This window comes from Oryzias latipes, chromosome 17 (genome assembly GCF_053564925.1).
Source record: "Oryzias latipes strain Hd-rR chromosome 17, Olatipes_Hd-rR_3.1".
NCBI lineage: Eukaryota > Metazoa > Chordata > Actinopteri > Beloniformes > Adrianichthyidae > Oryzias > Oryzias latipes.
Window position 1 is genome coordinate 4219124 of NC_136253.1, and position 72089 is coordinate 4291212.

General features: G+C 41.8%; 1 protein-coding gene across 1 annotated transcript; it reads right to left on the reverse strand.

Moving 5' to 3' along the window:
• Positions 1–1126: 1126 nt before the first annotated feature.
• LOC105356120 (acyl-coenzyme A thioesterase 3-like) lies at positions 1127–30272 on the reverse strand. The gene is made up of 3 exons (XM_020710652.3): positions 28795–30272; positions 6401–6588; positions 1127–4295 (listed from the first exon to the last, which is right to left on the reverse strand). Exons 1-3 carry the CDS (start codon positions 29249–29251, stop codon positions 3777–3779), a joined length of 1164 nt encoding a protein of 387 aa, XP_020566311.1. The 5' UTR covers positions 29252–30272; the 3' UTR covers positions 1127–3776.
• Positions 30273–72089: the final 41817 nt, after the last annotated feature.

Consider the following 72089-nt stretch of genomic DNA (forward strand, 5'->3'; position numbering starts at 1 on the left):
GTGGACAGTTCCCTGGTGCCTCCCTCGGAGCCTCCTCCTCGGCCCAGAATGGTGGGGGGTGGTCCAGTGTACACTGTGCGGAAGATACTGGCTGTCAGGAAGCAGGGGCGGGGTCGCCAGTTCCTGGTGGACTGGAAGGGTTACAGTCCGGAGGAGCGGCAGTGGATTCCGGAACGCTTCAACGTGGATAGGTCTCCCCTGACGGACTTCTTCGGGTCCGGGGCTCCTGGACTGTCAGGGCAGGGGTCGGTCCTCAGGGGGTGGAGTTCTGTCATGTCTCGTCACGTTCCTGTCCGTCACTTGTGTTTTCTCATGTGGTACTTCCTGTTTTATTCTGAAGGTTTAACCCACCTCTCGTCCTTCCTCTTCCTGCCCTTGTCTGTTTCCCCACAGCTGAGACTGCCTCATCATCCCTGATCGTTCCTACCTGTGCTTCCCCTCCTTATGTTTTTATAGCCTGAGTTTCCCTTTGTCCTGTGCCTGTTTGTCATGTGTCATCACTTGTCAAAAGCCAACTTCTTGAATCCGAGAATTTAAATAATCTTTAACTCTGCGTCTGAGTCCAGTCCTGTGTTCTGCCTTGTCAGTATCGAGTGATTTGTTGGATGATTTGGACTTCAGGGCCACCGCACATATTTTTCCCTGCTTGTTGTTCCACATCGTCCAGTCTTTTCTCCAGAATGTCGACCCGGTTGTCTTTTTGCTCGTTTTGAGCTCGGAATCTTCAGAATTCATTCATTTGCTAATGAATGATGAAATACCTTCTGCAATTCACAAGTTGTATTTGCAAAAAGGTGACCTTCTTTCCCTTCAGCTGCTTGTGTCATTAGTCGCGGTTCCATGTTCAAAACGTTTTAATTGAATCAAAGATCAGATGGGCCCAGAAAAACTTTTTCCGATTATAACAAACGTTTACATGGGCCACACTTTGGGTCGGAATAAATCATTTGGGCATGCGCAGTACTCTTTAAAATACCAGAAGAGGAATGAGTTCCACTGTAAACAAGCCGAGCTGCCACATACATACATGCAGATATGTGGCAGCACCGTAATATATGAGATGATCTTCTAAATGTGTCAGGAACTGATGGTGGAGAACCCAAAACTGCAGGAGACCAGGCTTGGTGACAGGAAATAAAACATTTAATAAACAAACTGAAACATGACAAAACTATGAGGAGAACCAAACTGGTGACACAGAGCAGATGACCTGACAAAGATGAACAGAAACCAAGACACTTAAATAGGCTGAGGGTAATTAACTGAACAAAAGACAGCTGTGGATCATGAACCTGAAGGTGAAGTGACTGACAATAGAAAACCAAAAACATGACTAAGAACAAAACCAAACAACTGAATCCTTGCAAAATGTGCTTTTATTAATGTTATGGTTATTATGAAGTGCCTGTTCGCTCATATTATTTTTAATGCCTGTGGTCAGTGCTTTTCTGTGGTGGAACAGAGCTGGGAGAAGGGTTAGGAAAAGGCTAAAAGGGGCTAACAACATTAGTCTTGGATGAACATAAAATTCATGGTGGAAATCCTGCAATGTGCATCTGGGTTGCACGTAAATATGGTGGAATAACCTCAGCCTTTATTTTGTCGGGACACGACTGGAAACAAAAATCCACGTTTATTGTTTGTACGACATTTCTGCTTTGAAAGACTCACACACTGCCCCCAAAGGTGGCGGTCCGAGCTCTGCTCGGAGACACAGTTCTGCCAGGAGACACGGTTCTCCTGAGTTCGGCAGCTCGTTCACCTAGAGCTGCTGGAAGGATCTCAGTCCGAAGCCTCCAACACATAGCGCACACGTAACAAAGCATCCTCCCTTCCCCTCAAACACAAAGCTATAAGTCCGGCTGCTCTGCTGAGAGACACAGATCGCTCGGTCCACCGGCAGCTGCGCCCAGACCGCGCAGGGTCCGGTGTCGTGGTGAATACTAGTGAATACTAGGTAAGCGCCTGGACCTGATGGAACAGTGCATTTTTGTCCACTCAGTGCAGCAGTTGTGGTGGAAGATGAGGTTGATGTAAATCGCCTGACCGTCCTGGGGGAGGATCCCTCCTTCATGTGGCCACCCCTGAGGTTTCTTCGTTTTTTCCGGAATCCGTTTTTTTAGGAGTTTTTCCTTACCGCGAAGGGGGGTCTAAGGGCAGGGATGCCAGTATAGCTTAGTCAGTTTGTTAGTTCATTTTAGTATTTTCCTATTGAACTTTATGTATTCACGATCCTTTTGAGTTCATGTTTCATTTCGAAGCCCATCGAGATGACTGTTGTTGTGATTTTGGGCTATACAAATAAAATTGAATTGAATCAATTGTGACCCCAAGAAATTTATTTTCATAAATTCTTTCAAGTTTCACCCCATTTATGTGCATGTCAATGTTAAAATTTTAACCTTATGGTGACCAAATAACATCATTTTTGTTTTACTTAAATTTAGTGAAACATCAAACCACATCTTCAGTTTTTCCATCTCCTTCTTAACAATTTCTATGAGTTGCTGCAAGTCATCCCACTCACAAAAGATATTTGTATCGTCACCAAATAAAACTAGCTGTAATTTGTTAAAAACCTTAAATAAAATCATTTATAAATAAAATGAATAATATTGGTCCCAGAACCGACTCCTGAGGGACACTACAATGTCCAAACATTGGGAACAAGCACTTTCAACCTTTATAAACTGCTTTTTGTTGCTCAAATAGCTTCTGATCCAGTCTAATACTAACCACCTAATGCCATACCGTTCCAATTTATTAATAATATACCGTGGTTAATTGTGTCGAAAGCTTTTTTTAAATCAATAAATACCCAGATTACACGTTTTTCATTATCAATTGCATTTGTTATATTTTCTATTACATTCATCAGGGCAAGTGATGTTGATCGATTTGACCTGAACCCATACTGTCCTTCGTCTAGTATCATGTGCTTTTCGATGAAAGAGTTCCATCTAGTTATGAACATTTTTTCCAGTATCTTTGATAACTGTGGTAACATAGAAACTGTCCTATGTTTGTGAAGTGATGTTTGTTCCCGGTTTTGTACAATGGTATAACTTTTGCTATTTTCATTGGATTTGGAAATGAACCTGTTTGGAATAATGAATTAAAAACATATTCTAATAGTTTCAGAATTCCATTGATTATTGTTTTCACCAAAGCCATATCAATGCCATTAACATCAGTAGAGAATTTACCCTTCATTCCTCTTACCGTTTTTAATATTCCATTTTCAGTTACTGGCTTAAGAACCATTGAACTTGGATTTCTGTCAAGTAATATTTGCCCTTTCTTTCCAAATGTTCCTGGATCCCCGATTTGATTTTTAATTCAGGTCCCAGGTTTACAAAAAATTTTCCTTTTCCACTTAACTGTTGAAAATACTGTTATCCAAAGTCCTGCAGACATAAAGGCATCTATTACTGTTTCCATAGCCCAACATTTGAGAGGACTGAGACCAATTACTCACTGATGGCTGTTTAAAATGATGGGCATTATGGTGAGAGTTAGTTTGTAAAGAAAACACAATTTATTTGAACTATTGGAATTAAAATCAGAAGGAAAATGACAGAAAACTCTTAAAAAGACTCAAAGCTTATGTGATTTTTTTTTTTAAATGTGGGAAATCTCATTTTTTGCTCAGGCATCTTGTAAAATAGAAAACAAACTTCCTAAATGAAAAGTTTAGCTGTCAAACACATCAATAATCAAGACAATTAGAATGATATTTATATTAAAAGTCATAATTATTTAGACTTTGATTAAATCTATAATTTTCCATTCTTCTGCACAGGATCACAGCTCACATGACTTTTGAGGAACTCCTGGATCTTCTTCCACATGTGAACTTCAGCTGCTGCATGGGCCATTGATTCTCCCCCCCACAGAGCTGGCTTTTTTAAAAACCTGTTTAAGCTGGAGGAGCAGAACGGTCCATAAGGGGGCTCCAGAAAGTGTCCAGCTTTAGGATAACACACACTCTCAAAGTTTTTCTTCCCATGATGCTTCAGCCTCTCCTCCATCTCGATCATGTAAATGTTGCTGTCCCAATTAAGGTCGTCCTCTGGGGCCACAAAGAGGAAATGTGTGTTTGCTTGTTCAATGGGGATTAAAGTGGCTCTGTTCTCCTCTTTTAGAGGATCATGCATGGCGTACTTTGCAATGAAAGCTCCTGACTGTGTAGGAATGAGTTTCTTGGCCTCCACACCTGGGACAAAAGCAGCGAGAGAAAGGGCAACATCTGCTGCCTTTGATTTTGAAACAATACCAATCCGTTTACTGCCCACCTGCAATCACAGTAGAAGATAAGATACATAAGTGATGATAAAACTTTATACAATTGTAAAAACATAGAAAGATTCTTTTAAGCAGGACTATCCAACTGAATCCAGTCTGTGGGTCAGTTGGTTCCAGAAAATTATATACTATGTTATTTAGACCCTTAGGCACACTAGATTACAAGGGTCAATTTTAACAAACAGAGAATAAAACGGCTTTTTACATATATAAGGTGCACCTCATTCTGGGGCACATTGAGCAAAACAAAACATTCTCGTAATGTTTAGATGTCCAAAAGGCAGGCAAAAAAGCATTTTTAAGAAGGATTGATGGAAAGATTTGTGAGAGAGCTGTTATTCGTTTGAACCTCTTATATCTCCCTAACCAGCCTTTGCAGAAGGAGCACACACGTTACTTTCATAAATGAAACTTTAAAGAAATTGAGTTTAAAAAAGAACAATTTCCATCTCAATATCAACTAACTGGATAAATAGGAAAACTTTTAAAGGAAGAAGATGTCAAGTCCAGATGCCTTGACTTAACTTCAAGACATCACCTGAATAATCTTCATTGACAAACAAATATATCATACTTTACTTACAACTACCACTGTAATAAAGTTGCTGGATTCCCATTTAGCAATATACTACATTTTTGAGATGATTGTATTTATTTTGTTGGTATTGCCTGCCACACCTAAAAACTTACTTGACATGTAATGTGCAATAAAGGTTTCTGAACTGATGTAATTTCTTTTGAAGATAAACCAACACTTCTATGTTACTTGATATCATTATGAATTGATTTTACTAAATAATCTGCACTTGGACTCCTAAAGTGTAAAAAACATTTAATAAAACGCTGGGTATCGCAGCAAAAAATGGTAACTGTACAAACAAAAGAACTCTGCTAATAAAAAGAAATATTGTTGCTAATAAAAGAAATGCTACAACTAAAATGAAATGCAGCAAAAAATGCTTCAAATAAATAAGCAAACTTCACATCCATCCATATAACCAGTGTTACCCACACCTTAGATTGTTGTTGGCATGAGTATAAAGGATAAAAACAATTACAACCACAGCGTTCAGCTGCCAGAAAAATTTAACAGTCAGTTTTTTCCACTCTGATGTATTTTTGTTCCAGGCTCTCAGTACCTGTGAGTTGTGTTTGTCTGGGCTAACCAAATAACACATTAAAAATTACACAAACATCAAACACCAACATCTACACTTACTTTGTTTTTCATTTTACAATTCATTCTCCTGTTCTTTTTCTCCTTCTCACAGTCAGACATGGGTAAATACCATCCCCGATGATCATCTGCTTTGGCTTTTTTATTTGCATGATTATTTATTTTGGAGCAGCATTTCTTTGTATTTGTAGTGTTTCTTTTGGAAACTGGAAAATGGAAATGTCGTGCGTGTGGTAAATTTCTCATGAAGTATCCAAAAATACTTTAAGTTACATGCGCTTAAAGCATTCGGGTCATGCTGTTGTATGGTGCCCTTCTGTCATTATGTCATTAGCAGGGTGCAATACCAGTCCCGTTCTGACTGCGGGCAAATGCTGCACACTCAGGATGTGCCTGTGATTTGCTACTACCTGTCGGACGCCTGTAGGATACCCACACAAACTACGCCCTGATTGTCTGTTTTCATAAGTTTTGACAGGCTGCTTAAACCCATCTGTACACAAGCAAGGAGTAATAGGAACATTACAGCACTGAGAAGAAACAAGAGGCTACCAACTATTTCCAAAGGAGCCAATAAAGAGCCACATCAACTGAGCCAAAGAAAGAAGGAGAAGTGACAGAGAAACAACCAAGTCCTCTCGTACGAGTCAGTTGCATGCAGGAAACTCGAAAGGATCTTCAACTTACAACATCCCCTTTGATTTTAAACCACACATTGAGGAACACAACTAGCCTTTCATGTTTTTTTTAATATTTAGAATGTATAGTATTGAGGGTCTAAAAACTAGTTACCAAATATATTTCAAGTTAATGACATTTATAATTGTATATAACTCAAATATTTCCAAGATCACACTGTTCCTCATTAGTTTGAATTATTTTTTAAGATGTTACTCATTATTAGAGGAAATTTGTTACCTTTGGTTGCTGCAGTAAAAAAGTAATCGCTTCCTCAAAAGGGTCCAGGTGCAACATTTTCACGTTAACTGACTCTTCATTGATGACTGGAACTGTGAGAACCACAAATCCTTTATCTGCCAGCAGAGCTGCTCTTTTCTCTGACATGACGGTGGACAGATCCAACACAGCAGGGAATGGACCTTTTCCTGCAAAAGATAAAAATGTTCTTTGAAAATAGTTTTGCCTTTATTTTGGTAAAATGTACACTGTCTTTATGCGTCTGTCTTCAAGTTTCATGTTTTTTTTTCCATGTGGCACACTCTTGTTAAATTCCTGTTTTCCACATCCCTGTGCAACTGGTATTCCTATTTTACCTATTTTAATTATTATATCTATATAAATTGCCTAATAAACCCAGTAGGGTATTCCCGCAAAAACGCTGAATCTGCGAATGTGGAGAATCCCCCAGCAGGCATAGAATGTCCGTCACTGATCCTTACTAATAAAAACCCTTCTGAAACATTTATTAAAGAACATTGGAATATTGCTCAACAAAAATAGGATTTTATTTTATTCATAGCAATTGACTGTGTCACTCTGTGCCTTAAAACCAGGAGCCTGTGCTTCCTCCTCCATCAGTTAATTGCAATAGGGCATCTTCTTCCAGAAGAGGCTGGTTTCATCCATATTACCGTAAATTCCGGACTACAAAGCGCACCCGATTACAAGCCGCACCCACCCATTTTTACGTGTTTAATTAATTTTATACATACACAAGCCGCGTCAGAGTACAAGCCGCGCATGTGTTAGGCGATATTGTCATCCTGACAGATCACGGCCAGCATCCCAGAGTGAGTGCAGTTCATTAGTATGTTGTGGGTGTAGCCAGCTTTGCCTCTGACCCATGCATTTGAGTGTATCGACATCTGTCAAACAGCATGGACCTGTATTCTGTTCACAAGTTCCTCAGTTATGGTGTTTTTATTTCATTCTTTTTTTTTTTTTTTTTACTTATTGACAATCTAGGTATCATACATAAAATTACAAACAGTAACCATATAATCAACATTACATCCCTCAGTTATGATGAGGAAATTTACATCCGCGATTCCACATTTCCCATGAGTCTTAGGGGCTAAAGGCGGGGCCAACGCCCGGCTCGCCATACTGTTGTTCGTGTTTAAGAATGAGCAAGTATCAGCAGTGCATGGAGGGGTGAACGGGAAAAGCTCTCCTTCCGCTTGTGTCGCGGCAGCGTTATGGGAGTAACAGGACTGGTTAAAAAACACACCGGTAAAATAAAGCAGCGGCGACTGAAAAGCGCGCGCCTCAGTGCGGCGCGTGCGTCAGAATTCAGAAGCCTCTGCACTCCGTGGACACCTCTGCGCTCCGCGCTCCCGCGCGCTCCTTGTCTCCCCTTCCTATCTACTCCGACACCTCTGGCCAGGGCGGCTTCAAGGAGGAGCACTTCGTCCCCGTTGCGCCGGTGGAAGAAGCAAATCGTGTCTGTGCAAAGCAATCGGACTTAATACTGTACGTTTTGTGTATGAGGGGCGGATGCGTTGTTACGTGTGGGAGCCATCAGACTGTCATCGGCCCCGCAGCTCTATAAGAGCAGCAGGAGAAGATGTCTCCAACTCACACGGAGGCTGTGAGCTTTTAAAAGCAAAATTCCGCTTTTACGGTTTCCTTAGAAACCGTAAATGGAGTGTACATTCACTCCATGCGCTGTTCTCTCCGTCACGCAGCAAACCGGCTTTTCCAAACCCGTTGGTGATGGTGGACTTTTTTACGCTGCTTTTAACGATTGCTTTTAACTTAAAAGCTTCATCATATTGTAGCGGCGATCACGTGCACGTTGGGTCTAATGGCCCCAAAGGATTCTGGGATGCGGCCGGGCATGCGTGTTTCATTTTGTTGAACCACGACTGAAGTGTCTAAGACCTAAAGCCAAGTCCATGCTGTTTGGCTGCCAAGAGGTGTGTTGAAAAGAAATGCCTTGTGCTTGGAGTTGGATAGAGAGTTCAAACTATTCACTGAGTTCAAAAGTACGTACACGGTGGCTGTCAATGAAATCCATAAATTAGCCGCGTCACTGAAAAAGCCGCAGGGCTGTAAGCGCAGGAAAAAAGTAGCGGCTTGTAGTCCGGAAATTACGGTAATCACCTGCTCATGATAATTATTCTCTGCAATGATCTTCCTCATCATATCAGGATATTTTCTGGCTGCTTCTGAGTCAGCTGATGCCATTTCTGTGTGCAGGGGCACAGACTTCAGTTAAAGGATTCAGGAACCTGTGGAACCAGCTGTGAAATATTCTTCAGCATCCGGTGTTCGGTGTTCTTCATCTCCGCTCCTCTCCTCAGAAATTCCCACAGCTCCTCCCTCAAATGCCCAGCATGTAAGATGTAATCCATTTTTAAATCATCACAACCACTAAACACCAAACCAGGGGGGTATTCCAGAAAGCATGTTTAAACTACCCTGACTTTAACTCTGAACTCTGTCTGAAATCCGCCTGAACTTGCTTACTCTGAGTTAGAGGTAAGGAAATTCGGGTCGGGGACTAAAATGACAATTACGTTCGGGTCGGGCTTCTCTCTCGCTGACTTTTTTAATAAATATATGTTTATAAAATACTAAAACGATGTGTGGATACTAAACTAAGGAATACTTGTTATAAATAAATAATTTGGTTAAAACAGAGAAGGCACTGTAGGTAATTGGTATATAACTACTACTAAACAGGAAGTGCAGACGCAGGGCTGCAGTATTTCTTCGTCTAATTAAGCGAGTGTGGATCAAGATCTCTCTTTCACTATCTTTGTCAGGCCTCTTATTCTGTGTTCCAGCGTTATTTCGTTGTGCAAATGCATTTATCATGATCATAAAAATTTTAACCTTAAGAAATCTTGCGTTTTTTTCTGCCAAGAATACTATGGGATAAATTGAAATTTTGGGTTTGCTTCGGGCTTGGGCCTGCAAATCAAGTTAATTGGTCGGGCTCGGGCTGGGTTGGGCTTTAATGCCCACAGGCCTGGGTCGGGTCGGGCTGGATTTTTTAGGCCCGATCTTACCTCTACTCTGAGCATGTCTGTTCCAAAAGACCGGATAGGAGTTAGCGTAATTACGCTCGACTTGGTAACCCTGGGTTAATGCACGTGCACGACAAGAACATAAAGACATTCTCAATGGATCGCCGATTTCCAGAGTCACCATGGAAACACATGGAGAAAAAAAGAGAGCACTGTACTTGAGTGAGAAGGAGTCTGACAGCGGATGAAGATTATATGCCCATCAAGTAAGGGTTAATGGCCGACGAAGTATGCATTGTCACTTTTTAACGCACGCCGTGGAAGCCTGAACCGTCCAAAGCAAATATTAACCAGTTTTTAAGTCCTTAATTCTTGTTTTTTCTGATTTGGATCGCTTTTCTCACAAAAATCAGACTATTTTTTACGTGCTGCAGTCAGGATTGGGCAATATAAAGCGATATATATATGCTGATCTTATTCCGATGGGTTGAATAAAGCATCAGTTCAGAGAGAAAGTTCACCTCTTACCGCTTGTTTTTGTCCAAATGATGAAGCAAAAGGTTGTTTTAAAGAAGCCAGCTCGGTGATACGAAACATTTAAGCTAGGTGACTGGAACTTCTTTTTTCACCATGCGGTTATTATTCTCCCGGACCATGGTATAAAAAAGTCATACAGCTGCATCAGCAAAACAAAAGAAAAAGAGTTTCTGCTTGGAGAAAAATAACGGACAGAGTAATCGCATGAGTTTCTGTTCTAATTTCCAAATACATTGTGATGTTTATATATACAACTTATAAAACTTAATGAATTGATTCAATTGGTAACAAATAATTGAGTTAAATTTATTAAACCTAATTTCTTACGTCTATCCAACTCAATAGTTGTTTATAGAACTCAAATTTACATATTTATCTTACTAAATGTCATTTTACTCCAATTCAATTAACTGTTTTTCTATATTAATTTATTGCATTTCTTGAACTCTCATATGTGTACTGCTCCAAGGCCTTTGAAGCTTGCATCGACATGCAGTTCATAGGGCTTTGTAGTGTTGGCGAAGGCTAGTACTGGTGCATGGGTCAAGCAGTGAATGATCTGGTTGAAGGCTTGAGAACAGGCATCATCCCACCTCTCACCAAAGGGTTTAGACTCTTTCAAGTAAGTCTTAGAGGGATCTGGGCATTTTTTCTGCTCTTTTGAGTTGAGGCATAGCCTTTGGTCAGCTCTGTGAGTGGTCTCACAATAGCGGCATAACTGGTTATGAACCTCCGGTAATACCCACAGAAACCCAAGAAAGATCTCAGAGTCTTTAAATCTTTGGGCTGAGGCCAGGTGGTAACCGCCTCGCTTTTCTGAGGATCAGGAGAGACACCTTGAGCAGACACAATATGCCCGAGGTACTTCACCTGTGGTTGAAAAAACTGGCATTTGTCCCGGGAAATTTTTAGGCCAGCCTCTTCAAGTCGATCTAAGACTTTGAGGAGTCTTTCCTCGTGTTCCTCCAGCGACTTTCCAAAAACAATCAAGTCATCAAGGTAAACCAGGACCTCCAGAAGGTTCATGTCTCCGACTGTCTTTTCCATTAGCCTTTGGAAAGTCGCTGGTGGACCTGTTATTCCTTGAGGCATTCTCTCAAATTGGAAAAAACCAAGTGGGCAAATGAATGCCGTTTTCTATTTGTCCTCCTCTGCCATGGCTATCTGATAGTAGCCACTACGTAAGTCCAATACAGAGAACCACTTGCTTCCAGACAAAGAGTCGAGAGCTTCTTCTATGCAGGGGGTTGTGTACTGGTCTGGCACTGTCCGACTGTTTAGCAACCTGTAGTCTATGCACATCCGTATTGCTACATTCTTCTTGCGAACTATGACAATGGGAGATGCATAGGGGCTACGGGACTCTTTGATGATGCCAGCACCCAGTAGTTCTTGCATATGTTTCTCACATCCTCTATGTCTGCAGGAGCCAGTCGTCGTGATCTTTGACGGAAAGGACTTGGGTCCGATAGACGGATGGTGTGCTCTACATCCTTGGCTAGGCCTACGTCCCACTTTTGTACTGAGAAGACTTGGGAATGGGTAACCAGTTTTCGTCTAAGCCGATCTTTCCATTCCTTTGGAATAGGGGATTCACCAAAGTCGATCTGACAGCTATCAAACCTTGGGGATTCTAGATTTTGGATGGGCATGGAGATTACACTTTCAGTGAGATACACATGAGCCATGACAGCTCCCACTGGAACAATGGTCTCTTTGATAGACTGGTTTTGCACTAAGATTCTGAAATTGTTGACCTGTACGTATCGAATTACATAAATGCCAAAAATTGAAAGGGCGTAAAGACAACTGAGCGGGCGTATTTAGAAACTGAGTGAGTGAACCTTAAAACTGTGATGGCGCAATTCTAACCAAGCGACCCCGTATTTTACAACTGAACGGCTGAAATCCTAACTGAGCAGGGATCCTGCTCGGTCAGTTCTCCTTTGCGCCCTCACCTGGATTTACGCTCAGTGATAAGGGGGCGTTTTTGTCACTTGGGGGCGGCATTCAGGGGTGTGTTTGTCACTTAGGGGCAGGAACCTTTCTGGTTGATCTGATTGGCTGAAATTTGCATGTCAAGCAGCGGGGCGGGACTTTAATTTCAAATAATAATCCTCAATAGCTCTGAAGATGCCAGATTTTTTTTTTGCAAAATCTTTATTTTAGTAGGAAAATATAATATAATAAAATAAAATAAGGTCATGATTAATCAGTACAGGAAGTTTTGTGTCAGTAACTACAGCATCTTCAAAGCCATTGAGCATTTTTGACCATATCTGGTCAATATTTAAATATGAAAAATTCCTAACAATAAACAACGTGAATTATGACATAATCTTTGTTGCAGTAGGACAATGAGGTCATGATTACTCAGTACAGGAGGTTTGGTGACAGAAGCTTTAGTATCTTCAGAGCTATTGAGTATTTATGTTATGATTCATATCTCTATTAAATTATAAAAACTATAAGCAATAAAATGGAGGTTGACTTTCTAACAAAATTTAGTATAATAAATAATAATGTACCATGACTATGCTGACGAGTCTTCATTACCAGTTCATATAAATATAGACATTTATTCGCTTTTTAAAAGTTCACTGATTTTTACAGAATGGTGTTTCACAGAGGTTGCACTTTATTGACGGTCCCTTAGCAGCCGGCTCGCTGCTCTGTTTGCATTCACAGCTTGAAACGAACAATTCTGATTAAAAGGCAATAAAAACGAATTTTTTTCTTTAAAAATGCTTTTGTAGTTCACTCTCTGTGTTAATACAAAATGAGTGAGATACTTGCTGACACATTTGAACGTTTATCAGAAGAGTTATTGAAGCAGGAAGTCCGTCTGTGAAGATCTAATTTAACCGAACTGCAGCTGCTCTATTCCCGTGTTCCTCCGCGTAGCTGATAGCTGCAGTTTAAACTATGCCTCATAATCGTGTCTCTTTGCATTTCCAGGGTTTCCAAACGAAGTTGTTCTGCATTATTCACATATCTGCTCCTTTGTACTATGGGGGGGGGGGGGGTGTCTTCTTTCACGGCCTTATGGTTGTGAAAGTAGTGAATATAGAAAATATGATAAAAGGCAGAGAGCCGCACGCAGCTCAAGAGCCGCCTGTTAAACCCCCCCCCCCCCCCCCCCGCACTGAAAATGAAGGTCCCGCCCCTCTGCCTCGCCGATAGGCCATGCAAATTTCAGCCAATCAGATCAACCAGAAAGGTTCCTGCCCCAAAAGTGACAAAAACGCCCCCTTAATACTGAGCGTAAATCCACATGAGCGCGCAAAAAGGAATTGACCGCGAAGATCACTTCTCAGTTAGAATTGCGCCTGCGCGGTTTTAAGCTTCACTCACTCAGTTCCTAAATACGCCTGCTTAGTTGTCTTTGCGCCCTTTCACTTATTGGCAGATTTGTAATTCCATATGTACGGCATTGGCTGGTACCACCATGGGCTGTAAAAGTACATCTCCTGGCAGAGGTGCCAATGGAGATGTGTCCACCATCAGAATCTCTTTGTCTACTGCTTTTTTGAGGTCAACTTTACAGGAAACTTGCAGGTCTTTTCCAGGAGGCAGAATCAAATGGCTCGGACCCTTCCATATCACACTGCCCACCTTATCACTTGAGGCTAAAGACACCGAGCCTGCCAGCGTGTGTGTCTTGTCACAATGGGCTTGGATACCTAGGGTCTTAGTAATATCCAACCCCTTGCTCTTTACATTGCGTTACCAGGTCACGTACATGCCTGGTATTTGTGCCCACAATGACTGGGATCTGATCTTCTTTTGGACTGGGGCAGATTAATGCAAGAACTGTCGCAGTGTGGCTGGTGCCCATTACTGCAGCTGAATACTCAACATCAACCACCACACAACCATGATAGGGGTAACTAAAACTGGGCTCACTTAAACCCCAGAGGCCAAGACCAGCCACAGGATGCACCGGGACCGAGGAAAGGTGCTTCTTGTACCATGGTTCAAAGATAATGGTGACCTTAGAGCTGCTGTCAAACAGTGCATCACAGGATTGTCCATTAATTTTTAAAGGCACAACACTTGGCGGTCCAATCAAACCTTCAGGGATTCCAGCTGGAGTTGGGGAAGTCAGTAGACCTTGTTTGACCTGACAGTTTGTGTCTGAGGTAGAATTGGTGTCTGTACTTTGACTCCCTTTCATCATCTTTACTGATTGAATGAGCTTTCTGATCACTTTGGTTTGGTTCTCACTATTGCGACACTTTGCCATGAAATGACCTTTCTCGCCGCATCGATAGCAAAACTGCTCGTCTGATTGTTGTCTATTTCGGCTAGGAGGGTTAGTTTTTTGCTTAACCTCCATGGCAGTGACAGACGTTGGTTTGGGCGAGGTCTCTGGAACCATCTCTCTCTGAGCCACTTTTTGTTGTAGTCTTTTGACTTGTTTTTTCAAAGCAGCGAGCTCAGTGTCACCACTGTGTTCATTTGATAATATTGTGGACACAGAAGTAGCACTATAACTCTTCTCTTTCACATCTTGAGAACTTGTCATGCAGGATGCTAACTTGGTCTTGAGTTCTTTAACTTCAGCTTTAAGACTTTGTATTTCTGTCGGGCTGACATCTATTGATTGCTTTGGTTGTATGGAGTGGACTGAAGTGTTTAGTCTTCTCCTTGAAGCCTCATACTCTTCTTCTGTACGGATTTCTCTTAAGAGCTGCAGGAAAGTAGGGGGTGCATTCTTTCTTTCTCGGAGATTAGCATGAGATCTGAAGCAACCGCCCCTCTCAGAAGCTGTTCTAAGCGAGCTCTCTCTTTGTAGTCAGCTGAGAACCCTCCCCTCTGTACAACTTTAGAGAGCGCTCTTTCCAGCCGTCTCAGAAAATCAGACAGTTTTTCTGTTGGTTGCTGTTGCATTAGCCGAAATGCAAAGTAGAGGTCATCCCCTGATTCAGCTGTGCCAAATGAGCTCTCTAGCGCCTCCAGGTAGACAGTGGGCTTTGCTTCAGGGTCTGCCTCTCTAATCGACTTTGCAATTCCCAGTGCGGGCCCCTTTGGCTTTCCATCAACCTGCGTCTTTTTCCTTCTCCGTGCCTTCACTTTCCTCCACCATGAGCCATGCCTGCTCAAGCCACTGGTCAAACAGCTCCTCATAAGGTGGGACCGGCATGTTCCCAGAGAAAAAACGTAACCGTCGTTATCCACCTTCAGACTGCGGCTTGTGAGCCTTTTGCAGGAAATCACCAACTGCTTGCAACATAGACTCCGTGGCGCTGACTTGTGGAACCAATTCTGGTAATAACCTTTTAATGTCATTCATAGTCTTTCCCTCAGCATCCATCAAAGCTTTCAACTTGAAACTGAAATCACTTGGGACTGGAGCTTCACTTAGGGTTATTATTGGCCAACTTGTCTCACTTCCTGCATGAAAAACTTCAGGTGGTACATTTTCATTGCAATCCTCTTTGCATTCACACAAAACCATCACACAGTTCTGGGTAGGATGGAACATTTGCCCTCTGGCACAGACTTGGCCCAAGCATTTAACAGTCTGTATGGTTTCCTCTATTTCAGCTGTTTCCACTTCTTCAGGAACCATGATCATGAGAGCTTTAACTTCTTCCAAACCTTCTCCCCTACACCACCTCTTCAGTTCTTCAGCCAGTTGGGAACGATCTGCCATCGTCTTACTGTCTTGCAATATTGGAAAATTTCAAAATCATTCACCTTATGAAAACTTTAAAGCTAAGCTATTGCCCCTTTAAATTTATTTATAACGACCCAAAATATCCCAGCGGTGCCTCCATTTTATGTAGCCCTTTTGTACTCGTAGATTAAATGAGTGGGCTCTGGGTTCTTATTCTCTGATCAATTTTACTGAAAGTAATAATATTTTGGATCAATGGCACTATTTAAAATAATCGTGAACTCCCCGGGGAATATGAAACCAAATAATCAATAAAATCCCAACACAAGTTATAATATGAACATTAACCCCTTTTTTTAATGAAAGTTAAATGAATATAAAATAAAGCAATAATAATATGTTGATTTTTACCAAATAAAGCAAAATATAGACTCTTACTGCACAAATAAAAATCACACACTCACAGTGTAGGCAAAACTCTCAATCACAGTTCAGTAAATTAGTTTTAAACTTATGCTAAAGCCGGCAAACCCTTTTTCAAATCCTACGTTGCAGGCCTGAATCGCTGCTTGGGTTCGTAGGGACCAAAAACTCCACAGTCGCTTCACTGAACCAGCAAAATAAAATAAAATAAGGTACCTTGTGCACTTTAGTTTTAATTCCAACCAACTTCTCTTCTCCTCGCGATGCTCCTGTCCGGGAATGGCACATTCCGACTCACAGCTCCGACTCCATTTTGAAACATACGTTGCCGTTAGCAGTCACCAATTCCTCGTCCTCGTCTCGTCTCCCACGTCGCCAGAGGTCCTCTGAGCTTCCTGGGTGGCTCAGAGTGCTATCTGGATCGAATCACTCGTTCTCCAGTCCGGGAACAGTCTTCTAGGAGTCTTTTGATTCAGCCGATCTTGTGGACACCAATTCAGTCCTTCGCTAAACCTGTTAACGTCGGCTCCTCACGAGGCTAACGTCACGATATATAACAGTCACAAGTCCTGAGCGAAGACTTACTGTAATTTACCAACGTTTTCAGCACTCGATCATTAAATGGACCATCTGGTGGATGAACCACGGCACAAACTTATATTATTTGGACATACGAACGAACGCATTCATTAGCTGCTCAGTCCTTCTCTGCCAAAACCGGAACTCTCCTTCGCTCTCTTTTTCCGCTCTCCCTCCAAACACCTCATGCACGTAACATCACGTCAATCAAATGTAACTACATTCAAACACTGTTAAAGCACTTCAAGTAGAACAACAAATGAGCTTCCATAAAGAAAATTAATTAATTGTAAAAAAATTATTTATTTATTTATTTAATCATGAACTTTTTTATTTGTCCCATTTTTACCCTGGCTACATATGTCTAAGTTTTAATTTTTAAACAATTAAAATAAATGATGCAGTATGGCTTGGCAATCTATAACATGTCACGGTTTAGGTTTTTCTGCTTTTGTGTTCCAGTTTTTTTTTTTGTTCTGTGATGTTTTGAGTTTAACTTCCTGTTTTATTTTGTAGGTCTTCCTGTTGGACTTTGGTTTGGAGTTTTACTTTGGTTCCCCTCTGTCCTGATTGTTTCCACCTGTGTCTCGTTGTCTTGCTTGTATTTAAATCTTGTCCTTCCCTTCCTCTTGTGCTGGTACATAGTTTGATGTTATGCTGTTCCCCTGTCTCTGTGTAGCTTTGATGTCTCCCCTTTTGAGTAATTCGAGTTTAGAGTATTCTAGCCTGCTCAAGCAGTGGTTTTTGGTTTTGTAGTTTAGTTTATTAAAGCCCCCGATCCCCTACAACCTCCTGCCTCCTTTTCTCTGCGCCTGGGTGCCTTCATCAACAGTGATGAAAGTCAGGCAAGGAAAAAATCCCTGAACTTTTCTTTGAGCGATATGGCGGGCACAGAGCGAAATTTTGGAAAAATACGTGGTCTTAGATGCATTCTGGTGCATTCTGGCAACTAGTTATTCACTTCTTTATCAAGAAACTAAGACTAATTGGAGCATCATGATTTGTCATTCAAACCCCTAGTTTGACTCTCCATTAAGGACTTGCTGGTCCTAAAAAAGAATTTGGAAAATTGCTCAAAGTAACACAATCCTACAATCTACGCTTTTCCTTAAAGCTGCAAAACATACAATTGCTAAAATATAGTAACATCAAAGCCCCAAATGGCAAAAAGAACACCAGTAACTATGATATTCTATGAAAATACCTCAGTTATTTATACATTATTTCTGCTTTAGAAATGACTGATGTACAACATCCACTTGCACTGTTTTCTCAAACTATAATTACATCAAAATATGGGATCTGCTTTAAACTATAATTCTATAACATAATACATCAATTCTTTAACACCAATACTAAGTAATCTGGGAAATATCAAAACAAACATACAAACTAAACTAAACATTGTAAACATTATTTTTTAAGGGAGTGCGGGTCCAAACCATCAAATACTTATAATTAATGTTAACTATACTGAACTAAATCATGGTAATTAGGAAATACAAATAAATTAGATAGAGAAATGTATTCAAAATAAAAACTGAAACTCAAAACTAAAATTGAAATTATTTCAAAATGTGGTTTTGAGATTATTTTACACAAAAAAGTATTTGACCTACACTACCTTAAAAATATTTTTTTTCCAGCCAAGACCACTTCAATTTGTTTTTTATCGTCTTCTCACAACTGAGGTCGTGACCACGCTCAATAATGACGATGCCTGCCATTATTTTAACACAAATTTGATCGCAAACTCTTCAGATGTGTTTGTGAAAATTTAGCGTGGGTCCGCCAGTTTTGGTCTCTAGGGAAGCGAGTCACGCTGACCACGTGGTGCAGACAGAGCCAATCAGACCCGTCGACGCATCCGAAAGCAACTAAAACGTCCCGTCATTGGTCAATTAGGCCGGGAAGACGAGAGATGGCCACGACCATAGAGGAAGCGATCTGCGGAGAAATATAGAAAATAAAGCTAAAATTAGCTGATTTCAGACCATTTTTTAATCCGGAAAGCGATTTGTCCGTAGAGATCAGGTCTTTATTTCCCGGAAAGTACGTTCGGTTTGCTCAAAAACCCGGATTTCCGGGAATTCCCGGAAGACTTTCATCACTGCATCAATCTCTCGTCGTAACATTATGGACCAGCCATACCTCTACCCAGCAGAGAGGGGCTGCCAGGAGGCAGAACGGACCTGTTTTCGGTGGACCCCTGACTGGTCCCAGATCCCCTACTCGGACTTCAAAGGGAGTCGCCTGGCCGTAAGAGGGGGCCGTTGTCGTCACCGCAGCCCTCAACGTAAGCCCACCCCTGTCTCCTGGATGGAGCTTGACGTTCTACAGCAACTGTCCTTCCTGGACCCTCTGGACCAGGATCTGTGGCTCTGGGAGGACTTTTACGAGGAGGAGGGGGTCGAGTTCCAGTGGGCTTTTGACTGTTTCCGGCTTCCTGCCTCCATCTTCGACGGGAGTCGTCTGGCTGTGAGGGGAGGACGCTCTACTTGACATCCCATCTTGGCTCCGGAGGTGGTCCTCGATACACCCCAACCCCTCCCTGCTCCCAGGAGGGTGCCGGACGCACCCCGACCCGTCCCTGCTCCCAGGAGGGTGCCGGACGCACCCCGACCCGTCCCTGTGCATATTCTCATGTCGTTAGAGCCTGATATTATTTCTTTAAATGAGACTCGTCTATCCAATTTAATACCGGAGCTGAATGGCTTTACTTGGATTGGACACAATCGGGTTGTGCACAGAGAAGCTGTTAAAGCATCTGGGGGTGTGGGAATATTTGTGAAAAATACTCTTTTGGACAGTTTTTCTTTGAGAATTAATAAAACCTATGATGGGATTCTGTCTATCTTTTGAGCATGGTTTGTCACAATTTTCGTTTATAGTAATTGTTATGTCTTGCTGCTGCTGCTTTGCTGCATCACCTGTCATTCTGCTCACCTGGCAGGTGTGGCTAATGATCTTGATCAGCACCTGCCAGGTATTTAATCCAGAGGAGGCCACAACCAGAGAAGGCATGCAGACAGAGCAGTGCAGGAGGCTGAGGAGCAGTTGTTTATGTGTAGGAGCTGTGCTGGTTAGTTTGTTTCCATTTTGATTCCCTCTTGGTCCTCAGCAGTCTTATACTGCTGGGTTATGTTATGTTAGTTTGGAGTTGTACCTTGGTAGTCCTAATTTGCGGGCTTTGTTTATTTATTTTCAATAGTTAGATTTTGTTAGGCGGCCTTAACAAGGAGATGCTGACTCCGACGGTCAACGTGGCTCATTCAGTTGTCTCCCTGAATTATTTTATGTTTGGCCAAGGCTCCAATCCCTTTGTCTTGTCTTTTGTTGGGACCAGCACAGTAATTATTTCTTTTTGTTTTACAGGACACAGGTTATTTCTACAACTTAATAAACTGTGTTCCTAAATGTATTTGATGTCCATATGTTTTGGCCCCTTTTGATTTCCCCTTGACTGGGACAGGTCTGCCTGTCGGGGCTTATCTGATAAACCTAATTGATGACAGAAGTAAACTCCCTGATCATTCAGTGCTCTATTTGCATCTTAAAACATTGAAACAAATATTTCAAATAATATGCAAGTTCATTCATTCATCTTCTTTACCGTTTATTCCCTTTCGAGGTCATGGGGTTGCTGGAGCCTATCCTGGCCACTTGGGCCCAAGGGATGCCCTGGAGTGGTCGCCAGTCTGTCGCAGGGTAGAATATCCTCAATCACACATCCATTCGCTCTCACATTCACACCTATGGACAATTTAGAGTTGCCAATCAACCTATGAAGCATGTTTTTGGACAGTGGGAGGAAGCTGGAGATCCCGGAGAGAACCCACAAATGCACGGGGAGAACATGCAAACTCCACACAGAAAGGTCCCCCATTGATGTAGTGTTTTTCATGTCCCCCAGCCGGGAATGGACCGGGGGCCTTCTTGCTGTGAGGCAAGAGCGCTAACCACTGCGCCACTGTGCAGCCCTAATATGCAAGTTGGTTTACAAAATAAAAAGCTAATCAGAAAACTGCCTTTTAATTTTCTGGGGAATATTCCAGGAAGCATGTTTAAACTAGCCTGACTTTAACCCTGAACTCTGGCTGAAATCCACCTGAACTTGCTTACTCTGGGTATGTCGGTTCCAAAAGACCGGATATGAGTTAGCGAAATTACGCTCCACTTGGTAACCCTGGGTTAATACACGTGCACGGCAAGTACATAGACATTCTCAATGGATCACCGATTTACGGAGTCACCATGGAAACGCGTGGAGAAAAAAAGAGAGCGCTACATTTCAGTGAGACGGAGTCTGAGCTTTTACTGACTGCGTATCAGGATTATACGTCCATCAAAAAAGTAATACGGCTGCATCAGCAAAATCCATTTTCCTTGTGACGCATATACATTTATATATATATATATATATATATATATATAAATAAATATAAAAAACTTATTCAATTTTGCCAACTTAACGTAAATGAATTACTTCTATTGGTAACAAGTAATTGAGTTAAATGAATTCAATTTATTCAACCTAATTTCTTACGTGTATAAAACTCAATAATTGTTTATACAACTCAAATTTACATATTTATTTAACAAAATGTCATTACTCCAATTCAATTAATATTTTTTCCATCTTAATGAATTATAATTCTTGAACTCTCATACGTCTCAGTTTGAGCTGGCAGATGTTCTCATTTTTTATATTAAAAAAAAATGAAACGCTATGCAAAAGTGCTCACAATTAGTTTATGAATTTCCACCATCATGGTCTTTATGTCAGCTGACCGTAGGGGTGCTATATAAACTCATCCTCTCCCTTCCTCTCACTTATGGTGCAGAGACATAGGCGTAATAGGACAAAATAACTCAACAAAACACGGTGAAACACAGTAAAACTTCTAAACACATTTGGTCAAAAAGCCACACTGAAACCCAAATCCGTCCAGACAGGCAAATGGAATGGTATCCCACAATCCTTTGCGGTGCCGATCTAACAGCAACATTTGAATGAAAGTAAAATAACTGTCTGAAAACTACGTGTTATTTTTAAACTGACTAAATAAAAAAATGATTTATCTTAACTGAAGCAAATAATTAAGTTAGATCAAAGTAAAAAGTTTATCTTTCCAAAATCATATGAGGTCTTATCACCCTCTCACGGTGGAAAAAGTATTATTTGAGCTTCTTCATCCACTAAATCCTCTTCAAATGGACACGCCATGCTGCTTCACCTCTCTGAAAACAAACTAACCTTCAACTAAACCTGCTCCAGACCAGGTTTCGTTCAGAGCATGAGTTGCCATGGAACTTGACCTACCCTGAAACATACCTCCATTTCTGGAACCGAAAGCTGAGGTTATCCACTTCCTTAGCTTCAAACTTACCGTGGGAGCTAGCATAACCTGCTTTCTGGAATACCCCCCAGGGGGGTATTCCAGGAAGCATGTTTAAACTAGCCTGACTTTAAGCCTGAACTCTGGCTGAAATCCGCCTGAACTTGCTTACTCGGGGTATGTCGGTTCCAAAAGACCGGATATGAGTTGGCGTAATTACGCTCGACTTGGTAACCCTGGGTTAATGGGCGTGCACGGCAGGTACATAAAGACATTCTCAATGGATCGCCGATTTCTGGAGTCACCATGGAAACGCGTGTGAAAAAAAAAGAAAACGCTGTACTTCAGTGAGACGGAGTCTGAGGTTTGAATGACGGCGTATGAAGATTACACGACCATCAAAAAAAGTAACACGGCTGCATCATCAAAAAAAAAGAGTTCCTGCGTGTAGAAAAAGAGCAGACAAAGTAAACGCACGAGTTTCTGATCTTATTTCCATTTTCCTTGTGACGCACATACATATATAACTTATCCAATTTTGCCAACTTAAATGAATTACTTCTATTGGTAACAAATAATTGAGTTAAATTTATTCAACCTAATTTCTTACGTCTATAAAACTCAATAATTGTTTATACAACTCAAATTTACGTATTTATCTAACTAAATGTCATATTAATTCAATTCAATTAATATTTTTTTCCATCTTAATTAATTATATTTCTTGAACTCTCAAATGCCTAAGTTTGAACCGGCAGATATACTCATTTTTATAACAATAAAAAAGACGTGGGGAATAATGCACGGAGTGCAAAAATTCGTTAAAGAATTTACCATGATTATGTTTACAAAGCTAAATCGTAGGGGTGCTATACAAACTCATCATCCTCTCCTTCACTCTCACTCATGGTGCAGAGACGTAAGCTCAGTACGGCAAAATAACTTGGCGAAGCATGGCAAAACACAGTAAAACAGCTAAACAACTAAACACATTTGGTCAAAAACCCACACTTAAACCCAAATCCGTCCAGACAGGCAAAAGGAATGATATCCCACAATCCTTTGCGGTGCCGATCTAACAGCAGCACCAAAGTTACACCTTCTTAATTGAATTACTTTGAATGAAAGTAAAATAACTGTCTGAAAACTACGTGTAATTTTTAACTGACTTACGAAAAAATTATTTATTTTAACTGAAACAAATAATTAAGTTAGATCAAAGTAAAAAAAAATATTTTTCCAGCATCCATATGTGGTCTTGTCACCCTCTCATGGTGGAAAAAGTATTATCTGAGCTTCTTCATCCACTAAATCATCTTCAAATGGACACGCCATGCTGCTTCACCTCTCTGAAAACAAACTAACCTTCAACTAAACCTGCTCCCGACCAGGTTATGTTCATAGCATGAGTTGCTATTGCAACTTGACATACCCTGATACATACCTCCATTTCTGGAACCGAAAACTGAGGTTATCAACCTTCTTAGCCTCAAACTTACCGTGAGAGCTAGCATAACCTGCTTTCTGGAATACCCCCCTGGAGTCAAAAGTCTGTTGTGAGTCTCTGTGAAATTGGTCTCCACCTGGGGGGTATTCCAGGAAGCATGTTTAAACTAGCCTGACTTTAAGCCTGAACTCTGGCTGAAATCCGCCTGAACTTGCTTACTCTGGGTATGTCGGTTCCAAAAGACCGGATATGAGTTGGCGTAATTACGCTTAACTTGGTAACCCTGGGTTAATGCACGTGCACACCAGGTACATAAAGACATTCTCAATAGATCGCCGATTTCTGGAGTCACCATGGAAACGCGTGGAGAGAAAAAAAAGAAAGCAGGACACTTGAGACGGAAGTGAGACAGAGTCTAAGATTTTAATGACGGCGGATAAAGATTATAAGTCCATCAAAAAAGTAACACGGCTGCATAATAATAAAAAAAAGAGTTTCTGCTTAGAGAAAAATAACAAAGTTTCTGATCTTGTTTCCATTTTCCTTGTGACGCAGATATATACAAACTTAAATAAATTTCTTCTATTAGTAACAAATAATTTAGTTAAATTTATTCAACCTAATTTCTTACGTCTATAAAACTCTATAATTGTTAATACAACTAGAATTTACGTATTTATCTAACTAAATGTCACATTACTCCATTAATATTTTTTCAATCTTAATTACTTATATTTCTTGAACTCTCATATGTCTTAGTTTGGGCCGGCAGATATGCTCATTTTTATAAGAATAAAAAGGACGGAAAAAAATGCTCCGAGTGCAAAAATTCAGCAAAGAATTTTCCATCGTTGTCATTTCAATTATTGCTGGTAGGGGTGCTATATAAACTCATCATCCTCTCCTTCACTCTCACTCATGGTGCAGAGACGTAAGCATAGTAGGACAAAATAACTCGGCAAAACACAGTAAAACAGCTAAACAACTAAACACATTCTGTCCAAAACCCACACTTAAACCCAAATCCGTCCAGACAGGCAAAGGGAATGATATCCCAGAATCCCTTGCGGTGCCGCTCTAACGGCAGCACCAAAGTTACACCTATTTAATTGAATTAATTTGAACGAAAGGAAGATAATTGTCTGAAAACTACGTGTTATTTTTAGGTGACCTAAAAAAAATGATTTATCTTAACTGAAGCAAATAATGAAGTTGGATCAAAGTAAAATGTTTATCTTTCCAACATCCATATGTGGTCTTATAATCCTTTTACGGTGGAAAAAGTATTATTTGAGCTTCTTCCTCCACTAAATCATCTTCAAATGGACACGCCATGCTGGTTCACCTCTCTGTAAACAAACTAACCTTCAACTAAACCTGCTCCGGACCAGGTTATGTTCAGAGCATGAGTTGCTATGGCAACCTGACATACCCTGAAACATACCTCCATGTCTGGAACCGAAAGCTGAGGTTATCAACTTCCTTAGCCTCAAACTTACCGTGGGAGCTAGCATTACCTGCTTTCTGGAATACCCCCCTGAAGGTAGTTAAACAAACACAGGAAAATCTGAACCATTGTTATGGTTGGTGTTGTAATGTTTTATATAAAGAAATGGATAAAAATAGACCAAAACAGAACTATAAAAGCAATAAAGGAATATGTAAAAGAAAACAGCCTTTTTGGAACAATGAATTGCAGAGTCTATGGGAAAAATTGTTTATCAGAGAAAGTATTTAAAATGCAAAGAAATGACTCTGAAAAGAGAGCTTCTATCTGGGTTTAAAAACTGTCAGTCATTTTGATAAGTTAAGATTATTTAAAAGACGTTTCAGGAGGGCTCTTCAGCTACAACTGCATTTGCAAAATAAGTCACAGCTATTTTGGAGGGAAATAAATAAACTTGGACCTAAAAGTAGAAGGCCAATTCCATATGAGATTCTAACAGACTCTGGAGAATCTGTTTTTCTAACAGAGCAAGTGTTAAACAAGTGGGAGTCAGATTATAAGAACTTGTTTACCTGTAATAGTAGTTCCCACTTGTTTGATTAACAGTTTTTTTCTGAATATGTGCAAATCCAAAAAAACTGCTTGAATACAGTGACATAAAAATTTCTCTAAACTCCCTTGACAGAATAAATCAAGATGTTTTAGACAATTGAGGAAGTTCTAAAAGTCAGTGAGAAAACTAAACTTCATAAAGTTGCTGGTGTGGATGAACTATCCAACGAGGTTCTTAAGTGTCTTAAATTGTTAAATACTTTACATTGTCTCTTTTGATTCTGTTTTAAGAATGGCTTTATACCATCAATTTGGTATCAATCGATCATCAAGCCGATTCCAAAATCCCCTCAAGCAGACCCAAGTGTCCCTCTGAATTATAGAAGCATTAGTCTTCTGAGTACCATGTATAAGGTGTTCTCTAGTATTTTAAATAATCGGTTATCTGAATATCTAGAAACAAACCAAGTCCTTGTAGAGGAGCAGAATGGATTCAGGAGAAATAGAGCGTGTATTGACAATATTTATGTTTTGTCCTCGGTGGTGAGAGCTAGACTGCAAAAAGGAGAAAAAAAGCTTTTGACTTGATAAAAAAAGACCTTCTTGAATATAAATGACTTATGTATGGTATTAATGATAAATTTTATAAAGCAATTAAAGCTCTGTACAAGGCTCCATTAGCCTGTGTACAGGTGAAAGTAAAAGTAAAGTAAAATAACTGTCTAATAACTACGTGTTTTTAGGTTGACTGAACTCAATTATTTGCTTCAGTTAAGATAAATCATTTTTTTAAGTTAGATCAAAGTAAAAAGCTTTATCTTTCCAACATCCATATGTGGTCTTATCATCCTTTCACGGTGGAAAAAGTATTATCTGAGCTTCTTCATCCACTAAATCATCTTCAAATGGACACACCATGCTGCTTCACCTCTCTGAAAACAAACTAACCTTCAACTAAACCTGCTCCAGACCAGGTTATGTTCAGAGCATGAGTTGCTACGGCAACTTGACATACCCTGAAACATACCTCCATTTTTGGAACCGAAAACTGAGGTTATCAACTTCTTTAGCCTCAAACGTGCCGTAGTAACCTGCTTTCTGGAATACCCCCCTGCTGACTCTGTTGGAGCTTTGTTTAGTTTTTCGAAAATGTGATGATTTCAATTATATGAAACAATAAAAATGGAAAACTTGACATTTTAATAATTTAGTATTTTTTCATAGAGGAGCTCCAAAATTATCTGCCCAGATTAAAAAACTGAGCCATGCTTAATCTTGGAGCAGACATCACTGTGACAGAGTCCTTGGTGCACTGATGCACCTGATTGGCTTCACCGGGGTATATCACAGGTTCAAAAGAAGCATCAATAGCTACTAAAAGAAAAACTGCTTTCCATTGAATTAATTTACTAAAGAGGAAAAGATTAGAAAATAATCTGGCCTGACTCAGTTTAAAAACTGCTTTTCAGCAGGTTCCTGCTCTGCAGTACATAACACTCAAATATACATAAAACAAACCATGACAAGCATTGACATAAAAAGTTAGTACATAAAACAGACATGCTCATCATTTCATTCATCTTCTATTCCGTTTTTCCCTTTTGGGGTCACGGGGCTGCCGGAGCTTATCCTGGCCACTCAGTGACGGTTTTTGATATGGGCGATGTGGGCGGTCGCCCAGGGCGGCACTTCGTGGGGGGCGGCATTTGGCGTGCCCGATGCGTGCGTTACGCACATATAGTGTTGTGCTACGATAGATGTCAACGATATTCAAAGAGGAAGCTTGCAGCTTTTAATTTGAAATTGCTTCAGCTGCCGACACTCAACACTTTTATTTTGATACATCAGACTGTTAAGAATGTCTTCATCCTATTTGCTCTTCACACTTATGGTGCAAAAAAAAAAAAAAATGAAATAACTCAGAGTGAAACAACGTAAAACAGGCACATGAAAAGGAATTGGGCAGAACAAACACCCGTGCTCAACCAAATTTCGACAAAAGCAGGCAATGGGGATTATTTCCCACAATTCCTTGCTCTGACACGGCAGACCCGACACGCACGTGACCACCGCCTTCTGCTGCAAGACATTTGCGGCCACACCTCTTTGCGGTAGTCTTTGGAACATAAGTCAAAAAACTCGAGAGGGGGGCGCAACTCACCGGTGGCTGGCTGAATCACACTAACAGGTGATTGGGAGTCTTTTTCTATCTGACAATCAACTCTGGGCCGCAGCTGCGCCTCCCGTCATAGAGACGGAGCCGCGTGTGTAAGAGGAAAGGGGAGGGGGAGGGGTGGTGCGGGCAGACCATTTTTTATGGATTGAGGTTTTTTGGAGGATTTCTACTGTAGGTGTTGCACAAAATTAGAGAAATGCCAAATATTTTTTGAATAATCCCACTGATGAGTTCTATGATTTAGTCTTTAATGTTTTATAAGACCTAAACATATTAATCACAATAAGTTTTTTTTTTTAGATCTAATCCCTCTGATATGTTTCACAAAGACACACACAGGACGTCACACATTAAGAAATTATTGCTAAAAATGAAGCAGGAGACCAGCTCTAAAAAAATGCTCTAAAAAATGATAAAAGAGCAAAAAAAACCCCGGAATTATTTGATTTGTAATTTCTTATTAATATTTCCAGGCTTTCTTTGTTTTGTTCAGAAGCATGTTCATATTTGTATAATTTTGACAGAATATATTTCTATGGAGAGCAAAATATTACAAGTTATTTAAGGTTTAACTTGTGTTCCTGTTTTAATTCATATTTATGTTCAAAAAGTTCAGTTTAAAAGGTTTAAAAGTTTAGCTTTAGTGTGTTCAGTAAATGTTTATCTTCTTCGGCCCAAAACCTTAAGCGTGTTTTTAACTTAGGCCCCCTGTGTGACTGAGTTTGACCCCCGCTGTAATACGAGTCAAGAAAAGTCATGCATTTTTTTTGTAAAATGGCTAAATAGAATATAAGGAACACAACAGGATGTTGTTGTCAAATTTTGTATGTGTGCGGGGGGGGGGGGGGGCGCTGGTGGGGTTACTCGCCCAGGGAGTAAGTCAGTGTAGAACCGCCACTGCGGCCACTTGTGGGCGAAGGCAGGGGACACCCTGGACAGGTCACCAGTCTGTCACAGGGTTGAGTGTCCACAATCACACACCCATTCACACTCACACCTAGGGACAATTTAGAGTTGCCAAATTACCTATAAAGCATGTTTTTGGACGGTGGGAGGAAGCCGGAGATCCCGGAGAGAACCCACAAATGCACGGGGAGAACATGCAAACTCCACACAGAAAGGTCCCCCACTGAAGTTGTGTTTTTCATGTCCCCCAGCCGGGAATGGACCGGGGGCCTTCTTGCTGTGAGGCAAGAGCGGATTTTATTTAACCTTATAGATAGAATGTTATGTCAGTTATGCAACTATCCATACCTGGGGGAGTAAACAGAGCTCCATGAAAGTTCCCTTCTTCCACAGAAACTCGGCTGACCCCGTCTGCCATCAGAAACCTCTCATTGGTCGCCTCTGCCAGCATCCGGTCCTGTTCCTCTTCATCGTGCACAGAGAACTTCACCATGTGAGGCTCTAAAGCTTTGTCCTTAACAAAAAGTTTGTTAACAATGTTTGGTTTCAGCGTCGTCAGTAGACCCATCGGTTCAACTCCAACGTAGCTCCCGCTGAGTGAGGCGTCTCTGACCAGGTCAATCTCTCCATTTTCATCAGCCCTGTAAGTGGCTGAAGAGCTGAACAGAACTCCTCTTTCATCAGTCGAGCTGGCTTTAATGCGGACCACCTGCCTGGATTTCAGATGTGACACTTTTACCTGAATGGGTTTGTCGTACAAACACCTGGCACTTGGAAGCAGCCTCAGTCTGACTTGAGAGCTCATCTCGTCTGAGGAAAAACATATTTAGATCATTTATGTGGCAGTTAGTACGGTGGCCCAGAAGGGTCACAACACATTTACTTACTACATAACACAATAACTCATAACACAACACACTAACTCACAAAACATTAACTCACAACACAATAACTCACAACACATTAGAGGTAAGATCGGGCCTAAAAAATCCAGCCCGACCCGACACAGAGCCCGCGGGCATTAACGCCCAACCCGATCCGAACCCGACCAATTAACTTGATTTGCGGGCCCGAGCCAGAAGCAAACCCGAAATTTCAGTTTATCCCACAGTATTTTTGACAGAAAAAAACCCCCAGATTTCTTAAAGGTAAAATAATCGACATATTTTTATGATATTGAAAGTTATTTTCTTTCAAACAGAGAGTGGTCACTGCAGCCACGCGCAGAGTCAAGCTCGCTGCTGTGGCATAGAGTTCCGCCGGAAGCGCTGCGCATAGGTTCCTCCCTACATGATAAATGCATTTGCACAACGAAATAACGCTGGAACACAGAATAAGAGGGCAGACAAAGAGAGTGAAAGAGAGATCTTGATGCGCACTCGCTTCATTACGCGGAGAAATTCTGCAGCCGCGGCGGTGCGCGTTTGCCTTTTCAGTTCCCCTGTCTTAAGTTTATCCTTGACTTCTTGCTGCTTCATATCAGGGATACCTAAACAAAATAGATGCGGGCTTGCGGAGGGAAGATTACATTCACGACACGTGCGCAGAGCTGCGGGTGGCCGGCGCCCCCCTCTTTGTGCCAGTTGCTGGACCACAGTGTGTGTCAATCAACGGTGGGCTGGTGACTGGTGGGATAGAGGGGGCGGGGTCTACCTGTGTGTGTGCGTTCGGTGAACGTTCTCCCTCTGAGTAAGAAGAAGCTGGCTGTGCCTTTCGGTTCGTGCGGTAACCATTCTGACATACAGGATTAATAAAGAGCTGTTTGACAACCGCCCGCCTAAGGAGCTTCTTTGCAGCCATTTCAATATATTTATTAAAAAAGTCAGCGAGAGAAAAGCCCGGCCCGAACGTAATGATTGTCATTTAGATTGTCGGGTTCTGACTCGGGCTCGGGCTTAAGATCTTACTTCTACAACACATTAACTCACAACAAAACACATTAACTCACAACAGAAGTAAAACTCCAATGGAAGTGCTTTTATTCTGAAATTTGGGCTGAGCGGCTAACTATCTAACAGAAAGTACCGTCACAGTGAGCTGTGGAGGGAACACGTTTTTTCTACAAGAGAAGCTAGCAGCAGCGTTGACAGATTGGGCGGTTTTGATTCTAAATTTGAGGGTAAAAATGGCTTTGGGCGGGTGTGCATAATTTGGGCGGTTTTAGGGTCGGTTCGGCGGGTTTTTTCCCCTCGTGAATACATATGATAGCGGACTAAGCTAGACCATGTGGCTGTTGGAGTTCTATGTACTGAAGCTCTGTGAATGAGCAGAGACGCTTAATGGACCGGGCTCTGTCATCTAACCAGTTGTTGGGGGTGCGCAATGCCCCGCCCCGCCTCTTAGAAATAGTGCTCTTTAAAGCTTTACACTGAGGCTGCGTGTGGGAGGAGCTACCAGCTAAAGCAATGGTCTGATCGCTACATGGAACTGTGTCTGTTTTTATCAATGTATGGTAGACACGGAGAATGTGGAGAGATCAGGTTTATTATTTTGACAAGTTCTACTTGGTAATCATGTTTCCATGTTTGAGTTCATGAGATAATCCCAGAGAAAGTATCTGCTTCAACTCCCGCATTGAAAGCTGCGTCTGAATCTGACGCCCGTGTTTGCATCTCTCTGACAGAGTTTGAAGCCAAAGCCCCTCCCCCGCCTCTCTACCTGCTTTTCCTCTCTACCTGTTCACCTGTTCATATTGTAATGACCCAGATTGTGTGTCACTATAGCCGAGATGCTTCTTAAGTGGCTTCATTGGAGAGCAACATTTTGATGGCCCAGAAATTCGATGTGAAAAAATTCGATGGGAAACAGGTCGCTTTGATTGTCTCACTCGAACAACTAGTCAATCTACAGTACGAACACATCGATATCCAGCCAATTAAATCGTGAAACAGACGTGACGTCAGTGTTTGCTACGTTCTACTGAAGGCCAAGATGGCAGCAAGCACGGCCGGCGGTTCATCGGTGAGTAAATAATCCTTTATATCACTCTATTATCTTCTCATTGACATTGTTTGATAGAGCATAAAAACTAGCATTTTTTTTTGTGGTTTTATTTTTTTATTTTCCCCTCCGTAAAGTATGTTTTTGTGGTAAGATGATAATCACAGTCATCATGGTGAAACTGTGGTCAGTCCGGCGCTTACTGCACCGGACTGACGGAGTGGCATGGCCACTAAGACTCATGGGAAGGGTTTATTCCCACTCCATGAGTTAGGTGGCTGTGAAGAGAAGTGACGCTCATGTTGTTATGCTGAATACTCGACATCGTCTGTGAGCGAGCTGCTTACCCCTCCCTTACTGACTTGGTTGAGAGTTATGAAGTAGAAGAAGCATGTCCAGATTTAAATTGCAGACAATGTCACCGCAGTTGGCTTTACGTCTTTCCCCCTTCCTCACTTCATCTTCTTCTACGACCCACAAGTACACATTAGGCGCATCGGCTCATAGGGCGCCCCTGCTGGCGGACGAAAATGTATGACTCTTAAGTGCGCCTTATAGTCGTGAAAATACGGTATGTGAAAAAGTACAGTTCAAAGACGTATGAATGAATCTGATCTTTCTGTGACAGGACTATATATAGAACCATGTCAGATGAAGACCCCACTGAAGTTGTGTTTTTCCTGGATCAGTGTGTACCCAGGCAGCCTATTTCTGGGTATCAAATGATGAAGGCTCTGCTGCTAGCCCAAGAACAGAGAGTGCAGTACAAGATAGTCAGAGCATCCATACATCGTCTAGACACCTCAGGGTCCTGTCACGTATGGTCCATCTAGGATGCATTGTTCAACGGACGTTTTCTGTTCAAGGCCCCAAGTCCTTGATGCATATAGATACCAACCACAAACTAATTCGGGATGTTGTATCAGAATTATTTTTTCTTGATAATCTGAAAGTGAATACAAAGTTTGCATTGAAATACAGTTGCAAATGATATGCATGTGATTTGATCATGTGCTTTGTTCATGTTATTTAACATGCAGCAAAAAGAAAAACACATTTTAGTTGTTTTCAACTTTTTTGGTTCCTTTTTAGTTACAGTTTTTTCACGCAAGGTACCGGTAAGCACGCTTGTCGATACAAATGCACAAGTTTCATTCCTACCTCACTCCATCGGACTTTATAACTTAACATCCATTCGCTGATAAACTCTTGATGTCTGTTTTTCCAGAGCTGTTATGTGAACTGATTGTTTTTTCTGATTGTCGCCCATTGTTTGTGTGTTTGTAATGAGCCTGTATGCCGACACTGCAATAACCCAATTTCCCAAGCTGGGATCAATAAAGTATCTTTATAAGTGGATAGTTCTTAAATTGTTTATATTAGGGTATGAGCTGATCACAGGGGGGGAATCGTAGACGTGGCACTGCTTATGTTTACGGTCTGTGGTACTGGAAGAAGCAGCTTCATCTCTGGAAAAAGTGTTTTCAACCAACGGTTTGTTTTAAGAACTTGATATATGAGTTTGTTTGTATTTTTACAACAAAAAGTAATAGGACAACTGCACTGCCAAGGGATGTGTCACTTGAAGTTGGGTTTTAGCACACATTTAATCATAAGGAAAATTTCTAATGTTAACACAATAAATCTCGTATGGGTTAACATTACACACAATAAATCTTGTATGGGTTTAAGGTTTGGACATTTCAATGGTCAATTCATATGTAAAAGTGTTTGCCCGAACCAGTCTTTATTGTTTAAGTTTGTTGTGAATTTGGACTGGCATTTTTAAAATTTCTGTTCACATGCTAACCTTTTCCTGTGGTATAATGGATCACATGCCCATGTTTGAGTGTTCATTTAAAACCCAATTTCTTTTTTTGCAATTTCCTACAAGGCTTTTAATGGAACGCTCTTACCATTTACTGAATCACTGTTTTCATAATGTACGAAGATTGAGCTGCTTTGGAGAGATCTGTGGGTTGCTGTGACCAGCATCTACTACAATGTTCTCCACCAACTTGAGGAAGAGGGCTTCCAGCGTTCAACACCTCTTCTGCTGCCACTATGTGTTTTTGTCACATCTACAGGATGACCTGGACACTGTTGGGATACTCGTCCTTTAAGAACCGAGAGTAACATGACCCGCTGGGGGTCCTGGGTTGTGCACGTCATTCTATTCCTGAACCAGAGAACATGGACGTATATACAAATATATCGAATAGTTTATGATGTTGGTTTGTTTGCTCTTTACTATTTATTTCTTTGTGTGGCTTGTGTTCCTCAGGACATGAAGATTCCCCATATTGAGTGGGAGGAGAGTGGACTTCCACGTCAGGACTATTCAGATGTATTGGGCCAAACTTCCAACAGCCCACTGACAGGTCAACTGCACTTCTTAAAGCTGCCATTTGTTCATCTAAGAGCGGAATAAGACTCCTTTGGCTGGGATGTTTTTTTGCAGCTGTTTAGTTTTGGGAACATTTGTTTCCACAATAAGGGAAAAAAACATTCTGTGAAGAGGCTAGTGAGGAAAGCTGAAAAATAATTTAAAAAATGTGTCAAACAAATTAGTTATTAGTGTTTTTTTGTAATATACCAGAATTTTAGATGAACACTAATGTGGAAAAAGTCCTCATACAACAAAAAACAAACAAACAAAAACGACCACAGTGTGACTTTAAAATCATTTCATTACCAAGAAAAATAAAACAAAAATGCTTAAACATCTTTTTGCATCAGTGGTTTATTTGAGAGCAGAAAACTCAATGTATTTACAAGAACAGTAAAATAAAACCATGAATTCACAGGAGCCCAAATCCTGTATGACAGTGGTCCCCAACCAACCGGTCCGTGGGTCATTTGGTACCGGGCCGCACAGAAAAAATAAAATAACTTACATGACTTCCGTTTTATTTATTTAGGAATCTGAAAGATGTTTCATTTAAAAATGACCTTATTCTCCTCACTTCTGCGCCAAAATTGAACCCTTCTAGCAAAATGAGTAAGAAACAGGCATCATTAGAAAGTTTCTTGAGAAAGGTAAAAGGCACAATGAAGAGAGAGAAGAGCAGACAGTACCAGGACTCCTACTTGAAGTATGGATTTATCGCGACAGGTGATTCCCACACACCAAGCCCGCTCTGCATAATATGTGGCGACCGGCTCTAAAATGAGGAAATGAAGCCTTCACAACTGCTTCGCCACTTAGAGACCAAACACCCAAGAATCAAAGACAAGCCCCCGGAGTATTTTGAAAGAAAAAAACATGAACACAAAGGACAGAAGAAATTACTGAGGGCATCCACATCAGTAAATGAAAATGATCTGAGAGCATCATACTTAGTGGCGAATCGCATTGCTAAGGCTAGAAGTAGATGTGTAGGAGACCTCTTTATGTGGATTTCTTTCAGAACACTATTGATAGACCTTTAATAGAGTAACAAAATGGAGAAAAAGGCATTTCCAGAGAAAAAGAATTGTGCTTTAGTTTATTTGTTTTTTGAATCAGAACAGCACTCTCCTGCTGCTGACAGAGAGACAGCAAGAGACGACTGCAAAGGGAGAAGATGATGATGAAAAAAATAGCAAATCCCTTGCTTCCAAACAACCAAATATATAAATTGTTACATTGCTATGAGCGAGGCATGTAAACTCATCATTATACTACAACAATTTTGAAAGAAATCCTTTTTTTAATGGAGATTTGAATCACATCTGATCAAGAAAAGCTAGAGTCAACAAACTTCCTCAAAATTACCAAGGAACAATTGATTCGATTTCTAAACTTTCTCACATTAATAATTACGACCTTTTATGTTTTTTTAGTTAATGCAGTAGTTGAACTAATTTTACCTGATTGTTGAAACAAGTTCACAGATCTCCTGATGACCTTGAACCTGTTAACTCTCTTTTAAACTGTATTTTAGATATAAAGTTTTGGATGGCAGAAAATTTCTTACAGCTCAACCAGGGCAAAACTGAAGTTCTAATCATCGGTTCTGAAGACAAGAGAGAGATGATTTTACCACATCTTCATAATTTTAAACCTTCTCAATGTGTGAGAAACCTGGGAGTACTTTTTGACTCTGAGCTAAATTTTATCCCACACATTAAAAATGTCGTTAGGACAGGATTTTCTCATCTTGAAAACATTGCCAGATTATTAGATTATTGTAATGCCCTGCTCTCTTGTTTAACCAAAAAGTCTATTTCAAATCTACAGCTATTGCAGAACTCAGCGGCACGAGTTCTGACGAGGACCAGGGGGCGGGAACACATTTCACTGGTTTTAAAATCGCTGCATTGGCTCCCTGTGCATTTCAGGATTGATTTTAAAATTCTTTTAATGGTTTATAAATGTTTTTATGGTCTTGGGCCTTCTTATTTAAATGATATTATTTTAAAATATGAGTCCTCGCGGACCCTGATGTCCTCTGGTGCTGGCCTCTTAGTTGTCCGTAACCCTTGTGCTATCCTAAGCACTTTACCATTGGGAGTTGGGTCATCTAGACCAGTGGTTCTCAAATGGGGGTACGCGTACCCCTGGGGGTACGTGGAGGTACTGCAGGGGGTACGTGACGCTTTTCAATATATCTATCTAAATCAGTAGGCTCATCCTAATAATAAATCTTGAGAAAAATTATTTTGTAAAAAGTTCAATAAAATATAAATATGCGTTCATGCACTGAATTTTATATTCAGTAATTAGTTTCAATATCCTTTGAAATAAAACTGCGCCCCCCCCCCCCCCCCCCCACACACACACACCAAGTTAGTTTGACCCACTGACGGCACGCACTCATCAACGACCTGCCGTGACCATAACGCTGTAACTATGGAGGAGTGGTTAAAGCGCAGCAGCCATGCTGCTGAAAGTACAGATGGACAAGTGAAAAAGAAAACAAAACAAGAGGCGACGAAGTCCAGAAAGTACAATGAAGATTATGTTTTAATGGGATTTACGTCCACGAGCTCTGACCCACCCCAGGCACTGTGTTTTTTTTGCGGGGAAAAGTTAGCAAACGCTAGCATGAAGCCGGCACACCTCCAGCGGCATCTCACCACAAAACATGGATGTCACGTTGGTAAGGCACCAGAGTTCTTCAGGAGAAAACTTTCTGAATTCAAGTCATCCCAAGCCACAATGCGAAAAGTCTCCACTACATCAGTCAAAGTGCTGGAGGCTTCTTACGCGGTGTCTTTGCTTGTTGCTAAAGCCAAAAAACCCTTCACCATAGCGGAAGACCTACTGCTCCCCGCCGCTGTGGTATTGGCCGAAACTATGCTGGACAAAGAATCAGCGGATACATTCAAAACTGTGCCTCTGTCCAATGACACCGTTTGCCGCAGAATAGATACCATGGGCACAGACATTATCGAACAAGTTTTTTTTTTTTTTTTTTTTTTTAACTTGTCCTGTCCAACAGCTAGGCAGACAGATGAGAGCTGAGGGCCTCTTGGGTTGGACATATTTTACTTTAACAAGAGGGGTTATTAATCTTCAGACAAACCAAAGGTATGTCTGAATAAACCCCTTTTGTAATTGAGGCCAAACTTTATTAATTTCAAACATGTCTGAAAATCTTTGGTGTTGGACCGGACGGAAAAGGAAAGAGGGGAAGAAGAGAGAGGGACGTTAGAGAGAGGGGGGGTAGGGGGTGATAATAGGAGGAGAAGGGGGATAAGACCATGAAGCAGCATAAAGCAGCAAGTTTACTGGTTGTTAATCATTATGGTAAGGTTCAAATGAAAAAAAAAAACAACAACAAAAAAAAAAAGGGCGGAGCCTGTCCACACACACACTCAAATGTTATAAACACACCTGTTAGTTGCAAAAATGTCCACCTGTCGACATGTACACAAAACAGATAGTGTTCACACGCATACTTATGCCTTAAAACCAACTAGCGTGAAATATTTCAGTCATTCAGTCTGTTGAGCTAACACCTGTGCTCAGGTGAGTGTTTATGTTCTTCTAAAATGGATGGTGGAATGTGAAAAGAAGGAGGGAGAGTGCCCAGCCATCCCCACCCCAAGACCCCCACCGCACCAGCAGCGGCAGCCGGAATCCCCCCAACGCCACACGGGAACCGGCAGGGAACAACCGCCGCCCGGGCGACCAAGCCCGCCACCCAGGCCAGGGCCAGCAGGGCCGCCGCAAGGCCCCCAGAGCCAGAGAGCAGGGAGGCACGGAGGGAAAGAGGGCGCCGCCCCAGCCCAACCAGGAGAGCAGCCCCCCCGCCGCGCCGGGAGAACCCAACGCAGGGCCCCACCGGAGAAGGACGCCCACAGCCCCAGACGAGCACCCCACCACCACCCAGGAGTTCCGGGCATCCCCCCGCCCCAACCCCAGGTACGAGCCAGGACCCCCCAAGGGAGACCCACTCCGCACTCCAGGCAGCCATCCGCCCGGCCCACGGTTGGTCCAGGGAGGAGCGAGGCAGGGGCCCGCCGCCCCCGCCCAGAAGGGGGGAACCCCGGGGAAAAAAGAGGGCCCACAAGGGGTGTTGTAAATATGGCCCGACCAGGCTCGGCCAATGTTGGAAATTTGGCGGGGCCCAGCACTCAGGAGCAAGGACCAGAACCCACCCCCCAGGGACACGAACACCCCCGGCTCAGATGTAATGTGAACCCCCCCACCGCGCGGAGAGAGCACCGCCGGGCCCAGGAGGCCAGCACCCCAGGGACACAGCCGCCGTTGCAAAGGGGCCCGTACCCCCCACCAGGGAAGAGGCAGGGGACAGATGGTCCTAGGTCCCACCTTCCTTGCAAAATGTGTGTGCGTGTATGTGTGTTTGAGAGAGTGTGTGTGTGCATGTGTGTGTGTTTATGTTGGGATGTATATATTGAGGGGGGAGGGGTGTGTGTACTAAGGGGGGTGCGGTTAAAATTGGCGGGTAGGGCACTAAGGGGACGTCTCCTGATTACTCACAGTGACGTCCCCTCACCCTCCCCACCAAGGGGCCCTAAATGTCTAAGGTGCGGTTAAAATTGGCGGGTAGGGTGCTAGGAGGACATCCGCTGCTTGCTGGCAGTGATGTCCAAGCACCCCCCCTACCAAGGGCCCTACATGTCTAAGGTGCAAATAAAACCGAAAGAGGGGGGGCCCACTCCATACGGCAACCACAGGAGGGGGGTCACTGCCTAGTAAACCCCCCCCCCAAGGCTCATCGCAGGCTAAGCCCCCCACCCCCTCACCCTATTATGAGGTTATATGAGGAAGGGGGTAAGTTGGGGACAGATGATAGACTGTCCCCCGGTGGTCAAACAGCCGTCCCCCGCCCCCCCCCCAGCAAGGGGGCCAGGCCCACCCAGCCCCGGGGCCCCACCCCCGGAGGCGCAGACACCCCAGGCCCAGCACCACCACCCCCACACAGAGAGAGGGGAGCCAGAAAGCGCCGGCCCCCCCCGGAGCAAGCCCAGGCCCCCACCCCCAAACGCCGGCCCTAGAAGAGCTCTGGTCAGGCCTCGACGGGACCGAGGCAGCCAACCGGCCGGGGAAACCGCCGATGGCCTCAGCGGAGACCCCTACCCGTCAACCCCCCCTGCCCCGTACCAATAGTGCCCCCCCCCCCTCCCCCAGAATGCCCCCCCACAGGACAGGGCCGACAAGACCCCCACCCCACCCCACCCCCAGACCCCGCAGCCGAAGCGGATGACACCCAGAGCGACCGGGGGCCCCAAGAGGGCTGTCCCGTCCCGCCCCAGAGCCAGGGAAGGGCCGATCCCAGCCCCAGGTGTAGACGGGAAGCCCATCCAGCGCCGCTGGGCCCCCCCCCCCGAGCAGCGCCCCCCGCCAACCCCCCCCAGCACAGGCAAAGGGACCACCCCCCCAAGCCAAGCCAGACCACCACCCCACCCCCCACCACGCACCCCCACACCCAAGCCCAGAGGACCACGCAGCGCCCCAGGCCGCCCCACCCAGGCGCCGGACCCCACCCCCCGACCAACGGAGCCCCCACCACCCCCGGCCAGGCACCGGAGGCCCCGACCCCCACCCCGGCCCACGGCAGAAGGGCAAGGAGCAGCGACGACCATGCCCCCCCCACCCCCTAAGTCACGGAGTTAGCTATGGGAGACCAGAGAGACCGAATTCTTTCAAAGTTACTTGAACTTTGGGCTGACATTTTTTCCAAGCTGATATGATCAAGCAGCAGATTTCTGTGTTGACTTATATTTATATTTTTTTTGCTTTTCCAATTTATTAAAATAGTTTTTTTAGCAATGCAAAGAGTTATGAAAATGATAGATGCTAATCCTCCTTCTACATCGATGGCACTCATGTCACCAAGCACACAAAGTGACGGTGAAGCTGTGATTGAAACCTTAAGCCAGACTGATAGATCGGCACATACCTGCTGCCAGAGAGCCTGGACAGGCGTGCAGAACCATAGTGCATGCATGTAATTGTCGGGTAGATTACTGTCACAGTGCTGACAAATGTCTGAGTTACTGAGACCCATCTTGAACATCCTCTGTCCAGTGTAGTAAATTCTGTGAAGAGTTTTGAAATGGATTAGCTGCAGATTTGGATTTTTTGTCATTTTAAAGGTGTTTAGACAAAGTTCTGACCAGAAGCTTTCATCTGTGCTGATGCTCAAATCCGCATCCCATTTTGTTGTCGGAAGTGAAATATTGTTATCTAAATTACATAAAAGTTTGTATATTTTGGAGAGAGTTTTATTCATTGAGAAATTGATCAGAGTGGTAACTACATCTGGTAGCTTTAAATCGTTGTCTCTGTATTTAAACTTTTTAGTAATAATTGATTTAAGTTGCTGATATTCCAAGAAGTTATATATTCCGTGTTTGTCTTGAAGTTCCTGGGGAGTTATGAATCTTCTATTAATAATTATGTGCTCTAGTTGTTTTATGCCCCCTGCTTGCCAAGCTGGGAAGTGGATAATTTTTTTGTTTATGAGGATGTCTGGGTTGTTCCAGATGGGTGTCATTTTGCACGGTTGAATTGATGATTTTGATATTTTGAGAAATTCCCACCAGGCTGTTAAAGTGGCATTTATATTAATACTTTTGAAACAATCCTGTCTTTTAACTATTTGACTAATAAATGGAAGATCTGACAGGTTGATCTTTCCACATAACGCCTGTTCCAAGTCTAACCATGAGTTGGTTTCTGGATTATTTTTTAACCATTTTAAGATGTATTGTAATCTATTTGCAAGAAAGTAATTGTGGAAGTTAGGTAATTCTAATCCTCCACAGCTTTTTGCAGATTTTAAAGTTTTTAGACTAATTCTTGCAGGTTTATTGTTCCATAGAAAGCTTGATATGGATGAGTCTAATGTTTTGAACCATTTTAATGGCGGTTGTGTGGGAATCATTGAGAAGAGATAATTAACTTTGGGTAAGATTTTCATTTTTACCGTGGCTACCTTGCCCATAAGGGACAAAGGCAGGTTGGTCCAGCGTGTTAGATCGTCCTGTATGTTTTTCAGTAATGGGGTGTAGTTTAGCAGCACCAGTTCTGATATTTTGGGGGAAAAATAAATACCTAGATATTTTATATTGCCTGATTTAACTGGTATTGTGAGTCCTTGCTCCGCATTACTGTTCAGTGGTAATAAAACAGATTTATTCCAATTAATGGAATAGTCTGATATAGAAGAGAATTCATTAATGATTGTTGCCGTTTCATTTACAGAATGTATATTACTTAAAAACAGTAATATGTCATCTGCATAGAGACTAATTTTATGATGGCTGTGTTTGGTTTTAATTCCTTTAATACTCTCATTCTGTCTTATTGCTGCAGCTAGAGGCTCGATAAATATTGCAAAAAGAGAGGGGGAGAGTGGGCAACCCTGTCTAGTTCCTCTTCCAAGAAAAAACCTGTTGGAAGTCTGTTTATTAGTTCTAACTGATGCATTGGGGTTGTGATATAATATTTTGATCCAATTGATGAATGATTCTCCAAACCCAAACTTATGGAGGGCAGCAATGAGGAACTTCCAGTTTACTCTATCAAAGGCTTTTTCAGCATCCAGTGATAGTATAGTCATTTCCTGGTTTTTGATGGTGGCAAAGTCTATTATGTTAACGAGTCTGCGGACATTGTCATCCGAGTGTCTGCCTTTGATGAATCCAGTTTGATCAAAGTCAATTATGTGAGGAGTGACTTTTTCTATTCTCTGTGCTAGTGCTTTGCAGATAATTTTTACATCTGCATTAATTAAAGAAATGGGGCGATAGCTTGAAGGACTCGTGGGGTCTTTGTCTGGTTTTAGAAGAAGGATAATGTTGGCAGAGTTCATGTTAGGTGGTAGAGATTGGCTTTCATTGATAAATTTTACCGTTTTATAAAACGTTGGTGCCAGTTGTTCCCAGAATTCCTTATAAAACTCTGCAGGAAAGCCGTCAGGCCCTGGTGCTTTACCATTAGGCATAAGTGACAGAGCTTCATGAAGCTCAGACAACGAGAGCGGAGAGTCTAAATTTGTGATTTGATCTTCGTTTAACTTGGGCAGGTTTATATTGTTGAGAAATGAGTTGATGCTTTGTTCTGATGGATTGATCTGTGGAGTGTATAAGTTTTGATAAAAGTTGTGGGGAAACTTGGAGACTCATTTTCACTGCAGCTGGATGAATCCACAGATGTGAGTGGACATGCGCAACTTGTTGCATTTGTGAGATACATCGACACGGATGACATCTGTGAACACATTCTATTCTGCAAAGAAATGGAGGGGCGAACAACCGGAGAGGACATTTTTAATGTCGTTAACATGTTTTTCACCAGAAACGCTATCAGCTGGAAATCCTGCAGCAGCGTCTGCACAGATGCGGCTGCATCAATGACGGGCAGCGCGAAAGGCCTCATAGCACGGATTAAAAAAGAAAATCCCGACATCAAGTGGACGCACTGTGTGATACACAGGGAAGCGCTAGCGTCCAAGAAAATGAGCCCTGCATTGCAGGATGTTTTGAACGACAGCATTAAAGTTATAAACTTTATCAAGTCAAGGCCACTTAATGCACGTTTGTTCTGCAACCTCTGTGAAAATACGGGAGTTGAACACACAGAACTGCTCCTGCATACTGAAGTTCGCTGGCTGTCCCGTGGGAGAGTACTGAGCAGGCTGTTTGAGTTGCGAGCTGAAGTTCACACCTTCCTGACAGAGCACGGATCTCCCCATGCCACCATGTTTGAGAACACGGACTGGCTTGCAAAGCTTTGCTATCTGGCAGATATATTCAGGAAACTGAATGAACTGAACATGTCCCTGCAGGGCAAGAACACCAGCATCCTGAACCTGTATGACAAGGTGGGTGGTTTCCTGAAGAAAGCAGAGATGTGGAAAAGGGCATGTGATCAGGAGGATTTCACCTGCTTTCCTCAGTTGGATGTGTTTCTCTCAAATGAGGATGTGGCGACAGCTCCGGTGAAGTTAGTCATAGTGGGACATTTGGCTAACTTGATCAGTGGTTTTCACTCCTACTTTCCTGACACGGATGAGAAATCTGTGCAGCTGGATTGGGTGAGAAACCCATTTCTCTTGTCTGAAGCAAACAGAAGCAAGCTTCCTGTCACTCATCAGGAAAAACTGATGGAAGTATCATCTGACCGTGGCCTGCAGATGAAGTTTGGTGCATCCACTCTCACACAGTTTTGGCTGTGTGAGAGGCAGGAGCACCCTGAGCTGGGACAGAAAGCTTTGGAGCAGCTGCTACCGTTTGCATCCACATATTTATGTGAGGCCTCCTTCTCAGCAATGATGCTGATCAAAACGAAGCAAAGAAACAGACGGTGCCTGGAGAAGAGCTTGATCACTGCAGTTGCCTCCTTGCCACCAAGAATGACAAAGATCCTCAGTGAGGTGCAAGCTCATATTTCTCATTGAAATGTATTGAGTACCGTAATTTCCGGACTACAAGCCGCTACTTTTTTCCTGCGCTTACAGCCCTGCGGCTTATTCAGTGACGCGGCTAATTTATGGATTTAATTAGCGGCAGCCATGTACGTACTTTCGAACTCAGTGAAAAGTTTGAATTCTTTGTCTAACACCAAGCACAAGGCATTTATATTCAACACACCTCTAACCAGCCAAACAGCATGGAGTTGACTTCAGGTCTTAGACACTTCAGTCATGGTTCAACAAAATGAAACACGCATGCCCGGCCGCATCCCAGAATCCTTTGGTGCCATTAGACCCAACGTGCACCAGATCGCCGCTACAATATGATGAAGCTTTCAAGTTAAAAGCAATCGTTAAAAGCAGCGTAAAAAAGTCCACCGTCACCAACGGGTTTGGAAAAGCTGGTTTGCTGCGTGACGGAGAGAACAGCGCATGCTCAGGAGTGAATTTACACTCCATTTACGGTTTCTAAGGAAACCGTAAAAGCGGAATTTTGCTTTGAAAAACTCACAGCCTCCGTGTGAGTTGGAGACATCTTCTCCTGCTGATTGAGCTGCAGGGCCGATGGCAGTCTGAAGGCTCCCACACGTAACAACGCACCCGCCCCTCATACACAGAACGTACAGTATTAAGTCCGATTGCTTTGCACAGAAACGCTTTGCTCCATCCACCGGCGCAACGGGGACGAAGTGCTCCTCCTTGAAGCCGCCCTGGCCAGAGGTGTCGGAGTAGATAGGAAGGGGAGACAAGGAGCGCGCGGGGCGGGAGCGGAGCGCAGAGGCGTCCGCGGAGTGCAGAGGCTTCTGAATTCTGACGCACGCGCCGCACTGAGGCGCGCGTATCGCGCCGAGGCGCGCGCTTTTCAGTCGCCGCTGCTTTATTTTACCGGTGTGTTTTTTAACCAGTCCTGTTACTCCCATAACGCTGCCGCGACACAAGCGGAAGGAGAGCTGTACCCGTTCACCCCTCCATGCACTGATGATACTTGCTCATTCTTAAACACGTACAACAGTATGGCGAGCCGGGCGTTGGCCCCGCCTTTAGCCCCTAAGACTCATGGGAAATGTGGAATCGCGGATGTAAATTTCCTCATTATAACTGAGGGATGTAATGTTGATTATATGGTTACTGTTTGTAATTTTATGTATGATACCTAGATTGTCAATAAGTAAAAAAAAATGAAATAAAAACACCATAACTGAGGAACTTGTGAACAGAATATAGGTCCATGCTGTTTGGCAGATGTCAATACACTCAAATGCATGGGTCAGAGGCAAAGCTGGCACCACCCACAATGTGCTAATGAACTGCACTCACTCTGGGATACTGGCCGTGATCTGTCAGGATGACAATATCGCCTAACATTTGCGCGGCTTGTACTCTGACGCGGCTTGTGTATGCTTAAAACTAATTAAACACGTGAAAATGGGTGGGTGCGGCTTGTAATTGGGTGCGCTTTGTAGTCCAGAATTTACGGTACATTTTTTTCCTGTTATAAATCACTGCCTGTTACATGTTGTTCAATTCAAGTCAAATGTTCAATGCAAAGTGATTCAAATGCTATCTTCTTTTTTTATCCTTAAAGAGTTAACATTAATTATTATTTGTGAGCAAATCTTTATTTATTAAGTTAATTTATTTTGTAAACTAAATATTATTTATTTATTATTAAGTTATAGATTTATTTCTGTGAACAGATTTTTGTTATTCATCTATATTTTTTATTTTATTTATTATTAGCAGCATTTTGCACATTTGAGTTTTAACTGGTTTTATGCCTTCTGGTGGGCAACGTCTTCTGTTTTTCTTTTTTGTTTGTACATGCAATGTTTGCCATATGAATGTTTTTGTCAGGTTCACTGTTGTTTGGCTTGAATACATCTGACTTTACAGCACTGTACCACTGTTTTCTTCCAAAAATGTTTTGCCCGTGTCAGGGGGTACTTGGCTAAAAATATATTTCTAAGGGGGTACATCACTGAAGAAAGTTTGAGAACCACTGATCTAGACCCACTAGACCAGGGGTGTCAAACTCATTTTGGTTCAGGGGCCAAGTGGGCCGGACCAGTAACGTAAAAGCAAAATAACAGCTTTGTTTTAGTTTTTTATTCAATTGGAAAAAATGCCTCAACCAACATGGTACCTAATCACTTGCGGCCAATGGATCTAAAAAAATTATTTTCACTTAAAAAAAGGTTGGTCTATTCAATTTCACACAGACTGAATATTTGACATCTGACACTGAAGCAATCCTGATAATAAACTCAAGAGAGGCTACAGAAAAAAACGAAACATCGTGCCTTAAATGTAGATCTCCAAACCATTAAAAATTAAACTAAATTAAACCTGAGAACATTTCTGAAGATAAGAATTTATCTCCTTAAACTTCACCCGACTGTCAATATCAGAATTCAGATCCTGTGCAGCAACACATTTACTGTGTAAAAAGCACAATGAAATGTCCAAGAATCTTTTCCTGGTTTCTGCCTTAATTTTGTGTGAATTTTCAACACCTCTAATAAATATGCACAGCTGTATATATCTGTTATATATCTGTGATGCCGGTGCTTTCATCAATAACGAACGAAAATACAATAAATGACTGGATTCTTTCATTTGGCTGTTGAAGTCTCCTCAGAGATGATGGATCTGCAATCGGAATACTTGACAGACTCATGTTGGCAAAGGTCGACTGCTTTTTGGGGCACAAGTTCACCTCGGAAAAAGGTTTGGATGATTGCACCAACGTGTTTACAATCAGGTGTCTGTCACTGCTCCGTCACTGATGTCAATGCTGCAGTGAATGCAAACGGTTGTTTTTGTTTGGGAAATCCTCTCTTTTCTTAACTGCAAATGGTGTAACTTTTCTTTATGGTGAGTCTCGCTGAATGTTGTATTCTTTGAACACTGCAACCTGTTTATGACATGCCAAGCATGGGGGTTTTGCATTCAGCTTTCTAAGGCTACGTTCACACTGCAGGGCTTAATGCTCAATTCAGATTTTTTGAAAAAATCTGATTTTTTTGCTAGACCGTTCACATTTCCAAGTAAATCCGAACTTTTGTGATCTCCAGTGTGACCGTGATACGACCCAAACGAGACCCGCATGCGCAGAAGCCAGAAGAATACTCAACGGTGAACGACGTCACTTGTTTGCGGAGCAGATGTCAACAACAGTGTTGTCAAAAGCGGAGCTCTTTTTGTAATATTAAATTTATTTTCACGAATGAGCAGCACAATTACATTCTTCTCATTTTAAGAAGGCATTGGAGTCGGGATCGTCTTTACCCACTGTAGTGGAAGAGGAATGTGTATGTGTTGGGGCCGCGCGCCCGCGTGTGTGTGTGTGCAAGCGCGTGCCGCGATAGAGAATAGGGGGGGGGCAGTGTGAGCGCGCATTCATGTTGTGTGTTACGGAGGAAGGATGACAGTAATACAAGAAGATTTCCCCCAGAATAAATGCTATGGACTCTTTATTTACCCGTTCTGGAGAATCTAAGGATCAGAACAGGGAGGAGGAGGAGGAGGAGGATTGCCTCGGGTCCCCCGCGCTTCTGAGCACGGTCGGAAAGGGGAGAAAGAAAAAAAAGTTATCGCGGGAAAGGTTCAACACCACGCTCTGCCATTTATCTGGAAATTTTTTCACAAACCGTCCAGTTGCGATCAGAGCCCTGGAGTTTGGCCTGAAAAGAGCGATCACCCCAAATATTAATCCAATCAGTGACCTCCCTTCCCTTCCACTGTCTGGTCTCAGCAGCATCGTCCACCATGGTTGATGTTTACGTTCTCGTTCCCGCCTACTTCAACGCAAAATGATGACGTTTGTTGCGTGTCGATGACGTACGGTTCGGAATCAAGTCGCCTGGCCGGTCAGACGGCGGTCGCAATTGAAAAGAACGGCTACAATTCGGAATCAGGACGGCAAACCCACGGGGCCTGGGTCGCAATTGAAAAGATCGGATCTGTGTCATTCAGACTGTCATGAAAAGATCGGAATTGGGCCGCTTAGGGGCAGAAAATTCGGAATTGGGTCGTTTCAGCCTGCAGTGTGAACGTAGCCTAAGAAACACAAAGAAAAAAGTATTTTACCATCTTTCATATTCCTAACTACTGAAAGAATTTTATTATATTTTTGGTCCTCATTTTATTAGGGTTTTCATTCTTACTTTTTATTACATTGAATCTTAATCTTGTGCTGAAGTGTGTGCTTTAACGTCCTTTGAACTTTGAAGAAGCTTCCTTAAGTTGCAAATGTGAGAAGGTTTTTACTGCAGCTCCAAGTTCACCCCCTGCAGGGACACTTCTAAGCCCATTTGGAAGGCTGGGCTGTAGGTCTGACATGGACCATAAATTAAGCATATCTGGGGCTGATTCAATGTATGGGAACCTCTCCAGGCATCCGTTCATGTGTGGATAAACAAAGCTCTAGGATCGACTCCCTGCGGGGAAAGATCCTGCCACCTGTGTTTGACCCCCGTACCGTGTCCATCTGTTAAAAGGCTCCCCAGACATCGCATGCTGTGATTCCAAGTATGGGCTGAAGGAAGTAGGCGGGCTCCTCTGTCAGCCAATCTCTAGCGACCAGAGGCAGAGATTCGGCCACCATGATGTTTTCAGGAGGAGGGACTCTGACCACATCTTAAAAGGGCCATGCTTTGGAAGAAGCGTGGTTCCCAGACAAGCTGCATGTAAATTCGGATTGTAATTTCTTACGTATTGCAGGCCTTGGATTTGGGAACCCAGATCGATCTGTTTTATTTTGTTTAGAGCTCTTTGTTAGAGACAATAAAAACTCTTAATTTTATTCCGTTTGCATTTTCTGGTCATTCTCCCGACTTAAGAACACGCATGGAAGAAATCTCAAAGCGACAGATTTCTTTCCTTTACTACTCAGTGTTTTATCAGTGTTTGGATGAACACAGAGCTGATGTCCTGGAGATGGAAAATGTTTTTAAATCAGTTAATGAGGGCAATTTCCCACGGCACACTAGTGTGCTGCGGCACACTGGTTGAAAAACACTGATTTAGACTTTACAACTCATAATCCAGTGTTGAAAAAGAATGTTAAACTCTTGCCCAGCAGATGGCGTACCACCATATGGTAAAGTTTAACTCACAAGATGTTCATGTCTGGCCAGGGCAGCCAGAGGAAATCTGAATCTGCAATGTCTGCTTCTCCTCCTTGCCACCCTGTGCTCCATACCAGCTCGTTTTTGGATTGATCTCACAAAAATCAATCGAATAATTGCCAACAGGAAGATGGACAGATTCATATTCGCCGTTTTCAGTACGGTGGAAGAGAAAAGTATAGAACAAATGCCTCCTTGCAGGAGACAGTAAAGGGTTCAGCAGTGCGAAAATGAATATAAACATTGCCATGGACTGGTAACTTTTCTGAACCAATACATAAAATCTAAACCAATGTGTTTGTAATTTTATTATTTATAAATCAGTCACAGTTTCCATCAGCAGAACACAGCAGATTCAAAAATAGTCTTCGTGAAATGTTTATATTTATTGGGTCTTTACTTTGAAAAATAGGTTTTGTCCTAATAGGTGTTAAATAGAAGTAGTTCACCTCCAGACCAGGTGGTGGCGGTAATGCACCACTTTGTTTTCTGGTCAAGCCCAAAATAGAAAAGAAGTAAGCATGGGTGTCCGAATTGCATTTAAAAATCATTGGAACTATATAGTGCCGCACTATATAGGGTTTTAGTAGTTAGGGTTTGGGGTAGGAATTCTGACACAGCCATAATGTAAGGTAGCGCAAGGAATTGTGGGAGACCATTTTCTTCTCCTGTCTGAGCAGATTGGGGTTTAAGTGTGAGCTTTTGTCCATGTGTTTTGTTGGCTAGCTGTTTTACTCTGTAAACTGTTATGTTTATTTTTTCTGCACCATGAGTTAGAGTGTAGGACAGGATAATGACCAAGCGCCTTGTGCTGAAAGACACCGTACCTCCAAATATTAAAGACAGAGCTCATGACACGTAAGCTCCTGTCCTGTAATGTGAGACATTGCTAAGTGATTCATGTCTTTAATATGGAAATTACAGACTATTGGCCTAAACTTTAATGCATGTAATATCAATAAAATCATAGTGAAAAATTAAAGATTTAAGATCCAAAGTAAGAATTACATCGTATTGAGTGGGATAAATGTATGAAATAAAGTTAGAAAAATAAGACGATTTGAGTTGTATGAACAAAAATATTAAATTAGATCCAAATATTAGATTTAGTTGGATAGACACAAAAACTAAGTTGAATAAACTTAATTCAATTACGTTTTACCAATTGAAGTGATTCATTTAAATTGGATCAATTTTTTTCTTTTAGAGTGCAGTGATGTCCAAGCACACCCCTACTCCTACATGTCTAAGGTGCAATTAAAACCGAGAGGGGAGGGGCCCGTTTCCATACGGTAACCATGGGAGGGGGCCCACTGCCAAGTAGCTCCTCCCCCCAAAGGTGCATACCAGTGGTTTGTCAGAAGATTCATAACACTCTGTGGTAAAAGTAAAATATGTCCAACACAGGAGGCCTTCAGCTCTCATCTGTTTACTCAGCTGTTGGACAGGACAGTACGAGACAACTGCAAATGCAGGCTCTGGGAGAAGATGATTAAAAAGAAAGACAAATCCGTAATCCCTCAAAAATGACAAAAATCTGTTTCATTGTTACATTGCTATGAGCGAGTCATAAAAACTCATTATATACTACAATAATTTTGAAAAAATCTCTCAGATGAATAATTACAACATCTTTTTACTAGTTTAGTTCACTTTATTTCAGACTCAGATGCGGTCCATAGAAAAAGATTCAAATACAACATACATAATAAAAATAAATAAATAAATAGATATAAATTAAAAAGAGTATAATTGCAGTATCCAGTGTTTCCTCAGGGCGGAAGTGTAGCGACATGAGCTTCTTTTGGGATCAGTCAGAGACATGATAATTTAATTCTTGGATTTGTCCAGGCGTTCCATGAGGCTGTATGTAAGCTTATGCTGTAGTGCATCACAGGTGGGGATGTGAGCATCTACAAACAGCTAACTGTCACTGTACCACCTGGGCACTTGTAGCAGAACCCTAAAAGCATCGTTATAGGCCACTAAGAAATACGGAATGTCCCAGGTCCATAGTTCCACCACAGAGGAGACGTATACAGAGGGGTGCAGTAAGCTCTGAACAGCGAATTCTTCACTTGAGGAGAACACATACTGAATTTTCTTATTAGCATATTTGCCTGACCATAGAGTTTACAGTACTGTCTCTGAATGTCTATCATCCCTTCAATCATCAGTAATGAAATGTCCAAGATATTTAATAGCTGAGGTTTGTTCCAGAGACGTTCCACAAAGCTTAAAAACAGGAAAGTTTACATTTTTGTCATCTTTGGTCCTTACAACCATTACTTTGCTATCAAAATATCAAAGTCTCTGCCATAGTCAGAGCAGACTTTTAACAGTGTTTGTATCCCAGCACTGTAGGGGCTAAAAATGACAAGGTCATCAGCATACATAAGATGATTAAAAGTTTGACATCCAACAACACACCCAGTTTTGCACAGATTCAATTTAGTGGATTGATCATGAATATATACATTGAATAAAAATGGAGAGAGAATCCCTCCCTGTTGAACACCATTTCTTACATAAAAAGGCTCATATAAAACATTGCCCCATTTGACAACCATCGTTTGATTAGCGTACCAGAAAGCCAGGAATCGTACCAGATATTTGGGCACATCTCGATTAATTAGCTTCTGGAATAGTTTGTGGTGGTTCACCCTGTCAAAGGCCTTAGTGGCATCAATAAAACACAAAAATACAGACGTATTCAGATACAGGTATTTCCCAACGATTTCCTGTAACTCGTAGATACACATATCAGTGCCGAGGCTTTTTTTAAAAACCAAATTGATTCTTACTTGTTAAAAGATGCACTTCGAGTCTAGTCAATAAAACATATTCTAAAATTTTTGAAATGTTGCTGGCAAGGGCAATCGGTTCAACATACTATTTAAACTGGCAGTCTTGTCCTTAATGACGGGAACCAGTACAATTAAGATAACTGAATCAGGCAGGACTCCATGGGTTAAAAAGCCAGTGAAACACATGGTCAACAGGGGCAGTAATTTAAAACTTGAATATTTTAGATGCTCGACTGTGATGTCATCTAGACCACAGGCTTTGCTTTCTTTTATCTTTAAAATTGCATCTTGAACCTCCTTTGCATGAATCACCATTGTGTCAGGAAGATCCACATTGTCAATAGAAACTGCATGACTTTTTACCGAATTAAGCAGGTCAGAAAAATGCTTTCGCCATAAATCAGCAATGTTATCAGCACCACATACACCTCAATGCTGGATGGCAATGAGGTTTTACGATTATTCATAACATTAACCTCCTTCCAGAATTTATGGTAATCATTATTTTGTAGACCTCTGGCCAGTGAATCTGCTCTCATCATGTTTTCATTCCTTTTGATAATGCAAAGTGAATATTTGAATCAAGCAGTAGTCACTTTCTTGCTCTCGAACAATGCACCTTGTCAAGGTTTCCCAGCTTCATGCCAGAGTGTAAAAGCATCCCTGACTGTAGCATGATGTTCAGCTACAGTCATTCCAGCCTGGCTTGACAGTCCAGCTTTTATGACTCCTGCTTCGTAGGCAAAGACTACTATCTTTTACAGCTTTCACTATATTTTCATAGAGTTCACACAATTCATCACAATGAGTAGCGTTTTTGCAGTTTGGATCACAGCATGCCAGTGCATCCCTGGGTAATTTTACAGCCTGCAGCTGGGCATCTGTGGTTGCTGTGTATTTATTGTTGTCCTCATTTGTAACTTTGGACCAATCAAGTTTGTCTATAAGATCATTATTTTCTTTAGTCACAAGGGATGGTATATTTGACACATTTAAAGAGAAGACTACTGGTATGTGATCTGAGGTAGCCAAATTATAAAGGATATCTATATTTCTCAGAGAAGCATGAGCATCTGCAGTTCAGATACAGTGGTCCAGCCATGAGGTAAAGTAAAACTTGTATCTGGGAGAAGTATTCTACTTGATAAAGTGAGATTATTTTCTTCACAATAAGAGAATTTATAGTTGACATTTTTTTTCTAAAAAAAACAAAAACAAAAAAACAGGGACCAACCTGGATAAGTTAAACTTCTTTTCCCTTTTTTTTTTTTTAAACTTTATTTTAAAGTATTGGATCGGGACCCTATATAAAAATGAAATGACTCTGAATCAGATTTGGGAGAAAAAGTCCTGATCGGGATATTCCTGGTTTTAACCATAAAACATCAGTTAGTCTATAAAGTAAAATTAGAAGGATTTCATGTCTGTAGGCATGTCGATCGCATTTGAAGCATGGGGGTAGATCGTGGGCCTTCAGAAATAAAAAAAACCTGTCAGGTTCCAGGCTGTTGAGCATGAAGGACCCACAATGCAGAGACGGGAGGCACACGGTGCCAGTTCAAGGGATTTGTTCTCCAAAATCAAAAACTCAATGTGGTAAACTGATAAACGGAGCAGAAGACGGACAGGGAAATGATATTCAGGGAAGAGACGTTAATGGACCAGCACAAGAGGAAGGCAGAAACAAGACTTAAATCCAAAGAGGACTGACAAGACACAGGTGAACATGATCAGGAGAGATTGGGACCAGGGAAGTAAACCCACAACCATGACATAACAGGAAACCTTTCAAAATAAAACAGGAAATGGAACTCAAACATGACAGAAATAAAAAGGAAGCACACATTACAGTTTTTCTCAGTCGCTTTAGTACAATTTTCAGATCAGAATAAAATTCCCAAAACTATTTGTTCAATCTTCACATCATGATGTCACTTGTGCACATTATATAAGCAGTTTCTCACTTCTTTGAACAAGTTGCAATTGCTTTGGTACATCCATGCAAATGATTATGTACAATTCTCTGCTCTTTGCTACATTATCAATTGTTTATGTCATGTTGATCAAAATGTATCATATAGTTCACTGTGCAATAGTCTTACTCCTCAAAACACCTAGTCATTAGTTCATCGTATAAGTCATTAACTGCAAAATGGTTGACCAAGTTATCATAATGTGACAAACATTTTTCGCTGCATTGCAAGAGAGGATATTCACTGTGATGTGGATGAGAATTTGTGGCCTAACATACAGGAACGACAAGAGGTGTAGGAAAACCACACCAATTCCTACTGCACTGCCTGTACTGTTGGACAGAATATTTCCCTATCTTTTTTTTCCCTTTGTGTTACTGTTTGCAGTGGGTTTTTTCTATGTTGGTATGACATGGTCTGTCAACAAATTACAATATGAACAATAAAAGTGTAAATAAGTGTAAATGTGAATCTTGTCCAGTCTCTTGCAATCAAACAAAAAAGGTGTAACTTCCATTTTACAATAATTGTCATCAAAACTTTAGCCACAGTTTACATCAGAACCTCCCTCTAAAGAACACAGTTATATTGACAACATGACTAAGTCATTTGACTGTCTTGTTCGTAGACAATGACACAAGGACTTGACATTCTGATGGCACTGACATGTTCAATGACATAAAGACTTAGTTTTGAGAGATGAACTAAAGATTTTGAGCAAGTTACAGGCTTTTGCAAGAACTCCATAGTGTTTTGCTGTTTGTACAAATTGTTTTGAGAAATGCACACACGTATTTGCAAACTTCAATTCTGATCTGAAAATTGTACTAAGGCGACTGAGAAAAACTGTAAGGCAAAGAAACTCAAACCATGACAAAAACAAAAAGATATATGTATGTATATGAGATAGATAGATAGATAGATAGATAGATAGATAGATAGATAGATAGATAGATAGATAGATAGATAGATAGATAGATAGATAGATAGATAGATAGATAGATAGATAGATAGATAGATAGATAGATAGATAGGTCGGTCCGTAGGCAGGCAGGCAAGCAGACTGACTGACTGACTGACTGACTGATACCAAAAATTGCCGTCACTGCATGAAGTATGTCACTTGGTTAACATGAAGAAAAGCCAGTCGAACATATGATACACAAACGTCACTGCAGATAAGTGTTTAACTACACCGAGTACACATTCTGCCTGCCATCAGAGAGCCTCTGCTGGCCTGACTGCATGCTGGCTTCACGACGGAGGGCCCCTTGGTTCGCAGGAGTGCTTAGAAAAGGAACACTACTGTAAGGACAGTAAAATAGGCTACCTCATTGTTAGTTATTTTACAATTGTTTAATTTAAAAGCTGTTAATATTATTATTTTGTGGGTTTATTACAAATCTTGTAGTACTCTATATGGCCAGCAGGTGGAACTAGCGCCGTCGAGGAAGACTGACGTCATGCTGGAGCTCGCAGGGCAGCGTGAATGAGAGAAAAAAAAAGGAAGTGTTTTGAGAAGCGCTGACAGTTAGTGTTTTGAAAAAGCCACATGTATGTGTTTGCATACACGGCTGTAGGTAGGAAAACCCGTGAGTAAAACACAGGCAATGTTCAGTGGTCTACTGTTCATTTAAAGTCTGCTACTGTTCCTTTTCTTTCTTTACTTCTAGTGATGTGTCTAAACAAATTCTTGAGTTTATACACCTAATACTAAATTCAAACAATATATCGGATAAACATTGGAATAAATGGACAAAAGTAATTGGATTAAACATCTTATCAGAAAAAAAATGTGTCATGTAAACACGGCATTCGGAATACTCTGCCCCGATCAGACTCTTTTAATTTCCTTCCAGTCGAGATAGGTGGGTTATGCCGATTGTTGATCAAATCGCGGTGCATGTAAACAATTTATTCAGATTGTGAATCATTACTGCACTGGCTGTTATGTCATGCATAGATGGTGTGGAGCTCCAGAGGAGGCTTTGGAGCGTGAACAGGACTGGCTGGCTGCTCTGTTCGAACAAACCATGTCTCTGAGCAATGCACCTGGACTCGTTGTTTGTATTTTGAGCAGGGGAGGGTGCTTTATTTCTGTGTGCGCTCTGGAGGAGGCTTCAGACCACAGTCTGTCTGGGTGCTCTGCATGAGCGAGGAGCCGGAATCAGTAGAACTCCTGGGAGAACTATTTCCAAGCAGAAGAGCGGCTTCGGCACAGTGTGTGAGCAGGTGGAGGCGGCTGTTAAAGGCAGAAAAGCCAATCCGCACAGAAACTGTGTAAACAATCATGTGAGTTTGTGGATTTGTGTTTTCAATCGTGTCCAGACAAAATAAAGGCTAATGTCATTCCCACATATTTACGTGCAGCCAAGATGCACATTGCGGCACTTTTGAGGACACCCAAGGCAAAATGTTGTGATTCCAAGTATGGACTGAAGGAAGTAAGTGGGCTGGCTTCTCTAACAGATGCTGTGATTCCAAGTATGGGCTGAAGGAAGTAGGCGGGCTCCTCTGTCAGCCAATCTCTAGCGACCAGAGGCAGAGATTCGGCCACCATGATGTTTTCAGGAGGAGGGACTCTGACCACATCTTAAAAGGGCCATGCTTTGGAAGAAGCTTTGTTCCCAGACAAGCTGCATGTAAATTCGGATTGTAATTTCTTACGTATTCCAGGCCTTGGATTTGGGAACCCAGATGATCTGTTTTATTTTGTTTAGAGCTCTTTGTTAGGGACAATAAAAACTCTCAATTTTATTCCGTTCGCATTTTCTGGTCATTCTCCCGACTTTAAGAACACGCATGGAAGAAATCTCAAAGTGACAGATTTCTTTTTCCTTCAAAATATATATATGAAAACACCCCTCTCACCCTTTCTGCAGGGGGTTTTCCCTCCAAGTTCGGGTCTTCTACCAGAGGCCTGGGAGCTTGAGGGTCCTGCAGTGTCTTAGCTGTTCCTAGCACTGCACTCTTTTGGACTGAGAGTGCTGAGGTTAGCATTCTAACAGAACCTTGTTCTCACATCTATTCCGTTTCCGTCGTGTTCCAGTAGCCCACTTTCCATCATAAATAAAGATATATGTATATATATATATATATATATATATTTTTTTTTTGTGTGTATATAATATGTGCACAGTCCAGAGAAACATTGTAAACGATCGTGAATTTTTCCAGTCGCGTCAAGACAAAATGAAGCCTGATATTATTCCCACATATTTAATCTATGTTACAACCTATTTTAAATAAATCCAACATATAATATTTTTTGTCCTTTGGATTTTGTAGATACTCAAAATTAAATGACTCAGAATCGGACTGGGGCCAAAGAAACTGATCGGGGAATCTTTATTTTTAAAAATCCTGCATATCATATTTTTTGTCCTTTTTAAAAAAAACATTGTTTATGTGGCAGAAATAATGTTAAAATAGGCTTCAACCCTTTAACATAAGAGCTTTAGCCACTGCATCTCTGGATTTTTCTACGCACCTACCTTTTTTAAATTGAGCTTCATCTGACATCATCTTATTAAACATTAAACTTTGGGATCGCGGTGTACTGATATGTACTGATATGTGATATTCTCTGAAGAACAGGTTGTTTTTTTCCTTCACCTTAATGAGGTTTCTTGTTACAGATGCAGCTCAATGTCCTGCAGTTTAATTTGGTTCCAACTTGATAACAATTCAAAAATCATTCTAATGTTTAACTTCTCTTGCTCTTTCACCAACAAGGATGTAATAAAGGAATAGTGTCAGCCAAGGTAGTTACAATAAAACATGCACCACTTCAAAGTCCTCTGAATTTTTTCTGGCATTTTACCCTTCTTTCCTTGGTGTAGTGTCTTGTTTATGTAAATATTTCCAGAGACCCTAATTATCCTGTTTAGTGCTTTTTTAAATTCTGGCGCTTCCTCATGGGGAACCATTCTTCTGGGGCAGTAGCAGCTCCATCTGTGTGTGTGTGTGTGTGGGGGGGGGGGGGGGGGGGGGGGGGTTGCTGCAGCCCTTGTCCTCACTGGAGCGGTTGGGGTCCCACTTTTAGGCTTTCTTTGTTTCCAGCGCTTCCCTGTTTTGGGCCTGTATTGCGGCGATGGCCCCCTGGTTGGGCTACACCAGGGGTCGGCAACGCAAAATGTTGAAAGAGCCAAATTGTACAAAAAAAACAAAAAACAAATATATGTCTGAAGCCACAAAATATTAAAAGCCCTATTTAAGCCTTATAATGAAGGCAACACATCCAATATGTTTCTATATTAGCTATATTAGCCTACTATCAAAATGACTAAGTTGCTACAAATACATAATGAGCATTAACGATTAAATGTTTATTTGCCCTGGAGTGCATTCTGCGGAGAACGACGCGTCACGTGACTGCCCTTTGTTCAAGTTTAACTTCATTACAATACCAATGAATTATGTTTCATTGCTTTGATAAAATTAAAGAAATGTAATAAAGAAATCAGATTTTTGATGTCATTTTTGTTTTGAGTATTCGAACAAAAAACAACAAAATGGAACGTGCATGATGATGTGCCCCTCTGGGAACTAAAGTGCAATAAAATGCAGCCTGCGTTTATTAAAAAAAAAAAACCATTTGAAAAGGTAAAGTATATAAAATCGAATTAATAAAGTTAAGTTTGATTTCTGTGCAAATGCCAAGCAAGTCAGTGCAAGGGTAAAACACAGCAGCATCCTCTTCTTTCGCTGTACATCTCTAGCAAAGACAGTCAGCCTGCGCTCGAATGACAGAACAGCTTCAAGCATTTGCAGCGCCTGCAGACTTTCATTGAGCTCGTTTAGGTGGTCACAGTCATATCCACCAAAAAGTGTCGCTTTTCGTGCCACTTAGTATCTTCCAGTTGCGGGTAGTTCAGGTCTTTGCTTTTCAGGAAGGTTTTCACGTGTTCTAAACAGACGACAAAGTGACACAAAACGTCACCCCTGGACAGCCATCGGACTTTGTTGTGTAGCAGGAGGTCAGAATATTCGCTTACAACTTCATCAGGCAATGCACAGAACTGACGGTGGTTCGATTTACATTATCCACCTGCCTAGCGGTCCGCTAAAAGTAAAAAAAAAAAAGCCCTGCTGGTAGAAACGTGTGTCGCAGGCTATGACGCAAATCTTTGTTGACAGAAATGTTAAAATTTAATATTGTAGTGGCGGTCATGTGCATTTTAGGTCTGTTAGCGGCAGGGGATTGTGGGACGCGGTCTCCTGATCTAATTAGGGCTCAGCATGAGCGTTTCTGTTTGCCCACGTTTCTTTTCATATGGCAGTTTTGTTGTTCCACCTTAGTTTATTCTTCCTGTTATGTTGTTTCTTTATGTTGCACCATGAGTTTGGGAGGGGTGAGGTTGATGTCCGCTGTGCAATGTTCAATGTGGTGTGTGTTCAAAGTAAATAAACTTGTTATGCTGGAAAGGAGACTGCGCTCTCAACTTCTCTTTCTGCCTCCTCCTCTCTGAGACTTTACGGAGTCGTGCAGTGTTTGGGACACGGACAGTTCTCTAGCACAGCCAGTTGATTGACAGTTCAACTTGTTGACTGCTTGGCTCCTGTACTTCCCGCTGCAAGTGATGTACAGGCTGGGCGTTACAATATTAATTCTACACATTCTTTCAGCATTGGAAAACATTAAGAGTGTTTGTCTTGTTTTTCCTCCCACTGAAACCAAATTAAAACCAAAAATATATTTCTCTTCCCCATCTTTTTACATTTTCAAACATTTTTGAAAATGCTCCAGGGAGCCACTAGGGCAACACTAAAGAGCCGCATGCGGCACCTGAGCCGCGGGTTGCCGACCCCCGGGCTAGACCCTGGAATGAATGGATCCCCAAAATACAGATTCCTCATAGCAGTACCAAACCAGTCTGTTTCTTTAGAGCTGCAGTTTTAAGTCTTTCTTTAGTTTTAATATGAGGATTAAACTGGGAAAACCGGGTGGGTGAAGGGATGAATTGGGGGGAGGTAGGTGTGTTTCCTTTGTGTGAATATCCTGTTTTTTCTTTTAAAAAAACTGTGCTAGACACATTAGAACTACCAGGAGAACCGTTTCTAAGCAAAGGATCGGCTAGTAGTAGTAGCTACTTGTCTACAGGGACAAAGGTAGCAACTCTACAAAAAACTGCCTTAAATTGTGGAATTGCTACATTTCATTTTATCAATTATTTTCTATGAGCCTTCTCAGGATCACGTGACTTTTGAGTTTCTTCCCTGAACGAAAAACATGGCGGATATTTTTGCTTTTTTGATTTCTGGATCCTCCTCAGGATGTAGCAACTCAAAGGTGACAGGATGAGCGCTGTGATCTTATTGGGTTTTTAGTTTTGTTAGAAATGCTGATCTGTGAGCCAGTTGGGGCTCTTCAGAGCTCCCGCACTTGTTGGTCGAGTGCCATGGTCAGCTGGGTTTTCTTCAGTGTTGACATAATGCCACTGGCTTGGATCAGATGACCCTCTGATGAGTGTTATTCTGTTGGACACATACACATAAAATCTTTGAGCGGTGTTGTGAATGGAGCCCAGCACTATCCTACTGTCTGTGTAGAATCTGACTAAATTGATGTCAATGTCTATTTCATCTGTAATAATTTTTGCCAGCTCTGTAGCTAAGACAGCTGCACAGAGTTTCAGGCGTGTTAGCTTTAGCATGGCTCGTAGGTTTATTGCCTTCAGTCGTCAAAAATGACTGGCTTGTGCAACTTTCTAGTGGACTTGGAAGCAAGGCAACAGTGGTTGAATGCAGTTGGCATTGAATCCAGCAAACTGTCTCCTGGTAATGAGATTTGCTATGAATGTTTATCTCAGGATAGTTTGCTAACACAATATCCTTATTAGCTATGATGCTAACGTCATCCGACACCAGTCCCTATGTTTTTTTTTGTTTTTTTTAATTTGTCTGAATTAAGTTAAATTTCTTTTACAGAAAGATTTTTGTATGTTTAGTGTTTTTTAATGTTATAAAGTTTTTTTATGCTTTGTGGTTGTTTGTGTTAAAAACCTTCCACACTTTAGATAAGGTGCTGCAAAACAATTTGTAAACTGTTAACAAAGTTATTTAATACATTTGTTAAGCTTATAAGCAGTTTAGTAATATGGATTTCGAAGACAATGGTCTGACTTTAGATGTTAATGAATCTTATTAACACTTTTAGGTATTTGCAAGACATCTGTAATGCTAATAAATATTTTTCCTAACATCTTACACATTAAAGCCTATTAATTTGTTAAGTTAGTTGATAAAACTTATTAAGCTTTTTAACACTAAGGCTTGTGTGAGACATCTATAATGCTAATAAATGTCTTACTAAAACCCCAAACAATAATAATACTTCTTAATTTGTTAACAAGGGTTGTTAATAAATCTTATTAGGCTTACTAACACTGACACATTTGTTAGGCATCTATAATGCCAATAAATGCATTATTAGCATTTTATAAACATTCTAATAATAATGCTTGTAAATGTGTTAACTAAGTAATTTAATAAACCTTATTAGAATTTTTGTACTAATAAATGTCTTACTAACACCCCAAAAAATTATATTATAATGCTTGTTATTCAATGCCTTAAAAATTCACTTGTCACTTTCTCACCAACATAAAGGTTGCACAGATATTGGTCTTGCTTTGTAAGGCTTGGTTTAGCTAGGCTTGGCTTGGTCTTTTTTTGCCAGGCTCGGTGTAGCTTGGCTTGGCTTGGTTTGGTGGTGCTTGGCTTTGCTTCAACCAGCAGGGATCAGTCGTCTCTTCAATAGGACAAAACAGACAGCCGACAATGGCCGGAGGGAGTGAAGGACTAATAAAGGCGGACTAATTAGATGCAGAACAGGTGCGAGAACCTTAGGCAGGTGTGCGAGGGCGACCTCAACACCTGACACTCGCGGACCCTGAGATCCTCTTGCACTGGTCTTTTAACCATTCCGATTGTAAAAACCAAAACATATGGAGAGGTTGCATTTCAGCACTATAGCCCCCGTTTATGGAACAGTCTGGCAGAGGACCTGAGAGCCGCAGAGAGCATTAATGCTTTTGAGAAAAGGCTCAAGACCTATCTTTTTACCTGGCTTTTAGTTAATTTTTTATTACTTTCATTCATTTATTTATTTATCCATTTTATATTGTTTTATGGGTAACGCTTTCTTTTACAGTACAGTACTTACATTGTCATCGTTGGTCCATTGTAATCGATGAGGACCATCTAAGATTGTCAGTGTCAGGGAGCGTGGGTGCGCAGATGGCTGGTCAGTCCTATGTGCGCACGAAAGGTTCTGGGACAGTGAGGGCAGGGAATGGAGGCTGTTGTTTGGGGATTAGCCCAACGGGTCTTCCTGGCTTGGCGCTGCAGTTGAGCAGCAGCTGTCCTGTTGGCTTCGCACCATTCTGTGCCTCTTTGGACTTGGGAGCGCCAGCTGCTTTTGTTCATGGCGTCCTTTTCAAAGCAGGCAGGGTACAGGTTGAAGGCTTTCAGGGAGTATTTAAGAGTGTCCTTGAAGCGCTTCTTGGGACATTCCACAGAGCATTTCCCTTGCAACAGCTCACCATACAGGAGTCTCTTTGGCAGCCGGTGGTCTGGCATGTGGACGACGTGGCCTGCCCAACGTATTTGATACTGCATCAGGATGGTATGGATGCTGGGCAGGCCGGCACGGGCAAAGACTTCGGTATCAGGGGACCTTGTCTTGCCACCTGATGGCCTGGAGGCGTCTGAGGTATGAGGTGTGGAAGTGGTTCAGCTTCCTGGCGTAGCGCTGGTACACTGTCCAAGTCTGGCGGGCATACAGTAGTGTATGGGAGGACGATGGCACGGTACACCTTCAGCTTGGTGGCTAGGCTGATGCCTCTTCTGTTCCAGACATTGGAGTGAAGTCTGCCAAACGTTGCACTGGCTTTCGTAATTCTTGCGTTGATTTCGTCATCAATCACAATGCTATGGGACAGTGAGCTGCCACGGTAAGTGAACTTATCCACTGTGTTCAGTTTCTGGCCGTTGACGTAGATGTTTGGTTCTACGTAAGGTTTTCTTGGGGCTGGCTGATACATGACTTCGGTCTTCATGGTGCTGATGGTGAGACCAAAGTTGGAGCAGGCCTCTGCGAACCTATCAACAGAGTGTTGCATGTCAGCTTCTGAAGTTGCGTTGAGGGCACAGTCATCGGCAAACAGGAACTCTCTGATGAGGTTTTTCTTGACCTTGGTTTTTGCTTGGAGCCTCCTCAGGTTGAATAGATTCCCATCCATTCGGTAACGAATAACAATTCCTGTATCGCCATTTCTGAATGCATCAGACAGCATGGCCGAGAACAAGAGGCTGAAAAGAGTTGGGGCCAAGACACATCCTTGTTTAACACCATTGGTGATGGGGAATGGCTGGGATGCTTTGCCACTGTCCTGGACTCTGGCTTTCATGCCATCATGGAATTGGTGCACTAGGGTGATGAATTTCCTGGGGCAACCGTATTTGGCCATGATTTTCCAGAGGCCTTCTGTGCTGACAGTGTCAAAAGCTTTGGTGAGGTCGACATACGTAGAGAATAGGTCGATGTTTTGTTCTTGGCACTTATCTTGGAATTGTCTGGCGGCAAAGACCATGTCAATTGTTCCTCGCTTTTTCCTGAATCCACATTGGCTTTCTGGCAATAGGCCCTGGTCAAGATGCGCTGTGAGACGATTTAGGAGAAACTTGGCGAGAATTTTTCCTACGATGGACAACAGAGAGATTCCTCTATGGTTGTCGCAGGCTTGACGGTTGCCTTTGCGCTTGTACAGATGTATTATGGAAACGTCTTTGAAGTCTTGTGGCACTGTCTCTGTTTGCCAAATGGTCACGAATAGTAGGAGAAGCTTGCTCGACAGTGCCACTCCACCTTCCCTGAAGACTTCAGCTAGACTTCTTTTAGCGACTCAGCAAGTGATTCTGACACTATACTGCTCTTCAGTTTACTGATGTTTATGTGCTTGGGTGGTTTCACGCCTTGCGGACGCCGCTTTGGTAAGATGTGAAGATTAAGTTTGGAGATGGTGAGACGGTGGTCCGTCCAGCAGTCTGTGCCACACATGGACTTGGTCACCCGTACGTCCTGCCTGTCCTTCTTCCTTACGATGACGTAGTCAATGAAATGCCAGTGTTTAGAGCAAGGGTGCATCCATGATGTCCTGTTATGGGTAGGGAGGCAGAATACAGTGTTGGTGATGAGGAGCTCATGCTGTGCACAAGTCTGCAGAAGGAGGAGGCCGTTGCTGTTGCAACTGCCGACACCATACTTTCCGATGATTCCCTCCCATGAAGTACTGTCAGAGCCGACTCTGGCGTTGAAGTCACCGAGAATGATGAGTTTGCCGGCCTTTGGAACAGTGGCAATGGCAGTGTTGAGCTCTTTGTAGAACTGGTTTTTAGTTTCCTCTGGGTTGGTCATGGTGGGCGCATAGACAGTGATAATGGTGAGGTGTTTCTTCCCTTGACATAGAGGTAGTTTCATGGTCATCAGTCTGTCATTCAGGCCTTTTGGGAGACCTGATAGTAGACTTAATAGCGAAACCTACCCCGGCCTCTCATCTGTCGTTGCCACTGCGGCCACTCCAGAAAAAGGTGTTGCCTGATCCTCTTTCACATAGTTCGCCTTGGTCGGCCGGTCGACAAAACAGTAAAACGGAGCATTCCAAAGAACAGATTTTTTTTTTCATATCATTTATCTTTTCTTTTAGAGTTTTGTATTGTTCCTGGAATGATTCACACTCCTTTGCATAGCTCATGAGTTTGTCACCCACCATGAAAACAGGAAATGGCCCCAGATCCTCATCTTCTCCAGCCAAAGTCATTTCTGCAATAGTTGCAGTCAAATCTATTGTATTTTTGTCTATATTACACTGGCGACATGTGGGGTCGTGCTTTTAGTCCGTCAAAATTCCTTCAGCAGAGTTTGGTAATGGTGCAGGACTTCTTCAGGGTTTGTAACTGCAAGAAAATCAAATACAAGCTCAAATGAACATAAAAAGCATAATGACTGATGAAATACAAAGTATATTTTACTTATTTAATCATTTCTGTAATGAGTTTGATAAATCTCTGTGAATTCTTTAATGCAATGCTTGAAATCAATCAATTATCCTCATTTATAAACATTTTAGATTATGCACAACTTAACTTTTTTTAAAGAAAAATTGTTCTAAACATGAACTTGTTTTAAGATGATGTCAGGAAAAGATTTAAAACAACAAAGCTAAATCTTTACTTTCAATACTAGTGTGTGTTTTTGTTGAGTAGGTCGGGGCGAGCAAATCTGCAAATTCCCAGCGCACTTGAATGCAGCATGACTACCCCCAAGGTGAACGAGTGCATTAATCCAGAGCCGCGCAGCAGTTTGAATTTCTCTTCATTTGGCAGGTAAGCTGGTGTTTTTTTTTTGTTTTCGTTTTTTTAAATATAGGATGAATGACATGTAAATATTTAAACTGCTCAAACATTATAAATAAGCTAACCTCATTATTTCAAGCTGCTCTGTGTTTGAAATGTGACGTAAGAGCATGTCTGCTACATTAAACAGCAATAATTTCAGTTATTTCAAAATGTATGAATTTTCAAAGTTTGTAACGTAAATCTACAAACATTGTTGTTAATTACCAGGAGAGGGGCTGCTGTAAAACAAACACGTAGCCTAAATGATAAAGTCTGTTGTTCACTGCACGTTTGAGAGCACGTCTTTCTGAGCAAAATCAAAGAAAGGCGTTTTTCAAAAATATTGATGACGTACTTCCCGTCTTTTTACCGCTTTAGAGCAGCTATGGTGAAGACATCCCAGAATCCGTGAAGCCACAGGAGAGTAAGCAAAAGTAAGCTCAACCCACCAAGTGGACATATTATTTATAGTACATGAATGAAGAGTTTAACTGCATTTTTCCCCGTTTTATTTTCTTTCTACTTTTTTTTTTTTTATTTTTTTTTTCCAAATATGACAGAGACAACAATACCACCCAACAGTGAAGGTAACTGTTTGTAAATTTAAAACATTTTTGTGAGTAATTGTGTCGAAATTGCCTCTTTATTTCTTTTTTTCCTTTTCTTTTTACTCTGCCATGTGTTTTAGGGTAATGCAAAATGTTGGTGCAAATATTTATAAAGAAGAAAAATATACAGCAATTGCCTATTAAAGCATTACTTTTGTAAATCTTTGTCTAAGCAAATTCGATTTTTTTCATGCCAATTTTGATTTTTTTGTCTTTATTTTCTTTTTTGTTGTTGCTTTTGTTTAAAGTAGCTAAACTATATTTTGTACTTCATAAAAAAGGGAAGTTGTGAATAATCTATCATGTTTATAAATGAGGATAATTGATTGATTTCAAGAATTGCAGTAAAAGCAATAAAGAATTCATAGAGATTTATCAAACTCATTATAGAAATGATTAAATAAGTAAAATATACTTTGTATTTCATAAAAGTCATTATGCTTTTTATGTTCATTTGAGCTTGTATTGTGATTTTTCTTACAAACCCTGAAGAAGTCCTGCACCGTTACCAAACTTTGCTGATGTCGCCAGTTTATTATAGACAAAAATACAATAGATTTGACTGCAACTATTGCAGAAATGACTTTGGCTGGAGAAGGTGAGGATCTGGGGCCATTTCCTGTTTTTACGGTGGGTGACAAACTCATGAGCTATGCAAAGGAGTGTGAATCATTCCTGGAACAACTCAAAACTCTAAAGGAAAAGATAAATATTAGGAAAAAATCTGTTCTTTGGAATGCTCCGTTTTACTGTTTTGTTGAGAACTTAAAACACATTTCATTGTGATGACACTTTGGCTACGTTCACACTGCAGGGCTTAATGCTCAATTCCGATTTTTTGAAAAAATCCGAATTGTTTGCTAGACCGTTCACATTTCCAAGTAAATCAGAACTTTTGTGATCTACAGTGTGACCGTGAAACAATCCAGAGTTGACCCGCATGCGCAGAAGAGTACTCAACGTCGAATGACGTCACTCGTTGTTTGCGGAAGTAGCTTACGTTAACATGCATGTCAACAACACTGTTGTCAACAGCGGAGCTCTTTTTTCATTAATAAATTTATTTTCACAAAGGAGCCAGCACAATAACAAACTTCCCATTTTTAAGAAGGCATTGGAGCCGGGATCGTCTGTAACCACTGTTGTTGAATGGGAATGTGTATGTATTGGGCCCACACGCGCGCGCGTTTGTGTAAGGGACAGGAAAAGAGCGCGTACAGCGGGAGAGAATGGGGGGGGGGGGGGGGCAGTGTGGGCGCGCATTCATGTTGTGTGTTACGGAGGAAGGACAACGGTAATAAAAGGTTTCCCCCCAGAATAAATGCTATGGACTCTTTTTTAACCCATTCCGGATAATCCTGGAGAATCTAAGGGTCAGAACAGGGAGGAGGAGGAGGATCCGCCTTGGGTCCCCCGCGCTTCTGACCACGGTCGGGAAGGGGAGAAAGAAAAAAAAGTACTCGCGACAAAATGTTCAACACCACGCTCGGCCATTTAGCTGTTAATTTTTCTTCAAAAACCGCCGGGTGCGATAAGAGCCCTGGAGTTTGGCCTTAATAGTGCTGTCACCCCAAATATTAATACAATCGGGGACATCGCTTCCATTCCACTGACGGGTCTCTGCAGCATCGTCTGCTGTGGTTGCGGTTTACGTTCTCGTTCCCGCCTATTTCAACGCAGAATGATGACGTTTGTTGCGTATCGATGACGTACGATTCGGATTTAGGTGGCCTGGCCGGTCAGACGGCGGTCGCAATTAAAAAAATCGGATACGTTTCGGATTCAGGACGGCAAACCCAAGTGGCCTGGGTCGCATTTGAAAAGATCGGATCTGTGTCATTCAGACTGTCATGAAAAGATCGGAATTGGGTCTCATAGGGGCAAAAAAATCAGAATTGGGTCGTTTCAGCCTGCAGTGTGAACGTAGCATGCTGCAGAAGTGTATCATAATAAAGATTGTTGTTTTCACTGCTGTCTTGTTTCTCTTTATATTTGCCACATGTTACTACAAGAAGTAATCAGGCCAGAAAATGTTTTTACAATGCAGTTACAATACAGTTACCTCACCTTTACCAACAAGTTAGCATTGTCTTCTTTGGTCAGAAGACTAAGTGTGTATGTACACTCTATGTGAAGGTAATACGTGAACATATCCAGCATTTACTACTGAAAGTACCATGTAATAGAGTGGAAATAGGTCTGACTTTCTTTTACAGTACAGTTTCATTGTACTCAAGAGGTAGTTTCTGTGGTAAATTCATGGTAAATACCATGAAACATACGAGTGCAGACCTAAAGGTCAAGGTACTTTATTTCTACTTACCTTTTTCTTAAATGTGGTAAGTACCACAAAAGACACTCTCTCAAAAAATATCACGCAGTTATCAAACATTTATTTTACTTTCATTCTAATTAATTCAATAAAGTAGGTGTTACTTTGGTGCTGCTGTTGGATCGACAGCGCAAGGAGTTGTGGGACACCATCCCCTTTGTCTGTCTTGATGGATTTGGGTACAAGTGTAGGTTTTTGTCTAAATTAGTTTAGTTGTAGCTGTTTTACTGTTTTGCCGAGTTATTTATTTTTGTTATGTTAAATTCTTTCTGCAGCATGAGTGAGAAGGGGGGGGGATGATGAGTTCATTTGGCAGCACTTGTAATGATTGATATTGTAAGACCTGAAGTTAAAGTTAGATTAATGATATATGAATGCATGCTTCATGTTGCAAATCCACACTAAATCACTAATTTTACTGTTATAAAAATGAAAATATCTGCAGGCTAAAAATTAGACATATGAGAGTTAAAGAAGTACAATAAATTAAGATGGAAAAAACATTTAATTGAATTGTAGTATTATGACATTTAGTTTGATAAATATGCAAATTTTAGTTGTAAAAACAACTATTGAGCTGGATAGACATAAAAAAATTAGGTTGAAAAAACTTAACTCAATTACTTGTTACCAATTCAATCAATTCATTAAAGTATGATAAGTTATATATATATATATATATATATATATATATATATATATATATATATATATATATATATATATATATATATATATATTCTAACAGAACCTTGTTCTCACATCCAACCGGCTGGGTAGCTCGGTTGGGCAGCCTGGATTGATTACAAGAAGGCCTATGACTCAATGCCACACACGGATCACTGAATGCTTGGAGCTGTACAACATCAACAGGACTCTAAGAGCCTTCATAGGAAACTCGATGAAGCTGTGGAAAACCACCCTTGAAGCCAATGGGAAGCCACTTGCACAAGTGTCCATCAAATGTGGGATATACCAAGGTGATGCTCTGTCCCCACTGCTGTTCTGCATAGGTCTCAACCCCCTCAGTCAAATAATCACCAAGACTGGCTATGGATACCGACTCAGAAATGGGGCCAACGTCAGTCACCTCCTCTACATGGATGACATCAAGCTATATGCTAAGAGCGAGCGTGACATTGACTCCCTGATCCACACCACCAGGATCTACAGTACTGACATTGGGATGTCATTCGGCCTCGAGAAATGCAGCCGGATGGTGACAAAAAGAGGCAAGGTAGTCCACACAGGAGGGGTCTCACTCCCAGAAGGAACAATAGCAGACATCGAGGACAGTTACAAGTACCTTGGAATTCCACAGGCAAAGGGCAACCTGGAGCAGGCAACAAGGAAAGCTGCAACAGCTAAATACCTCCAACGAGTAAGGCAAGTCCTGAGAAGCCAGCTCAATGGCAAAAATAAGACCCGGGCAATAAACAGCTACGCACTGCCAGTTATCAGATACCCTGCAGGAATAATAATCAGAATCAGAATCAGAATCACTTTATTTGCCAAGTACAGCGCATGTACAGGGAATTTGACTTCGGTTACTTGTGCTCTCGTGCAAACTAGGTGGCCAAGGAAGATGGCCAAAGGAAGAGATACAGACCACGGATGTTAAAACACGAAAGCTCCTTACCATGCATGGAGGGTTCCATCCCAAATCCAGCACCCTGAGACTGTATGCTAGCCGCAAGGAAGGAGGCCGAGGACTAGTGAGCTTAACTGCAGGGTGTAAGATGCTGGCAGGGAAAGCATACATGGAGCGCCACAATCAAGTGGCTGGAATAATATACAGGAACATGGGTGCAGAATATGAACTGGAAACCCCAATGTCAAAATGGGAAACACCTCCGAAGGTGGTAGAGAATGAGAGGGCAAAGATCCTGTGGGACTTCCAGATCCAGACTGATAGGAGGGTAATGGCGAACCAACCAGACATTGTAGTGGTAGATAAAGAACAGAGGAAAGCCGTTGTGGTGGATGTGGCAGTGCCAAGCGATGGGAACATCAGGAAGAAGGAACATGAGAAACTGGAGAAATACCAGGGACTCAGAGAAGAACTGGAGAAAGCATGGAAAGTAAAGGTGACAGTGGTGCCTGTGGTAAATGGAGCACTCGGGGCAGTAACCCCCAAGCTGGAGGAGTGGCTACAACAGATACCTGGAAAGACCTCAGACCTCTCAGTCCAGAAAAGCGCAGTGCTAGCAACAGCTAAGATACTGCAGGACCCTCAAGCTCCCAGGCCTCTGGTAGGGGACCCGAGCTTGGAGGAGAAAACCACCCGCGGAGGGTGAGAGGGGCGTTTTTATATATATATATATATATATATATATATATATATATATATATATATATATATATATATATATATATATATATATATATATATATATATATATGCGAGTTCAGGGTTAAAGTCAGGGTAGCTTAAACATGCTTTCTGGAATACCCCCCTGGTGACTCTTTAATCTGCAAAGGACAAAAACTCTGTAGTGTTAAAGAGGGAGAATGTATCATTTCAGGGATGAAAACTTTAAAATTAAATATTGAGAAAAATTATCCAAAGAAATCAAAATATGACTTTATGTGTATAAGACTGCTTATCATTCCATAAGGCAGCTTAAAGCACTGTATGTAAAAACAAACAAACAAAAGCATTGTGAAACATGACTTTCTGAAAACAATCACATTTATTCACCCAAACCCCATCCATCCCTCCACCTAACCAGTTTCACCAACATTACCCTCAGCTCGTCAGGTCCAGAGCAGCGCGGACAGAAAGTGATTAACTTTTTCACATGCACCTTTAAAGCACTTCATCACAACTGACATTAAGTGGGCAAGACAAGTACAGAGCTTTTGATCCACTTGTGAAAGTTTCTCGTTCTGAGTCTCTCCTCACCGAAGAATCCTTCCAAAGAGCTCGGAAAAATCATCTCTCTCCGTCTCCTGCTCCTAGACTTATCCCAATGAGGACGAATCCAATTATCAGAAATCTGAATAGGTACACATCCTCGACGTCTTCCACAGACAGCTGGGCCAAGCACACCAGACTCCACTTGCCCCACGGATCAATGGTGTATCCAGCCGCATGAGTGCCGTCTGGGCATGAAGGGTCTCCTGTCCCGTTCCTTAGTGTGGAAAAACGTTGTCGATCGAATTCAAAGACCCGCTGATGAGATCCATATTCAGAGAGTAAAAGGAGCAGAAGTTGCAGAAGGCTGACAAATGCTGCCCCGGGGCAGACAGCACGTCTGTCCTCGGTGAGAGCAGGAAGAAACATGAATGTCTAATTCCTTTGTCTTGATCTTATTTTTATTTATAATATCTAAATTGTGTTATTTAAGTGAAACTGCTTTTCTTTGTGTTTTGATTTTTCCTTTTATATTCATTGCCAAGACTAATACTGCTTTTGTCTTTTGTCCATGCATCGTTTCCTGAGCCTGCGACCCCTACTCCCTGGTCAGCACTTCCATTTCTGGTGGATGGTGTAAAACCCTAGACAAAGTTGTCTGGCTTCCAAGTTCCCCAGTCTCTGCTTGTCCTGTGGCTTCCCTGCAGATTGCGACCCCCTGCACTCCTTGAATTGGTGCTACGACTGCACTCCAAGTACCTATTTCTTTTTTTTTAAACTTTCTTTTTATTGCTTTTTAAACACAGTTAAAACATACAACAAAAAGCAGAGGGAACAGTAAAAATAAGTTTACAAAGCAAAACAACAAAAGAAACAAGTAATGCCATGGGTTGCCTTGGCTCTATAGGTTTTTAACAACATTGTCCATGTATATTTCCTTATAATGTCGCTTTGTAGTTAGTCCATTTCTCCCATCTTTTTTGACAAAGATCTTGAGTTCTTATCCTATGGTTCAACCATTCCATCACATATATTTCTTCCACAATTTTTTCCCATTTCTGCTGTGCTGGTGAATCTAGTGAGGCTGCATCAGCTCTGCAAGACTGTTTCCAGCACACAGACTGGCAGATCTTCAGGGAGGCAGCTTTGCATGAGGGGGAGGTGGACCTGGAGGATTATACATCAGGAGTCCTCGGGTACATCAGTAAGTGCACGGAGGATGTCACCAGCACCAGGACTGTAACAGACTATCCCAACCAGAAACCCTGGCTGAATGCAGAGGTGCGCTCTCTGCTGAAACACAGGAATGCTGCGTTCCAGTCAGGTGACAAGGTGGCACTCAGAGCAGCAAGAAGGGAGCTGCATGCTGGGGTGAGGAGGGCACCCTGGTGGGCTCCCTGCTCAGAGGATTCAGGGACACTTTACGTCGAATGACCCCCGGAGTATGTGGAAGGGCATTAATTGCATCACAGATTACAACACCAGAGATGCACAATGCCCTGAGGACCCCTCTCTACCAGACGCACTCAACCTCTTCTACTCCCGCTTTGAGGACTCCAACACCACCCCTCCCAGCACCAGACTCACCATCCCACCTGGCGAAGAGCCTTTTAGCGTGACGCCCGCTGAGGTAAGGAAGACCCTCCAGAGGATCAACCCTCACAAAGCTGCTGGACCTGACAACATCCCTGGATGGGTGCTGAAGGACTGTGCACACCAGCTCA

What these genes read in the sequence shown, in the direction of transcription:
- LOC105356120 (XM_020710652.3), bottom strand. Translation starts at nt 29,251, where the DNA reads ATGAGCTCTCAAGTCAGACTGAGGCTGCTTCCAAGTGCCAGGTGTTTG. An exon ending in AGCTCTGTTTACTCCCCCAG is followed by an intron (nt 6,589 to 28,794) that starts GTATGGATAGTT and finishes TATCTTTTGCAG; the next exon opens with GAAAAGGTCCATTCCCTGCT. An exon ending in TTTTACTGCAGCAACCAAAG is followed by an intron (nt 4,296 to 6,400) that starts GTAACAAATTTC and finishes CTGTGATTGCAG; the next exon opens with GTGGGCAGTAAACGGATTGG.